We start from the raw sequence: 65,239 nt of genomic DNA, 5'->3' as shown, positions 1-65,239 counted from the left end.
TGTGAACAGTGTTTAGGAAGCGCACCACTCATGTTGGAAGGAAGCATACCTCTAATCCATGGGTTAGTTGGGAAGCAGCCAGTTCCTCCAAGTTTTCTGTATCTGTGGTTTTCACACTTGGCTGCTTACTGGAGTGCCACTTGAGCAATGGGGTATTTAAAAGTTTTCCAGGTATTTCCAAAATGGCAGCCAAGTTTGAGAACTGCTGTTGCTGGGTGGTTAACCCAAACTGCTTCTCTCAGATTCTAGATTCTGTGCTGTGAATCTGAATTTGGGACACATTTTCTTTAGGTGGCCAGAATGATTCATTTACCTTAAGAGTATAATACTGATCTGTCTGAGAATTTTAGAAATTAAGAACTGTTAATCCAGTTAATAAGGTTGATATAGTGTAGCTCATTTTGATAGTTTTTTACAGAGAGTTATGTTTGGCTTGATTCCATACCGTACTAGAACCAAGCTGGGTTGGTTGGGAAGGGGTTAGGAAGAGGCAGATCTAAGCTTCACTATTTTACCAAGATGTCTTATTACTTACTAGTAACCTAGTGCGTGAAATTGCGCGAGACCCGGGACCCCCCAAGTCCCGGCGCACCTCAGGACCCAGAGTCAAGTCCCTGCCCACCTGCACGCACCTGCCAGGCATACAGCCCCACCAACCTGGCACGTGCCTCGCTGCGCGCGCAGCCTCCTGGTGACCGGTCTTTGGTCGTTATAGCATTACGACCACTGGGTTTTTATTATATAGATTTTTGTTGACTGTACTAGGAGAGGTACGTGGATTGAGACTCTGTGAATCAAGTACTACGTATCCCTCGTTTTTAGTACATGGCATATAGGTCCATTCTGATTATTGCTATATCCCTGGCCTAGAGCAGTGCTTGACATATGAGATGGGTACATGATATCAAGAATGAATAAATGAAATCAGGTCACATGATTGTGTCGAATTATGCACACATCAGAAAAACAATAGTGACAGAAGATTGATGCTAACAGTGTTTTCTAATTAAAGTTTCAATTTCACTTTCATAGAAGAATATGGGTGGCAAATAGATGAAGCTAACATTATTTTCTACTTAAATATTGTTTTCTATTTGACTTAAGAAACGTGTCTGTAATCTTGGCTTAGTGAGTGATATTGCCCAGTTTGGAAAAGGGTTATTTTAAACAGTCCTTAGCAGACTTAGTATGTGACAAAATTTACATTATTTAGGCTAATACATCACTGGTTTTCTAAAATAACGTTTTACTGAAGGTCTTAGTAATAGGTTCTGTAGTTTGTTACAGTTGCATCCTTAGAGCTGGATTTTATGCCAGAAGGGAAGTATATTCTAATGGGAAGAAAGGGTTGTGTTATGAAAGGAATAACTGTAGTATTTCCTTATTCTAAGATGTATTTTTCCTCACATTTTTATATTATAATCAGAATACCGCTTAAAATTTCTGTGTACATTTAATGTAGAGGACATTTTTTTTGTTCGAAGAGCTGTCATTAAAATCAGTAGTGTCTTATAATTTTTATCTTCATAAATGGATAAAGGTATTCCTTTTTCCTCATTGTTAGGTTTGGGCTATTTTCTCCCATTTTGATGTTGTTGGTTACTTGGTTGCTGAGTGCCAAGAAACTCTGGTATATACGGGCACTGCTTCTTGAGAAGGATTGGTACAGCTAACATATGTTGGAAATTTAACAGTGTGGGAGAGACACAACATTTCACCAAGAAGTAGCAACTCTAGTACTTTCAGGAAGGGCTGAGCTCTTCAGTGGTTAGGGTATCACTGCTTGATATGTAAGAGAAGTAGCTTTAAGTCACTGTTCTAGTTTAGCTCTCCTTGGCCTTACCCCAAGTCCTCCCAACTCAGAGCATGGTGATTTAACTACTTAGAACAACAGAAGGCCTCACCTTACTATTTGCTTTCCAGGGCTATTTAAATACCTTTCAGTTTATATATTACTTGGAGTTTTTTCCAAAGTGCCCCAACGTTTTTTTTTTTTTTAAAAGTTACTCTTATTAGATTTTACGACAATAATATTGCATTATAAGCCATCCTAACAGTGGCTTGCTACAATAAGCACTTATTTTTTTTTATGCATGGATCAGTTGGGTTTTGCCTCCAGGCTTCAGATTGGGCTCAGGTTGGCTCCATGTTTTTTATTCTGGAGCCTGGCTCCAGAAAACAGGCAACCTGAGAGTTGACTTCTTTCTCATGGTGAGCCAAAGGGGTGTGAGGTCAAGCACATTTAAAATTTCTCATGTTCCATTACCCAGAGGATTCCATATACCCAACCCCAAAGTTTGTGCCACTTATTCATTCAAAATTCATATTTAGTAAATTAAAAAATAGGGTTTTTTAAAAAAGCATTTACTAAGACTCTAAGAATATAACTAAAAATGTGGGCTCCTGACTTGTAGTTGGATTTTTTTAAAAATACGCTTTTATTGATTTCAGAGAGAGGAAGGAGAGGGAGTGAGGGATAGAAACATTAATGATGAGAGAGAATCATCAATGAGCTGCCACCTGCATCTCCCCCGCCACCCACTCCCCCCCGGATTGAACCCGCAACCCCGGCATGTGCCCTGATTGGGAACCGAATTGTGACCTCCTGGTTCATAGGTCGATGATCGGCCACTGAGCCATATTGGCCAGGCTGGAATTTTCCTTACAGTGTTGATAGCTGCTTCCTCTTGAATAGCTGTGTGGTCTCATCCCATTTTTAGAGTGGTTCTTAAGAGAGTAAAAACCAGAAAAGAACAAATCTTAAAAATCTTATGTGTGCATGCACATGCCATACATTTATTGGTCAGAGCACTTGTTCCATACTGGGCACTGGAGACCTGGGGAAGGACAGCCCTAACTCAGCGTATCCTTTGGTAGGTAACTTTCACTCTCCTGGCCTCTATCTGTAAAATAATTAGTGCTTTATCATTGTTGAGGTCTCAGATGCAAGTCAGGTGCCTGGTTCAATTAATGGGAACCTTAAAAAATTCCCCGTAGTGTGGGACCTGCTAGTTCTTAAAAGCACCTCAGGTAGGATTTAAAAGATATTTTTATTGATTTCAGAGAGGAAGGGAGAGGGAGAGAGACATAGACACATAGGTAATGCTCAACCACTGAGCCACGCGAGCCGGGCTCCCCAAGTAGTATTTACCTGGTTGATTAGTGCACACCTCAGTGATTCGTAACTTCGGCTGCGTGACTATCACCTTCGGAGCTCATTTATAAGAGAGGTCAATACTGCCTGCGCCATTTCAATCAATCCCTGGAGATAGAGTCTGGTTTTTCAAATTATTTTTTTTTTAGTGGCATCACTTCTTTAAAGCTCACCAGATTATTTTAATAGGCCAGGGGTGGGCAAACTTTTTGACTCGAGGGCCACAATGGGTTCTTAAACTGGACCGGAGGGCCGGAACAAAAGCATGGATGGAGTGTTTGTGTGAACTAATATAAATTCAAAGTAAACATCATTACATAAAAGGGTACGGCCTTTTTTTTTTTTTTTTTTTTTAGTTTTATTCATTTCAAACGGGCCGTAGTTTGCCCATGGCTGTAATAGGCCAACCAGGTTTGAGAATCATGACATTCGATGATTTCTTAAGGTTTCATTTACACTTGACATGAGTTTTAGAGTAAGTTTGGGCTACATGTCTTTACAGTTTTATTTGTTCTTTTAGGAAAGAGGTTTTCCAAACTTGTGGTCCCAAACTAACACTCAGTTCTTGACTCCTTATTTAGAAATAAGGTTAACAAAGTTCATATAATAATCTTACTGGTAGACTGGCACAGATACTTTGGGCAGATTCCTAAGTAATTAAATTAAGAAGGTAAGTATTTGAGTTGTAGAGATCAACTAAGGTTTTCTAAGTCAAAGTTGGAATGTAGAGGAAGGCTGTATTTCCCTGATAACTTCAAGACAAGTGTACTCTACACGTCTCACTGGATGGAGATGGATATCTTTTTCACTTAGGATATTCTAATTCATCTGCTGAGAGTACATAGGACCAAATTCCAAATAGTGTAAGTTGCTGCTAGAAATGAGTATGAAATTGAAGTTTTCCAGGACTAAATTGGTCTTCTATGATGTGAAGTCTCTTGCTTAGTTAAAACACCATCATTGTATCCTGGCCTGTGTGGCTCAGTTGGTTATTGTCCCATGCACTGAAAGGTTGCTGGTTCAATTCCCGGTGAGGGCACATGCGTGGGTTTCGGGCTCCATCCCTGGTAGGAGGCGTGCAGGAGGCAGCTGCTCGATGTTTCACTCTCACATCAGTGTTTCTATCTCTACCTTTCCTCACTAAAAATCAGTTAAAAAATCTTTAAAAACACCATTATTTTATCATTTTATTCCTCTGCTGCAGATTGTCCTCCCCCTGACCCCCATTATTTGTCAGACCTTTGGGCGGGGTGTGGACAGTGTTAAGTGGCTTTATTTCCCCCTCTTGTCAGTGAATATTTAGTTCCAGGTGGATTGATTTTCTTAATTTTTTTTAACATCTGAGTGATTAAACAGGTATCAGCTTCCTCTGTGTATTAGCCTTATACTGTGAATTGATATTTAATTGGATAGGATCTTAGTTTCTGTGTCTTGATTTACAATTTAGCTGTAATTTCTTTTTTTTTTTTAAATTCTCACCCAAGGACATTTTTCCATTGATTTTTAGCGAGAGTGGAAGAGAGAGGAAAAGACAGAAACATCAATGTGAGAGAAACACATCAATTGGTTGCCTCCTGTATGCATCCTGACCAGGGCCCAGGTCGGGAAGGAGCCTGCAACCAAGGTAACTGCCCTTGACCGGAAGTAAACCCAGGACCCTTTGGTCCACAGGCTGATGCTCTATGCTCTGAGCCAAATCAACTAGGGCTGGTTTAGCTGTAATTTGATGCAAAGTCCAGTAGCCAGCCTTCTCAGAAATAGGAACTGGAGATGTACCCGTGTGGGTTTGCAAATACTAGCTAGTATTTGTTTCTGACCCTAAGCCTTGGACTGAAGTTCTTTCTTAACTCTCTGATCATGGGCTATTGGGATGAAGATGGGAAAGCTCGTGCCACTGCCGGGATATCTATTTCTTGTTTCTTTTAAACAATGTATTGAGCTACTTTAACTCAGGCTCCTCTGTTTTCTCTTTCCCAGTGAGCTTGCCTGTTGGCTTCTTGGATTATTGAGATGAGCTCCACCTAGTGGTGAATTTGCTAAAATTCTGATTGTTGAACCGAGGGTACCTAATTTTTGGACACCACTTCTTATGGGGTCTTGATAAATGTCTGAAGGGAGAGAAGAAGGTGATGACGAAGAAAGGACATAAGGTTGAGTAAATGTACTGGTGGACTAGAGAGACTTAGGATTCTTTAGGAGAGGTGAAGAGTCAGTCTGAGAATTCATAGGCATTTAAAAAAAAAAAAATCCAAGGTGATGTCTGCTGTAGGGAAATAATTGACCTTGAGTTTCTTTTCTGGCCTTACTAGCTGTGTGGCTTTGGATAAACAGTGAATGTCCCTGATCTTTTGCTTCATCTGTAAGTTAGGAATAATAATATCTACACCTTAGGGTTGAGCATGAGGATTAAATGAGGTCGTATATGTGAATATGTTCTGTAAACACAAAAGTGCTATGCAAATATTAACAGCTACAAGATTTTCATTGCAATGGAAAGAATTTAGGTTATGTATGAGGAATTATTTACTTATATATATCTTTGTCACATGCCACTGGGTGTATATTGGGGATTTTGTATTTTAGTAATAACAGGAGTACACTTTTAGTATTTAAAAACTAGGATGTTGGAGCTCAAGGTACGTTACAGCTTTACAGCTTTTTTTCTATCCTTACCTGAGGATATGTTTATTGATTTTGGAAAGATAGGGAGAAAGGGAGGGAGGGAGGAAGGGGGAGAGAGAGAGAGTGGGGGGGGGGAGGGAGAGTAAGAAGGGGGGGGGGGGAGGGAGAGAGAGAAAGAGAAAGAAACATTGATAAACATTGATGTGAGAGAGAAACATTCGTCGGTTGCTTCCTGACTGGGGATCGAACTTGCAGCCTAGGTATGTGCCTTTACTAGGGTCCAAACAACCTTTTTGGTGTACAGGACGATGCTCCAATCAACTGAGCAACCCATTTAGGGCTAGAGCTTTCTTTAAGAAGAAGCTAAGACCTAGAGATGGAGTTTTCTCCTAGCTTTTTAATTTTGTGGAAGTATTTCATGTACACACTAAATTGTATCTAAAGAGCTCTAGATACTTTACCTTTGTTTTTAGGGCCCCTGGAAGGCAGGAAAACAAAAACCTCTGCAGATCAGGTCAGTTGTACAGTTTTCCCAGTGTCCCAGAGTTACCAGGACTGGTTGCCTTAGGTTGGCCAAACCTCTGAGGCTAGCACGAGGATCTTTCTGGACCAAGCTAGTTTACGAACATCAAGGGATAAGAAACGTTCAGAAGATGTTATTACATTAAAAACTACAAATCTCCCCAAAGCTTTTGTTTTGTGTAGTCAATTTAACATATTTATTTAGTACCAAGAGGCCGTCTGTTAGAGAGCATGGTGGATGAAGATGGTTCTAGTAAGAGAGGGTAATTTAATATACCAGGAAAAGAAGAGAAAGTACAGTTGTGTGTGTATATTGTTGGGGGATGATGGAGTGAGGAGTGGAAAGAAATCAGGAAAAAGGTGACACTTTAGATGTACTTAAAAGATGGGTCTGACTTGGAAATGAGCTATATGGGGTAGGGGTGGAGGCAGGTGGGCGAGTATAGATTTCTGGAAGGGAGGAATGTGAACAGAGATGGGGGACGCCTGGCATGTTTGGGAAGTAGTCACCTGCTTAGGGATAGGTGTAGTAGGTAGAAAGCTAGCTCTCAAGGGCCCCCGGAAACAAATGAGTGAATTAAAGAGGGAGCATTAATCATACTGGTGGAGGACTGTTCTAATTGCCTAGGATCATAAAAGAAATGGAACATACCCTTCGATGAAAGAAGAGCTGTTTATTAAGCACTTGCTGTGCTTTGGACTGTGTTAAACCCACAGTATTACCACATTTATTTCTCTCAACAGCTATATGACATTGATACTACAAGTATCTTCATTTTATAGATAAGGACTCCTAGACACTATAATTGGTTGATACCTCCAGCCAGAGTTGGAACTCGGGTCTGATTCTGAAGCCTGTATGTTTAACCATATGTATCTTAATGAAAATAACATACGTATGACTAATTACAAAGCTGAAAATTGCAGTTCAAGCATCCTTAATGCCAGGGCAAGCATAGTGATATAAAAGCTTCATCTACAGTGGCAGATTGGGTAGGAGCGTTAAAGGGAAGGTGACTTAATTGTAGCATGAGAGAAAGATAGCCTTTGTCTTTTGTATGAGATGCCTTTGCATTTGGGTAGCGAGCCCCTCGAGTCATTAGAGCAGCCTGTGTGTTGGCAGAGCAGGGTTTGTGGAGAAAGCTGGGCCTTACTGATTACCAAGGCCAGGGGGATGGTGGGAATGCCATCCCTTTCTCTTTACCATGCCACATAAAGGCTAGAATCGCACCATTGTGTCCACATATCCAATGTAGTCCTCATCAGGAGGAAGGAACCCTGTTACTGGGAATAAGCTCATTAGCTGGACTCAAATAAGGGAGGTGATTGGGATTCTGGAGCTACATCTTCACAAAGCTCAGGAGTCCTCACACTGTTTTGAATTTAGGTAGTAAATTCAAACTTCAAATCACCTTTGTATTAGTGTTTTCACTCACCTTCAATACAGCCCTGTGAGGGAGGCAGGATAGATGGCAAGACTGAGGTTAAACAACTTGGCATTGTGATGGAAAGTGCATGCATATGCCCTCCTTGCTGGCATGGCTCAGTGGTTGAGCATCGGCTTATGAGTCAGAAGGTCACGGTTCAATTCCCGGTCAGGGCATATGCCCAGGTTGCGGACTCAATCCCCAGTGGGTTGTGCAGGAGGTAGCCAATCAATGATTCTCTCTCATCGATGTTTCTATCTCTCCCTCTCCCTTCCTCTCTGAAGTCAATAAAAATGTATTAAAAAAAAAAAAAAGGAAAGAAAGTGCATGCATAGGCTTTGGATTTGAGTTTGGGTCCTGTCACTTGATCTTTGACCTTCTGTAAGTAAAATAACCTTCTGAGCCTTGCGTTCTCCTCTGTGAAATAGAAATAGCTGTATTAACTCCACCTGAGAATTGTGAGGGTTAAATGCAATGCTTCATGTAAAGCACTTAGCACAAATTGGCAAGTGGTACCAGGGCCATAGAGCCCTGTTGGCTTCTGCATCATAGGCTGCTATATGAGTGAGGGTCCCGCAGCCCCATTGCCAGGAACCGGAGAAGACTTGCAGGGCATATGCATGCACTTTCCATCACAATGCCAAGTTGTTTAACCTCAGTCTTGCCATCTATCCTGCCTCCCTCACAGGGCTGTATTGAAGGTGAGTGAAAACACTAACACAAAGGTGATTTGAAGTTTGAAGCTTGAGAGCGTATCATGCCCTCCTATGTCTCATTTATAACTCGGTGACAGGGGTGGGTATTTGGAGCCCCAGAACCACAGGGGAGCTTCATGCCAGCGCTCTGCTCCTTTGTAAAGCACATAGCGCACACTGTGGCTGTAACTTCTGCTGTTTGAGGTGCGACAGCAAAAAACTAGCATGAATTTCTTTTTCCTTCACAATTTCACAGATAGATTTTTTACTGTGGATCTGAGAAACCTCAACATACAATTTTTTTCTTTCACCTTTTCACTTAAAAGAAGCACTCTATGGCTTCTCTTTGGCATATCTGAATTGCCAGCAAAACTACGCTTGTACTTTGGAACCATTAGTAAGTAAAATAAGGGTGACTTGAACATAAGCACGTCAGTACCTCGGCAGTCAATCTGATAACTGAGACAGCAACTCAGTGACAAACTGGCAGGTAACGTATGCCGCACGGATACGCTTAACAAGTGGATGATTTATGTTCAGGTTGGGACACAATGGGACAGTGTGAGGTTTCATCACACTACTCAGAATGACATGCACTTTAAGACTTATGAATTGTTTATTTCTGGAATTTTCCATTTAATATGTTTGAAACGCAGTTGACCATGGGTAACTGAAACTGCAGAAAGCAAAACCACAGATACGGGGCGGTGGGGCGGGGGGTTTTATCTGTGGTTTGTATAAAATTCCGCTGCCTTCGATGCCACTTGATTCTAAGACCAGCCTTTCCTTAGCCCATAGGGATCTTGAAACCTGGTAAATGGAGTGAGACTAAACGGAGTCCTGTTTATTTATTTTGCATTATGGTATTTGATGTTATTTCCTCATTACTCCCAGGGTGGTAATGTCATTACTGGAAAAAGCTCTGGATTGGGAGTTGGATACCCAGGTTCTAATTGGGGTACCAGAATTTCCTTGGAAAAGTAGCTACATCTCTTTGGGCCTCAATTTCCCCATGTGTAGATAAAGTAGTTTTCTATTTCTTTTTTGTTTGTGTCTTTTCAGCAGTAACCTCTTTTTCCCCCAAATAAAATCTTACATGGAACCTTATTACAGAAACCGAAAAGGTAAATGAAATAACTGCTGCGATTGAAACAAGCTGAGCAGTTTTGCTCCCCTAACTGCTTCCTTGTCCCAAACATAGGAACACACTTTGTGCTCCCCTATGGGAGCTGTAGGGCTTTGCTAAGAGATTCGAACACCACTGGTGTAGGACATCTCTACAACTCTAGGAATGTTTTGCTCTTGACAGGTAATTAATAAAAATATAGGGTGTCCCAAAATTCACGCAAGATTTGAATTTTGCGTGAGCATTAACAGCAACAACAACAAAAAATAAAAGCCTAATTTTACTTGGTTTATTGAATCAGATTCTAATATCTGTTGCCCTTTGATTTCAATCCCTTCAATTTGATAAGCATGACCAAGTACCAGTTATGGCCCAGGAGCAGGGACAGTGAAGACCACGGCTTTGTGTCTGTGCCAGCAAAGCCGTGGAGGCCGTTTACCCGAAGTGCTATTCCATACACAACCCTATACTGTATACTTTATGAATCAATAAAAAATTTACAATTTTTAATTATAAACCCATGTTTTCTATAAAAATTACTTCTTGCGTGAATTTTTGGACACCCTATATATAAAACCTATGTATTAAATATACAAGTAGACTATTGAGTCTTCAAGAAGAATCAGGTTTTCATTGATGTAATTTACAGGGTCTAAAGTTTGGTTTAATCTATAGTGTTTTGTATATTGCAGTGTCCAGTAAAGACTGATGTGGTTTTTGCTTTTAGGATAAATATGGTTTAACAGTAAATATTAACTTGTAATGCTCCAGAGGAGCCACTAGATGGCAGAGAAACAGCAAGAAAAGTGGTTGGTTGTGGGACTTCGCAAGGTTTCTTGAGTTTCTGCCTTTCTCATTGCCCCTGAGAAGAGTGCAAACTCTCAAATTGATGGGAAAAGAGTCCACTACCCACAGTGTCTTGTCACCCATATCTGTAGCCAGTACTTCCAATTCTGAGAACCATTACTACCTTCCAGAGCCAATGATCTTGTTTGCCATTTTTCAAATAACTAAATGTCTTAAAAAAATGATGTGTGTGTGTGTGTGTATGTGTGTTTTATTTATTGATTTGAGAGAGAGGGAGAGATGGATTTGTTGTTCCACGTATCTATACATTCATGGGTTGATTCTTTTTTTATTTGTTCATATTTCACTAGTTTTTCTTTTTTTTTTTTTCACTACATATGTCCCCTTTTCCCCCCATTGACCTCTCCTAGCCCGCCCCCAACCCTCACCTCAGGTCTTTACCACCCTATTGTCTGTGTCCATGGGTTATGCATATATGCATACAAGTTCTTCGGTTGATCACTTCCCACCTACTCACCCTCCTCTGCCTTCCCTCTGAGGTTCCACAGTCTGTTCTGTGTTTCTGTGCCTCTGGATCTATTTTGTTCATCAGTTAATTTTGTTCATTAGATTCCACATGAGTGAGGTCATTTGATACTTGTATTTCTCTTACTGGCTTATTTTGCTTAGCATAATACTTTCCAGCTCTTTCCGTGCTGTCTCAAAGGGTAAGAGATCCTTCTTTTTTACTGCTGCATAGCATTCCATGGTATAAATGTACCACAGCTTTTTAATCCACTCATCTACTGATGGGCACTTGGGCTGTTTTCAGATCTTTGCTATTGTAAATTGTGCTGCTATGAACATAGGGGACATATATTCTTTCTGATTGGTACTTTGGGGATATATTCCTAGAAGTGGGATCACTGGGTCAAATGGCAGTTCCATATTTAGTATTTTTAAAAACATATCTTTATTGATTTCAGAGAGGAAGGGAGAGGGAGAGAGAGATAGAAACATCAATGATGAGAGAGAATCATTGATTGGGTGCCTCCTGCACGTCCCCTAATGGGGATCAAGCCTGCAACCCAGGCATGTGCCCTCGATTGGAATCGAACCTGGGACCCTTTAATCCACAGGCTGACGCTCCATCCACTGAGCCAAACCAGCCAGGGCCATATTCAATTTTTTGAAGAAACTCCATACTGTTTTGGCTGCACCAGTCTGCATTCCCACTAGCAGTGTACTAGGGTTCCCTTTTCTCTACATCCTCATCAGCACTTGTCATTTCTTGATTTGTTGATGGTAGCCATTCTGACAAGTGTGAGGTGATACCTCATTGTTATTTTAATTTGCATCTTTCTGATGATCAGTGACTTTGAGCATTTTTTCATATGTCTCTTGGCCTTCTGTATATCCACTTTGGAGAAGTATCTATTTAGGTCCTTTGCCCATTTTTTAATTGGATTGTTTGTCTTCCTTTTGTTAAGTTGTATTTTGTTCATTAGCTTATTTTGTTCCTTATATATTTTGGATATTAACCCTTTATTAGATGTATCATTGCCAAATATGTTCTCCCATGTAGTGGGCTCCCTTTTCATTTTGTTGATGGTTTCTTTTGCTGTGCAGAAGCTTTTTATTTTGGTGTAGTCTCATTTGTTTATTTTCTCCTTAGTTTCCTTTGCCCTAGGAGACATATCTATAAACATACTGCTACAAGAGACGTCTGAGATTTTGCTGCTTATGATTTCTTCTAGGATTTTTATGGTTTCATGACTTACAATTAAGTCTTCTATCCATTTTGAATTTATTCTTCTGTATGGTGTAAATTGGTGGTCTAGTTTCATTTTTTTTGCATATATCTGTCCAGTTTTCCCAGTTTCACTTATTAAAGAAACTGTCTTGATTCCATTGTATGTTCTTGCCTCCTTTGTGAAATATTAATTGAGCAGAATGGCTTGGGTCGATTTCTGGGCTCTCTGTTCTCTTCCATTGATCTAACCTGTTCTTGTGCCAGTACCAGGCTGTTTGGATTACGGTGGCTTTGTAGTATAACTTGAAATCTGATATTGTGATTCCTCCAACTTTGTTCTTCTTTCTCAAGATTGCTGTGGCTATTTGGGGTCTTTTTGGTTACATATAAATTTTTGGAGTATTTGTTCAAAATCTGTGAAATATGCTTTTGGTATTTTAATAGGGATTACATTGAATCTGTAGGTTGCCTTGGGTAGTATGGACATTTTAGTAATGTTAATTCTACCAATCCATGAACATGGTATATTCTTCCACTTGTTTATATCTTCTCTATCTTTTGTTAATGTCCTGTAGTTTTCCAAATACAAGTCTTTTACCTCCTTGGTTAAGTTTATTCCTAAGTACCTTAATTTTTTTGTTGTAGTGGTAAATGGAATTGTTTGTTCAGTTTCTCTTCCTGATAATTCATTATTAGTGTATAAAAAAGCCATAGAGCCCTGGTGGGTTTGGCTCAGTGCATAGAGCTTTGGCCTGCAGACCTAAAGATCCCGGGTTTGATTCCGGTCAAGGGCATGTACCTCGGTTGCAGGCTCCTCCCTGGCTCAGGCCCAGGGCTGCATGCAGGAGGCAACCAATCGATGTTTTTCTCTCACATGGATATTTCTCTCTGTCTTTCCCTCTCTCTTCCACTATAAAAATCAATGGAAAAATATCCTCAAGTGAGGATTAAAGGGAAAAAAAAAGCCATAGATTTTTGGATGTTTATTTTGTATCCTGCTACATTGCCAAATTCATTTTTTTAAAAAACCAAATTCATTTATTAAAGCAAGTAGTTTTTGGTGGAGTCTTTAATGTTTTCTATGTACGTATGTCATCTGCAAATAGTGAGAGTTCTAATTCCTCCTTTCCAATTTGGATGCCTTTTATTTCTTTTTGTCTGATTGCTGTGACTAGGACTTCCAGTACTATCTATAATAATAAAAGCATAATATGCTAATTAGACCAGCCGAATGACCTTCTGGACATCATTCTGGACATCCTTCTGGACAAAGCCCCTGTGGTGGAGGCCAGGGCAGAGGTGGTTAGGGGTGATCAGGCAGGCAGAGGGGTTAGGGGCAATGAGGCAGGCAGGGGAGTGGTTAGGGGCGATAAGGCAGACAGGGGAGAGGTTAGGGGTGATGAGGCAGGCAGGCAGAATGGTTAGGGGTGATCAGGCAGGCAGGCAGGTGAGCGGTTAGGAGCCAGTGGTCCCTGATTGCGCGAGGGTTGTCCAACTGCCGTAGGGGATTGGGCCTAAACTGGCAGTTGGACATCCCCGAGGGGTCCCAGATTGCAAGAGGGTGCAGGCTGTGCTGAAGGAACTCCCCCCCGCCTGTCTCCCCCCCCCCCCACGAATTTCATGCACCGGGTCTCTAGTATTGAATAGGAGTAGTGAAAGCAGACATCCCTGTCTTAATCCTGTTCTTAAGGGAAATGATTTTAGTTTTTGCCCATTGAGTATGATGTTCGCTGTAGGTTTGCCATGTATGGTCTTTATAATGTTGAGATATGCTCCCTCTATTCCCACTTTGCTGAGAGTTTTTATAAAAAATTGGGCGTTGGGGCCCGGCTGGCATGATTCAGTGGTTGAGCGTCCACTTATGAACCAAGAGGTCATGGTTTGATTCCTTGTGGGTGCACATGATTGGGTTGCGGGCTTGATCCCCAGTGTGGGGCGTGCATGAGGCAGCCAATCACTGATTCTCTCTCATCATTGATGTTTCTCTCTCTCTCTCTCTTCCTCTCCCTCCCCCCCCTGAAATCAATAAAAATACTTTTTTTTTTTTTTACGGGAGGGGATGGAGTTAGTTTGAGTTACTGTGGAAGTTGCAGGCTTTGGAGTAAAACATCTAGGTTTCAGACCATCCCTGCCATTGAGTATCTGTGACTTGGACAAGTTCGTTTACCTCTCTCAGCTCCAGTTTCTTAATTCCTAAAATTTTAGTTCCCATGTTAGAGGGTTGGTGAGAATTAGAGATGCGTGCCCAGAGGGAGGACATGTGCCTCGAGTGAGTGTTCCACATCTGGTTGCTCGCTCTCCTGTGTGCTGCCTTGGGATGGACCCCTGATGGCCTTCTGCTCGGTGAGCCAGAGCAGGAATCCCAGGCCTGGTTCTTGGGAAGCTCACCCCAGGGGCTATAGAATCTGATGCATTTGTACTTTCCCAGGAGAAGGGGGAGGATGTCTTTAAACTTCTTGCTGGCTGCTGGGCCCTGGGACAAAGGGGAGACAAGCCCCAGGGCTGAGACAATCATGTCTTTATTATCTCAGATGTCTCAGGCCTGTCCCCCGCCTGGAGATATATGGCCGGGAAGGCTAGCTCCATGGCCTCGGCGGGATTCCAGGTCCTAGGAATGTCTGGCTGTTTTATAGCAAACAGAATCACGCACAACAGCCCAGCATCCAGGCATCTCCACCCCAGCAAGCTCTTTCTCTCTGCCAACTTGTAAAACAGTGGGACCTACAGCAGTGTGACACAGGCCCCATGCCTCTCGGGGGTCTCAGCAGCTGGCATAGAGCAGCAATCCTGGGCAATGGTGAACCCATCCAAGACTCTGGGCACAGGGCCAGCAGCGCAGACCTGGCCACACCCAGGGACCATCTTTCAGACCAGGCTTTGCCTGGCTCGGTTCTCCAAGCCGTGGGCTGCCCGGATTCTAGTCTGTTTCTCTCCCTTTGACCCTTGGGAGTAGCTGCAGGGAACCACTGAGAAGGCTTGTTTACAGATGCACTTGGCACAGGATGGGGAGACCAGCAGCGATGAGTCCTTGAGTTCCAACTTCCAGCTGCTCCCAGGTGCTGGGGAGCCTTCCACTCTGGGCCCTGAAGAAATGAGTCCACACTGTTGTCTTTGGCTGAGGCTCCAGGAACTCGAGGATGAGACCAGGAGACAGTGGGTCAGATGGCTGTCCAGGGCATCATTTATAACAAAGCCGTGTGGGCTGGCCTTGCACAGGGACCAGGGGTTGCAGACCCAGGCTGAGGCTTTTCTCTGGGGCCTTGAAGGGGGAATGGGGTCCTGCAGTCCAGGGACAGTAGTAGGTGGAGGTGGTTTAATCTATTCCCCGGACTCCTTCATTCTGAAGGAGTCTAGAATGCGAGCCTGGTGTTGTAGCATTTTAGAGCTTCCAGGGACGTGAGCCCATCCTGTGCTGCCCTCATCAGGCTGGCTGTCCACCTGGCCTCTAGTGCCAGCAGATGACTGCACTGCCTTTCTTTCTAGAGCACATGCCTCAGTTCATTTGACATTTATTCACTGCTTCCTGACTCCCCTCCCCTCATAAAATAGTAGATCCAATCGCACCCCCAAAGAGCTCGCAGTTCAAGGGGGAGGGTAGAATGTTTAAACAGTAGTGTGTATGGCACAAGGTAAAAGGGCACCCACCCATTTTTCTCTAAAGTGTCCTCTGCCCAGTTGAAGTCTCGGGAGCCCACACTGAAACATCTGGCTCAGCGAGTCTCAGGATCAGAGGAGGGGTGGCGGCAGGCACAGTCTCCAATGTTAACAGCAGTAGTAATAATAGCTGATGGCTGAGCAGCAGCTGTGCGACAGGCAGTGTGCTAAGTGCTTTATATTCTCTATCTTCGCATTCGTTCTCTTTATAACAGAGGAAACAGGTTAAATGACGTACCCAAGGTGCACAGCTAGGACTCGGTGGAGCAGGGGTTATTTGACTGCACAGTTAAACACTACTAGGCTTCTCTTGGGGCGGGGGGAGCATTAGAATAGCCAGTTGACAAATGGAGTATGTAATTTGAAATGCTTATTTTAGTCACAAGATTTATTTTGAAATGTCAGAACAACAAAGCAAGGGCTTTTGTCTCTCAGAGGCAGGGGTCATAGGTTAAAGGTTGAGAACCTCATTTTTGCTAATGAGCTGATGCCTCTGCTGGGTGAGCTGGACAGAGCTCTGACCCTTGAGGGCAAGTTGGAGGGTGTAACCTGGCTTTCCCCTCACCATGCTGGGGTCTTCCTGTCAAACTAGCTTGCTGTGGTTCAAGGGGCATCTGGGCAGCCTGGCAACCAGGAATCATGCCATTTTGAAAGTACCCTAAGTGCTGAGAGGAGACGGTTGGGGTCGAGTGTAGGCGGTGCAATGGTAACTGGCCAGGTGAAAAGGGGAGAGTGCATGTCCTAGGCCAGAAGTGAATGGAATGGGGCAGGGAATTACTGGACACCTATCTCCATATGGTTCAGTTCCCATAGTAGCCTTTGAGATGGTACAGATGGGGAAGCTGAGTCTCATAGGAGTTAACTCATCTGAGGTCACCCAGCTAGTGAGAGGCCTAGAAGCAGCTCAGTCCCAGATCTGTGCGATTTCAGCCCTCAGACTTCATCCACCACACCGTGTCTGTTCTTTTTTTTTTTTTTTTTAAATATATTTTATTGATTTTTTTACAGAGAGGAAAGGAGAGAGATAGAGAGTTAGAAACATCGATGGGAGAGAAACATCGATCAGCCGCCTCCTGCACATCCCCTACTGGGGATGTGCCCGCAACCCAGGTACATGCCCTTGACCGGAATCGAACCTGGGACCTTTCAGTCTGCAGGCCAACGCTCTATCCACTGAGCCAAACCGGTTTTGGCCGTGTCTGTTCTTTTGAGGAATGAGTCTAAAGTCCCCTCTCCTCATCCCTTTCTGATTTGAAGGATTGAACTGCCCTCTTTCAGCTTCTTTCCCGACTGAAACAGTCTGAACTCATAGCAGCAGCCCTGCATCCTCTTGGTCAGTTCTCTGGATCCACTCCAGTTCTGTGATGAATCGGAGGGGCAGCCACTCGCCCTGTCCTGGCTGTGATAACCATCAGCCATTCCTGAAGCTTCCCAGGTGGCTCCAGCCGCTGTCCAAGCAGGGGATGAGGAGGAAGCCAGGCTGCAGGAGGTGCTGGGGAGGGAGAAGATGGGGTGGGAAGACTCGCAGGAGAAGAGAGACCCAGCACATTCTAGTGTCATCTCAACCTGATGGGACCAGGAACCTACAGTATCATCTCCACTCCTCCCACACACGCTTTCCCTCACACTTAAAGAAAGAGCCAGAATGCTGGCTGAGAACAACCGTCAACCTCCCTTAACTCCTCCACGAAGCACTTCCCGGTTCAGGGTTTCACTCGGTCCTCCAACAGCCATAATGCCATGGGTGGGAGGCTTTCAAATTAGGACCGGTCTGGTCCTGCTCTACCATTGTCAGCATCTCTTTAACAGCTGAGGTTTAGAGTTGACTGACGCGTCAGATTTCACAGGCTGTCGGCAGTGGAGCTAGAATGAGCCCCTGTCTAGAAGGAGGTAGGGAGACGCAGTATCTGCAGGGTTCTGGTTAGGCACTGGTTAAAGTCCTGCTTAGGAATCTGTTTGTTTCTGTGTACTTAGGGTCTGTTTTTCTTTAGTTTCCTAGTAAAAGACTTTTTTGAAAAATACCTCCCTTTTGGCTGAACTAAAGGGGAATAGGACTCATCTACTCATCTATACCTTGGTTCAGGCTAGATATTCTAGGGCCAGGTGTGGGCGCAGCCCAGAGAGCTCAGACTGGATTGTCAGCTCCTTCCTGCTGTGGGCAGGGACCTGACAGCCTATCTGGCGGGCTTGGAAGTGGACCTGAAATCTCCAGCCAGCAGGGGGTGGTGGGCAGGGCTGCTGTTTGCAGCTGTGGTGTTGTCAGCCCTAGCAGTGTGATTCCAGCCTTTCTCACCCTCTCCCCTACAGAAAGCTGTCTACAATGCATAGGTCCCCAGCAGAGCGACAGTGGAGCTTAGCTCAGCCAGAGGCAGATAATGCTGTTTTGTGGGGAAAGGGTGGGCTCAAGGCACCGAGGCCCGTTGGCCCAGGAAGCATCAGGTCTGGGCTAGCATGGGGCGAGGGAAAATGGAGAGGTGGTGGGACTGGAGGAGGGGCTAGTGACACACACACCTGCCACCATAGGCAAGTCTCTGCCACAAGCCTTGGTCTCCTTATCTGTAAAGTGGGGATAAACCATACACCTGCCTCTCAGTGGGATTATCCAACAGGATATATTCACGTTCCGTCATTTGCTTGTGACTCTGACGTGGGATAATGCTGGTGGTGGTTTTGGTGTGGGCCTGGCCCTCTGTTGATAGGTGCTCAGGAAATGGTAGTGATGCTGCATATCAATGATCAGCGCCGTTTCCCGAGGGGCCTGGCCCATTCAGGGAGGCCGTATCGCTTTCCCCAGTAGAAGCTCCAAGGAGGCTGCAGTTCTGATGTTGCAGCAAAGTCCGGGCACCTACGTAGGTGAGGAACCATGTTGCAGAGAGAGGGTTTATCTCAGAGAGAGGATGCTCCCTGGTCAAGGGCTGAGGAAGGTGGACTTGGGCTGGAAGGAAGAAGTTGGGGTGCAGGAGTAGGGCCTTGCCTGCTCTCCCGGTGGTTGCTGGGTTATGCAAAGGAGTTACTGGTCCAGGACCAGTCTGTGCCAAAGTTTGTTCCGACCCCCTCCTGCCCTCTTGGCGCCATATCCCCGTTTATCTATCCATGGGCCTCTGTTTCTTCTGCTGGGCCCCTTTGCCTTCTTGGTTGTGGGGGTTCCACCATCCTAGGGGGACAGGTAGTTGCTGATGGGAGTAGAGCCTTGCCCTGCTCCACGGTTGTACATGGTCTGTTCCCTTGCTGGACCGGGATCCCCTTGAGGGCAGGGTCCAGGTCTGAATTGCCTCTGGGCTCCCAGGTCCGTCATGAAGCCTGTAACCCTCGGGTTCTGACCAGAGGCCTCAGGCCCTTCTGGCCTCAGTTATTGGGCTGGTGAAGGCAACACAAGCCTGAGTTGGCCCTTCTCCCTCACAGGTGGCATGGGTGGGGGTAGGGGTGGGTACTGAATTAGAGTATATGGCTCCTTGTGTCCAGCTTCCTCTTCCTGGCTGGCCCAAGGCTTGGGAACAGTGGCTGCCTTTCTGGGGCAATCAGGGCGCCTGGCCAGAGTACGCCTGTCGGGCATGGTCAGCTCTTCAGCAAGCCTCGGTCCTCCTCTTAACCCAGAGAAGGCCCCGGGTTATTGGTGTTGTTCTTGGCGGACCACCGGGCCCCTCAGCAAACAGGCAGGCGAGTGTGCACCCGGCCTGGGCCTGTTTGTGTTGGCCTCGCCAGGCGGGGGATTAGCTCAGCTGGGCTGCTAATTGCCTCCGAAGTGCCGGCCGGGATGCTGACAAGGGCTGGGCCTCTAGGCCCCTCCTTCCCAGCAGGCACTATGCCAGGCTAGGGGGCCTGGCCCAGGAGGGCCCCTTTCTCCCCTGTCAGCGCCTGCTTGGCCTAGACCCTTGAGATGCGGGCAGGGGGTCACTAGGGCTGGCGGCTCAGGAAGGAGTGGGGGGAGATGCTTATGAAGTCATCGCCTGGGCCCGGCCGCACTCCTCCCTCCCCCACATCCCTTAGACATCCCCTCATACCCCCCTTCTTGAGTCAGATGCCTTCTCCTGAAGCTCAGCACTTTCTCCTCTTACTAGGAAGCTGCTGGGCTCTTTTGCCCAGATGCCCTCCGGCTGCTCAGTGCCTTCCTCCCTTCTCATGCCTTTCTCTCCCTCTGTCCCCGTTCTGTGCTCCCACCCTCTGCTTCTTCCTCCCTCCATTTCTCAGCCTGTCTTAGCTCCTCTCAGTTGCCTAGACCCTATACTTCCTTTTACACCCTTGCTGTGATCTCTGGCCCTTCCTTGGCCCAAGATCCGCCTTGAACCTGGCCTTGGGTCTTCCCAGACTTCCCTTGGACCACTGGCTGCCAAGAAGGGGCTGAGAAGGAGGTCTGCTTTATCACCCAGACCTCAGCCCTGAGCTCTGAGGGCAGCTGTCAAAGATGGATCTGCACGCAGCCTCTGAGCTGACCCACCCCACCTGGCAGTTCTGAAAGCTGTCCGTCTTTACAGGCGGAGCCTGGCCCCACTGCCTATGCTTCCCACAGCTCTGACTCCCACTCCACTTCTGACTGGGCCCTCCTTGTCCCCTGCTCCCTGTCTGAGCCCTGCCTCTTGCCCATTGGACCTTGGTTCAGCTTCTCTTGGTGCCAGGGGCAGCTTTGCCATTGCCTTGCATTCTGCTGCCTGGGTATCCCACCCTGGGATTCGCTGTCTCTGTTCCCAGCCTAGATCTCTGCCCTGAGACATCTGTCTGCTTCTGGTTTCTGGGATGAGGCCAAAGGAGGACCACAGCCTTGAGGTACCTGCCTTCAACTCTTACCCAATTCCCCATTGTCTCTGCTTTCCTCGTTCTATCCCCTTTCTGGCCCCCTCAATCTTAGAGCGATTTTAACCGCCTCCCACACTCCTGTAAAGGGGATAATACTAATACTTATATTAATAGCTGCCATTTGTTAAGCTTTACATGTGTCATTTTATTTATCATCCCCGATAAATAGGTTCTATTATTATTTAGCCCCGTTTGGAGCGGGGGCAAGGGGAGTAGCACTATATTATGAATGAAAAAATGAGTCTCAGAGAGGGACAGTGAGTTGCCCAAGGTTCCATATAGTGAAGGGATTCCAGTCCCCGTCTGTGTGATTGCAAAGCTTGGGTCCTTTTCACAGTTCTAAACAGTGGTTGGATGGACACCTTCATCTCCTCGCTCTGCCATCGTGGACTCTATGACCAGGCTCTACTGCCCGCCCCCCCCCCCCCCAGCCCCCTCAATTTGAGGAAGAAGCGTTCTTTTCTGTCCACCTGTCGTCTAGACCCCATCCCTTCTCTCCTTATATTATTCCCCAGCTTCCTGAAAGCACTTTGCGCCGGCCCTTCACTGTCCACTGAGCCGGCCCTTCACTGTCACACTGCACCGGCCCTTCACTGTCCACTGAACCGGCCCTTCACTGTCCCCCTGAGCCGGCCCTTCACTGTCACACTGCACCGGCCCTTCACTGTCCCCCTGAGCCGGCCCTTCACTGTCCACTGAACCGGCCCTTCACTGTGCTACTGAACGGGCCCTTCACTGTCACACTGCACCGGCCCTTCACTGTCCCCCTGAGCCGGCCCTTCACTGTCCCCCTGAGCCGGCCCTTCACTGTCCCCCTGAACCGGCCCTTCACTGTCCACTGAACCGGCCCTTCACTGTGCTACTGAACGGGCCCTTCACTGTCACACTGCGCCGGCCCTTCACTGTCCCCCTGAGCCGGCCCGTCACTGTCCCCCTGAACCGGCCCTTCACTGTCCCCCTGAGCCGGCCCGTCACTGTCCCCCTGAACCGGCCCTTCACTGTCCACTGAACCGGCCCTTCACTGTGCTACTGAACGGGCCCTTCACTGTCACACTGCACCGGCCCTTCACTGTCCACTGAACCGGCCCTTCACTGTCCCCCTGAGCCGGCCCTTCACTGTCCCCCTGAACCGGCCCTTCACTGTCCACTGAACCGGCCCTTCACTGTGCTACTGAACGGGCCCTTCACTGTCACACTGCGCCGGCCCTTCACTGTCCCCCTGAGCCAGCCCGTCACTGTCCCCCTGAGCCGGCCCGTCACTGTCCCCCTGAGCCGGCCCTTCACTGTCCCACTGAACCAGCCCTTCACTGTCCCACTGAGCCGGCCCTTCACTGTCACACTGCACCGCTGGAAAGCTGAGAGGTTCCCAGCCTGGTGAGAATTTGCTGCAGTGGGTGGCGTGTGGGGCGACAAGTCGTGCCCGCCTGGTGAGGATGAGGACTTCACTAGAGTGAGGTTGCTCAGAAGCCACGGTGGGTGTCCCCATCCGCGGTGACTTGAGTTATAGGGCATTTTCTACCCAGACACCTCATTTTGGCTCGATTCCAATCATGGAGTTTACTTCCAGCCACAGGCTTTGAACCCCTGTGGCCTTGACAGGAAGTAAGTTCTTTTCCATTTGTCCTGTCTCCATCGGCACCCACTTCACCAGAACCTCCCCTGGCATTGTGTTTGTCCCTCTTCTCCACATCACATTCAAGAAGGGCCGAGGGTCAAGGAGCTGACCCTGGCTCAATGAGATGCAGATATGGCTTCTGTGTTAAAAGCGATTTGCAGAGAGCCTGCTGGTAGGTCCTCTACTCGTGGCCACCAAACCAGTTATTCAGGAGGAAAGAGGGCAAACCGGTGCCCATTTCTAGAGATTGCTACTCTTTATTTGCTTTTCTCTTTCCTTTCCCAAGTCTCTCTTCTCCCTCTTCTACAAAAAAGTCACTACCACAGTTGCAAGGTAAAGAAATAATCATTTTATCGTGCATCAGACTATTTCATGGGGATGTCACAAAGGCAAGGAGCCTTATATAAAATTGGAGGATGGGATGGGGCAGCAGAGGGGCAGCAGCATCCAAAGCCAGGGCCTCTCCAGCCTGAGGCTGCGGAGGACATCACCTTGGCCTGTGGCAAGATGAGTGGAGAAGGTTTTGGGCTGGACTTGGACCCTCTGACCAGCTTCCAGCGTGGGTGGGCTGTCAGGCCTGTGCTGGTTCTTCCTCGATCTGGGACAGTTTGGAGGAGGGCGTGTCCAAGGAAGCTCCGTTTGCCTGTGGCTGAGGCTCCCTTTGGCGTTTGGGGGGCTGGTGGTGGTGGTGGTAGGGCTGGGCAGAGGTGACACCCTTCAGAACCCCAGCTGTGAGGAGCCCCCTGGCAGGTGGGAAGGTGAAGCCCGTGAATGGGTCCAGACCCTCTCCTTTCTTCCTGGGGGCAGTGCCCATCATACCAGCGTTCAGCCTGGACCTCCTGTTCCCCTGGCTCTGGGGAGAGGACTTGGGGATGGGGGACAGTGGCTCAGCCCTATCTCTGGAAGGGGAGGGGTCCCTGTTGCTCCCTTCGTCAGGGTCTGCCTCTGCCAGTGAGGGATGGTATTTTCCCTGGCGCTGAGCATATGGCTGCACAGAGCCCGCCAGAGGAGCAGTGAGCCCCGCTGGGCAGCTGTGGGGACACAGTCGGCTCAGCTTTCATCCACATCAGAGCCTGCCCGCCCCAAGATTATCCCCACATTCGAATGTGGCTCCAGCATCTCACTTGGTTTTGGCCTTCTCAGATGGACACTGAGCAGGGAGCTTGGCTGGAGGCCAAGAGTGTTGACCTCTTCGTGAGGGAGCCGACACCAGGAGGCACAGACCGCAGGCCTGGAGAGCTTCTGCAGGCCAGAGCCTGCCTTCTGAATCTGGGGCTTGGATTCAGACATTGAACCCTGGAGCCAAGAGCTTGGGTCTGAGAACCTCCAAAGGGGATCCCAGAGCTCAAGACCTCAAACCAGAAGCCTAGAGCCCCAATGCGGGGGAAGCCTGGAGCCTGGGCTGGCAGCGAGTCCCTTTGGTGGTTGGGAGCCCACCTAGAGGCAGTGGGGTCAGGCCAGGTCTTGCCGTGTGCTTGTCTTGCTCACAGAAGTTTGGACTGGACTCCTGACGGTGTGGCTGCTGTGCAGGGCCAGGCCCGGGCAGCTGGTGCGGTCTTGGGGGGACTCTTCAGTACCGTGGTCCCCAGGGGCAGGGTGCCTCCCCGCTGTCCGCCTTGTCCCTCAGAGCTCTGCCCTCAGGAACTGTGGGGGCTCTCGCTCAGCCTGTGGTCTGTGCCTCCAACTGCCTCGCGGCCCCTTTTCTTCCAGCAGAGCCCCCTCCCCAAGGCTCAGACCCAAGAAGACCTGCAGGTTCTGGGCCTTCAGGTGCAGGAGCCTGGAGGAGCCTTGGCTGGAGGGCGCTTGCGGCTCTGCCTCTGCATCTTGCTGCTCTGGGACCCGCTGGGCATTGCCCCCGCTGCTACAAAGTGGGCACGAACATCCCTGTCTTCTCCATCATCCAGTGAGATGGCCCAGTATCGGGCCTAGAACGTAGCATTTACTCAGTAAATTGGGCGCAGGAAATGGTTGGGAGAGGGCTTTCTTAAACGGCCCTTTCCTCTGTGTACACGTGTGTGAGCCATGTCCATTCCTAGTGTCACAGAGAAGCAGCTCTGTGAGGAGGAGGCTCACACGGGGCATCACTGCAGAGACCCCGCTGGGATCGCTGATCCAGGATGGCCGGCTGGACTCCTGCCGGGAAGGGACCAGGGAGTGGGGGTTTCCCTCTCCGAGGGGGAGGCCAGGCAGGCTGGGCTCGAGGGTGGGACTGCAGCTTTCTCTTGGCCTCACCTCACCTGCTCTTCTGCCTGGAAGGTCCCACAGAAGTTACACCTCCAGCTGCGCATGGAGGGCTGATAAACCCTCTGCCCTTGGCCTGGTATCTGCCCATTCCCTTTCCAGGGGCCTTGAGAGGACAAGGCCACCAGGATGAAGCTGCCAGGGGCCCGTGTGTATGCGTGGGGGCGCAACTTCCAGCAAAATGGCACTGATTTCCCCCACCACAGGGCCACCCCTTTCCCTAGATGGCGGTTGGTAGGCACGTGGCTGAAACACGCCTGCTACCCACTTTGAGTCCACAAGTGGAAAGACGGACACGGATAACAGCCGAGCGAGTGGTCAGCAGCAGCCACGCGTGGACAGCCGGAAGTGCGAGCAAGGTCCCTTTGGTCACTGGCAGCCACGGAGGCCCAGGCTTCAGGGAGACCCCAGCTGGTGCCCTTGGGGTCGCCTGCCTGGTTTCGGTAATAAATAACATGAGGACCCAAAAACCAAACCAAAACAAAAAAATATCACCAGTATCTTTTGGGGTGGGCGGTGGGGGACTGTTTAAATTACGGGCCTTCCCCGGGCGCGAGGCGGTGCTGGGCGCGGGCGGGCGGCAGTCACCGGCACGTGTGCAGCTCCACCAGCCGCTGGCACTGCCGGCACTTGACGAAGCAGCACCAGTGGAACTTGCAGCTGCAGCGCTCGGCCAGCTCCACCTGTGCCGTGTGGAAGCCGCGGCCACAGCACAGCAGCTCACAGCCGTCGATGGCCTTGGACGTCTTGTTGCACGTGCGGCCCCGCGTGCCCAGCACCCCGCTGCGCATGTCCTGCTCGCAGAAGTCCGGGCTGGGCTCCAAGTACACCAGGTCCTCGTCGGTGTGCGGCTTGAACTGCGCGTTGCGCGGCACCAGCGCCCTGGAGGAGCCCACACGCCGCGGCTCCACCTCGGTGGCACCGTCAAACTTCTCCTTCAGGGCGTGGCCCACCTGGCGGAAGGGCGGCACGGCCCGCCAGCAGGTCTTTACCTCGCAGGAGCCCGACACCCCGTGGCACTTGCACTCCACCCGCATGTGCGTCAGGATGGCCTGCACGGGACCGGCGGGGGAGAGAGCAGACAGGTGTCAGGGGAGGCTGCGGAGGGGCCGGAGGGGGCATGGCTGGGGGGATGCCGCAGCATGGGAGAAGGAGGCATTGCCAGGCTTCCTCTGTATTAAGCACCTACTGTATGTGTGGTGGGCGGGTAAGCTGTGTTGGGGGCAGTTAAAGAAGATACTGGCCCTGTCCTTGGGGCACTTACAGTTGCAGGGAAGAGACATTTAATTTTATTTTTAAAATACGTTTTCATTGGTTTTAGAGAGAGAGGAAGGGAGAAGGATAGAGAGATGGAAACATCGATGAGAGAGAAACATCGATCAGCTGCCTCCTGCACGCCCCCTACTGGGGATTGAGCCTGAAACCTGGGCATGGGCCCTGACTGGGAATCGAACCAGTGACCTCTTGCTTCATGGGTTGATGCTCACACCAACCAGGCAAGGGAGAGATATTTTACAGGGCAGTGTCATATGAAACAGCAAGTGGCAGGTGACATGATGGGGAAGAACACATTTGCATTGAATCTACACAGGAACCTTGAGTAGGTATTGAGAAGGCAGATGGTATCTGAGAGAAGCACATGACCTTTGCTATGACACAGGATTCACATCCTAGCGTACTCCCTGCTAGGTACGTGGGGGGATGTGTGCTGTGCAGGGCGCCACTCACTGCTCCTGCCCCCTGCCTTCCCGGAGGTGCCTGGACAGATGCTTTCTGAGTGGCATGTGGGTGGGAGAGTGTGTCAGGGACCTTCCCGAGTCCGCCCCTGCCCCTGGGTGATGGGGGCAGAAGAAATGCCACGCTACCTTCCTGCCGGCCTCATTGTTGTGGAGGTTCATGAGGGCCCGGCTGGACGAGGCCCCCTTGCTCCTCTCCCGCACGTCCACGAACGACTGTGAGAAGGCCACGCCATAGGCGATGTTGTCGGAGCATCCTGACCACTGGAAGCCTGGGGCACGAGGGCAGAAGGGGCCACAGATGAGTGACGGCCAGGCCTCTGCTCTCCCACTCACGCCTCCCCACCTCCCGCACTTACCCTGGGGGCTGACCCCGTGTACTGTCCGGTCACAGCCGCACTTTTCCAGCTCCCCACTGCTGCACGCCCGCGTCACCGCGAAGGCCACACCTGCTGAAGAGATGGCGTACACGAAGGCCGCCTCCCGAGTCCCTGTGGGCGGCAGAGGGAGGGCAGCTGGGTCCCGGGGCTCCTCCCCGCACCCTCCTTTTCAGAGGTGGAGGGTATTTGGGACCTGAACGCGGAGGCCAGGAGCGGCACTGCTGGCCATCCTTCTCCCCATGCGATGCTAAGTACACAGACTGCATGCCAGCATCCTGACGTGTGCTGAGCATGTCATCCTCACAGCGCCCGTGAGGTCAGCACTGCCGTGATCCCCATCCCACAGAGATCAGTCAACTCGTCCCTGGTCACACGGCGCCCGGTTGAGCAGGCAGACAGACCAGCGTCATCGCTGTTAGCTTCTGTGGGGTTACTGTCCTCAACGCCCCCAGAAGGCTAGTGGTGTTCACATCGTCTCCGACAGAGAGGCTCAGAGAGGAGAACTGACTTACCCAGACGACAGGGCTGTGACGTGGCAGGCTGGACTGCCAGCCCATCGGGCTCCCTCTAAAACCCGAGTTCTTCTAACACCTATTTCCCAGCTCCGAGGGGTCCCCTGCCCCAGGGTCCTGCCCCGGCCCTTCCTGCTCAGGCTGCGCTCATCCCTGAGTTCCTCTTGCTTCCTATCTCTAAGAGTAGATTGTAATCACAGTGGCCCCTCCTCTTCACCTGGACCACTGCTACTGAGGTCGGGCCCTCTCCCACTGGGCCCTTTATCTGTGCCCATTTCACAGATGGCACAGTGCAGGTTTGGGAAGGGGAAGTGATTTGGCCCTAGCACCCAGCGAGGAAGTGATAGGAGCAGGACTCAGATGCAGTCCGTCCGCCTCTGGGCCTGTCTTTCCCTTCCGCCCAGGACTTCTCAGCGGTTCTATTTTGGTGCCTGCCCTCACCCCCTGCCTGAATGGGTGTTTTCATCCTCCTAGGAACTGTGCCTCGGGGGTGTAGCTTCTGTGGAGCCTCTTTCTGGGGTGTGGGTGGTGGGAGGGAGTGTGCCTGTGTGTGTAGTGCAAGTGTGGTGCGTGTGTGCATGGCTGGCCGGGAGGGTGACCAGACAGGCCCAGCTCCTCTCCTGGGCCCTGTGAGGGCCTCTGTGTGCCCGTGACTGTCCTTCTGTCTCTTGCTGGAGCGTCTGTGTCCGCAGGAGTGGAGGGGGCAGGTTTTGGCCCCGCGGTTGGCAATTACCTCTGCGACACCCAGGCCTGCGCTCTCGGCTGCCCTGGGGAGCAGTCGCCGTGGTCAGACAGAAACAATCACCTCCTCTGTGCCCGTGTCTGTGGACGGGCAGCAGAAAAAGCGGAGCTGGGGTGGGGGCAGCTCAGGCCCTGGTGGCTCAGGATGCCCTGTTCCCGGTTCAGCCCCTGCACTGGGGATACGGCCCACCACCGTTCTCCACTGCCCACCCTCTGCCCTGCCCTGGCCATTTTGGGCTGGCATCAGGGGCCTTGGCTGGGGCCACCGGGGCCTCGACAGCCCGAGATGGAATCCTCTCCAAGTTAATCGAGGTTAATAGCAGGATCATGTTGGTTGGTTTTGTGCTGTGGCCGCCCAAAGAGAGACGACTTTAGTTTCTGGTATTTCTGGTATTTCCAGGCCTGAACCAGCACAATTCTTTGCCCCAAAGACCAGGGGGGAGGGAAAGCAGGAGATAGGGCCATGGGCCCCAGCTCTGGCCCGGCGTGGTCCTTTCTCCCTTGCTTCTCTGGGCTCTCAGGCAGCCTGGGCCCACCCCCAGCTCTGGCCTCACCACTTCCCTTGAGCGCTCCTGGCCCTGGGGTGCAGGGCGCCCTGAAAGGTGGCTCAGGGAAATCTCTGCCTCATTCCCCAAACCAATACCCACCTATCAGCCAGGGCTCTGGGACCCCTTGCTCTAGCTTCGGGACGAGAACGCTATGATTTTCTCCGCTTGGGAGTGGGCCTGAAGGAAGAGATTCTGGAAGGAGGGTAACAATACAAAGAGCTAAAGCTCATAGGACGCACTGAGTGGGGAAGCAACTTGTCCATCAAGACCCAGCTGGGAACTGGTGGGACCGAAACTTGGACTCAGGCAGCCTGGCTCCAGCGCTTTCAACCTTGATATCGTCCTGCCTCAGGGCCGGAGCCCCTGGGAATAAACACCAGCCACTCTCACCTGGCCGGCGTGGCTCAGTGGCTCAGCATCGACCTATGAACCAGGAGGTCACGGTTCGACTCCCCGTCAGGGCACATGCCTGGGTTGCCGGCTCCATTCCCAGTGGGGGGCCTGCAGGAGGCAGCCGGTCAATGATTCTCTCTCATCATTGATCTTTCTATCTCCCTCTCCCTTCCTCTCTGAAATCAATAAAAACAGATTAAAAACAACAGCAAGAGAACACCAGCCATGTTCTTACCACCTCCCGCCTTCTTAGCACCTGAAACCAAGAAGGACTTCCTTAGGTCTACCCTTCAGTCTCACGTGCTATAGGACAAGTCCAGTTCCTTTTGTGGGTTCTTTACTGGGGGTGCTGAGCAGCTGGCTGTGTTCAGCACAGGAGGCCCCAGAGGCCTGGAGCACGTGGCCAGGCCACCGTGCCCCGAAAGCCGGTGGCTGTGGCTCCTCCAGCTTTTTCTCACAGGCCCTGGGTCCCAGCCCTTGGACTCTACTGCTGCGGCCCCTCCCGGCTCCGCCCCTTTGCTGGGTGCCAGGCTGGAGCCTTGCTGACTAGTGGGCACCTGGCAGCAACTGCTGAGAGAGGAAACGGATTGCGGGGCGCCTGCGAGCGCAGCAGAAGGGAGTTCCCAGCCACGTGGTAGATAACTGCTGCCTGGGCAGGGTTGGCCTGTTCCAGCTGCGGGGAAAGACAGTCCTGCTTTGTCCTCTGGGGACAGCAGGGCTGGCCCAGGGTAAGGCAGGACTCTCTCAGGTGCCAGCCCCGCCCTGCAACCGTCTTCCTTTTCCATCGAGCCATCTGCCCACCCCCCACCCACCTCCTTTCTTCCTGCTTTTGCTCCTTCCCAGGGCACCTCCTCTGCCGGCTCCACTGGTTTAAATCCTGTGTGTCCTCCCGTCCCGCCTCAGCGCCATCTTTTCCAAGGTGCTAGGCTGCCTGGGGCTGGGAATCCAGAGCTGCCTTATGGATCCAGCAGTAGCTCCCCGTTCTGAGGGCACCGGGGCCTTTGCACATGTTATCTACAGCTCACAACAACCTTAGCAACCAGCTCTGCTCTCCAGAGGAAAAAGCGAGGCTCAGTGGCCTGTCTGGGGTCCCCCAGCCAGTCCGTGGCCCAGAGGGAATTGGAACAAGACCTGTGCTCTTCTGGGCACATCACCTGCGATGTCTCTCCCAGGTGTCGAGGGAAGTGCATCCTGGCAGGAAGGAGTGTTTGGAGGAGAACCAGACGAGGCTGAGCTGGTCTGGAAAGGAAGCCTTGCGCACGGTGATCCCCCGGCACCAGGTGGTGTCCGGGTGGAAGTGCCATTCCCAGCATAACTCACATGTTCCCAAAGCAGACTCCGTGGGGGTCCTGGGAGGTGGGAAGGACAGGCCCTGGTCTCTGAGAAAGACATTATTCTCCATTCTCTCCTCATCCCTGCTCCAGCCTGCCTTTCCAGTTTTCGGCTCTCTCTTTATTAAAAAAAAAAAAAAAATATATATATATATATATATATATATATATATATATATATTTTTATTGATTTGAGTGAGGAAGGGAGAGGGAGAGAGATAGAAACATCAACAATGAGAGAGAATCATTGATTGGCTGCCTTCCCCATACCCCCATCTGGGGAGTAAGCCTGTAAACCCGGGCATGTGCCCTGACCAGGAATCAAACTGTGACCTCCTGGTTTATAGGTCAACGTTCAACCACTGAGCCACACCGGCCGGGCTCCTTTGCTGTCCTATCTGCAAAAACTCACTTTTTCTTGGGATCAACCTGTGCTGAGTCCTGATTCTATCACCTCCAGGAAGCCTCTTTGGATTCAAGAGGTGACGTAGGACAGGGGGAAGGGGAGAGGCCTTGGGGCTGGGCCAAGCCGTGTGGAGACCCTAACTAGTGACCTTCCTCTCTGAACCTCCTTCCCCAATTGGAACACGGGGAATCTTGCTGCCCGCAGGCAGACCCTGCACTTCTCCCGCACTTCCTCCCTGGCCTGTGCCTCGCCATCAGGATGGGGTCGCAGACTGTTTTATCTGCTAAGGGTCCTGTGTGTTTATCTGGCCTCTGCAGCCAGACTCGAAGCTCCTGGGACCAGGCTGTTCCTCATACTTCTCCTCCAGCCCCCAGCCCCCAGCACAAGGCTGGGCACAGAGCGGGCCCTCACAGCTGCTTGGAGACAGGGTGGGGAGGGGAAAGAGCCGGGCGCTTGCCAGGCAGGCCTGAGATAGGGTCCTGGCGCTGCCCCCCCCCCCCCCCCCCCCCCGCCCCGCATGTGAGCCGTCAGCTCTCTGCCCATAGAATGGGGCTGTTAACAGCACTGGAAATCTAATCGGGTAAGGTAGGGACCGTGCTTGGTCTAGTCCCTGGCACATGGTAAGTGCTCAAGACACAGTAGCTATTACAAGGCTTATTGTTGGGTGATGAGTGCCACTTTATTCATTGGCACACAAATGTCGGTGGGGCACGCACACGCTGGAGGCCAGTCAGCTGACCATGTCTTTGCTTGGGACTAAAGGCTTCCTTAGGGCACAGACCCTTCCTTCCTGCTGCTGCCTGGCCACTGGTTACTGACCACCTGCGGTGAGCTAGGCCCATGCGAGGCACCAGGGCTGTGGAGGTGAATTCACCCTCAGGGAACTCCCAGTGGCAGAATGTCCCATAAATCATCTGAGGGCTCCGTAAGGCTGGCCTGAGAGGTCACCAGAAGGAAGGCATGGTCTCGCCCTCCTTAGGTCCAATGCCATGCAAGTATTGAGGACAAACATGAGCATACGGGTTTCAGTGAGTCACCGCCCCAGACTGAAACGCATTTACTTCTTCCCCTTTTTTTAAAGCTTTTTTTTGGTAATATATGTTTATTGATTTCAGAGAGGAAGGGAGAGGGAGCGAGGGAGAGAAACATCAATAGTGAGAGGGAATCACTGATTGGTGCCTCCTGCACGCCCCCCACAGGGGATTGAGCCCACAACCCGGGTATGTGCCCTTGGCCGGAATCCAACCCGGGACCCTTCAGTCCACAGGCCGACGCTCTATCCACTGAGCCAAACCGGCTAGGGAAGCATTTACTTACTAAATTCAGCCCGAGGCTACAGCCAGTAAGGTGTCCTAGATGATGTTAGACGCTTGGGGATGGAGAGATGGGCCTGATTTTGAATCTTCTCTTTGCTAGGGCCAGTGCACCACATCCCCTCCCAGCCATGGCAGCCAGAGCCTGAGGGGACTCAGGGCTCTCTGAGTCCCTTTTTCAGGACAAGAACTTGATGAAGGTCACAGAGAGAGATGCCAAGAGGCAGGGGAGGCCCAGGCTGTCTGCAGATGGAGGGGAGCAGGAGAAGATGGGGCTGTCTGCAGATGGAGGGGAGCAGGGGAAGATGGGGCTGTCTGCAGATGGAGGGGAGCAGGAGAAGATGGGGCTGTCTGCAGATGGAGGGGAGCAGGGGAAGAGGAGTCTGTGTGCCTTTCCAGCCCTCTCCGCCCTGCTCAGGGCAACCTCCAACCTTCGGGGACTCACCCTTTTCAGTCATTCAGCAAGTATTTCTCAGTTACCTGCGGTGCAGGTGCTGCTCTGGGCACCAGGATGAAGCAGTGACTAAAACGCGGAGGCCATCCCTCATCTGGCCCTTAATGCCTGCTCAGCCAAGAACTGCCACTACCTGCCCCCATTCCAGGCTTCCCCAGACGCTAATTTTACCAAACTTCCAGCAGATTTCCAGCCTAGAACACACAGTTTGGCCCTAACTTACACACTGTCCTCACCAGTCACCATTAGTTCACCATCTGTCTGGCCTCAGTAGGTCGGAGGCGGGGTGGCCGCCGCTGCTGGGGGTGGGGAGGGTGCAGGCTTGGAGGCTGGGAAGCCTCAGGCAGTGAGAGAGCCCGAGGGGCATCTCTGTGGGAGCCTGGGAGCCCCTCAGAGGCATTATCTCGCTGAGTCCTGACGGGAGGCCCAGAGGTTGGTCTGGGATTGTCCCTGTTTTACAGGGAGCAGGACCGCCAGGCCTGGGGACGGAAGGACTTCCCCTGGGATGTCACAGCCAAGAGTCGGCAGGTCCCGGAGCCCCTTGCTCAGCTGTGAAACAGGAACAGTGCTGCTCACTCTCGGAGTCGGTGCGATCTGATGCGGACAGCATGCAGCAGGCCCTCAGCAACCCGGGGCTCCTGGCTCTGGGGCCATCTGTCAGCTGTGGCCTCTCCTGGGTCTGAGGTCACGACCCCGGCCAGGCAGCTCATGAATGCGGTACTGGCCAAGCCCCCCAATTCCCAGAGCTGGGGGCTGTGAGGGAGGCCTGCCCGGGCCGGCTGCTGCTGGTGATGACTGACGGCTCTTCTCGGGTCAGGGTCTCCACCAAGTGCGTCACCGAATCTTCGCGACGACCCATGAGGTAAGCGCACCTGCCGGGCTCACTGACAGGTGAGGACGCCGGGGCTCGGGGAGTGACGTCACTGCTCAAGGTCATCAGCCCTGCACCTTCTGTGAGCAACACTGAGCCCTCGGGATGGACAAGTCCCTTCTCTTGTGGAGCCACACGAAGGCTTTTTTAAGAGGAATTTTACTCAGGAAGAAAATGAAAGATACAAAAGTGAGGAGATGGAGGGAAAGGAAGACAGACTCCCGCAGACACGACTGCCCGGGGTGCTGGGACTGGCGGGAGGGTACCCTGCCTCAGCCCCGAGGGGACTGGACGCTCCAACTGTAATCCGGAGCAGGTCCCAGCCACGCCCGGTCGGTTCTCAGTGTCTTCCCAAACGTCTGAGCCAGGGCTGGGCCCCCTCCTTAGCTCCTGTCACAAGCACAGGCGAGGAATGGGGTCCCTCCCGGCTGCAGGCCAGCACTGACCCCTGCCTGCCTTCCTCTGCCCCTTCCAGTCCCTGCCCTGACCCGCATCCTGACATTGGGAGACCCGCATGGACTGTCCCTCTGCTGCATCCAGGCTCGGCCACGTGCTGGGTACCACCCTGGCCTTGGAAGAGCTGGAGGCGTAGGGACGGGGCGTGGGCTGGGGAGACAGGCCCACGGTACAGTCTACAAGGTGTCACGAAAGCGCGTGAACACCAATGGTTTAAACAAAAGTGGGCGTGTGTGTTTTGAGAGCGAGAGAGGGAGAGAGAGAGAGAGAGACAGAAACAGAGAGAGACAGAGAAAGAAGCTGATAAAGGCAAATGGGTTAAAAATTCTTTGTCCTGTTTTTGCAACTTTTCTGTAAGTTTGACATTATTTCGAACAAAAAAAATTTTTTTTTAAAAAAGGGAACACCTGAGCGTGAACAAAGAGTTTCAGGGCCAAGAGGGAAAAGCAATCACCTGCTTGCGGGGCTGGGACGCCTCGGGGAGGGACCTCCTGAGTTGGTGAGAAAGAGGGCTGCGTGTGGGGGTAGAGGGCACAGCATGTGCAAAGGCCTGGGGTCTGAAAGGGCCTGACACCTGCTGATCTGCCCGCGAGTCCACCCCAGGCAGCAAGCACCTGCTGGGCCAGAGGGCTCCCCCTGCTCAGGGTCTGTTATTTGAGCCTCGTATCTGGGCCTCAGCACTCAGGCAGCCCCGGCCCTCAGCAGTGGCACCGTCGTCCCGGGAAATCCTCCGCTCCCTGGATCTCGGCTTCTCCGGGCAGCCGTGTCCAGCCATGCCAAGCACGACCGTGCCCGTTTGGCCTCTGCCAGCTCCCGGGAGAATGGCTTCCAAATTTCTATCACAGTTGGTTTCCAACAACATCCACACGGTTTGCCACAAGCCCAGCAGCCCACAGGTGCCAAGACAAAGGTTGGCCCAGGCAACGCCTTCCTGCTGCCCGAGCACGTCACGGGGCCCCAGGGGCTGCGGGAGGCTCCGGAGTGTCAGTTTCACGCTCAGGAAGTAGAGGAGCGGCAGCTGGTTCAGGGCACTTCCTCGAGGGCAGGCCTGACCCGCTGGCCTCTCAGGGAGCCTTCCAGTCAGTTGCAGGGGACGTTCCCTCTGCCCCGGCCCACGGTCCTTTGGCTCAACGCCCTCTCCTATTCCTGGTCTCCGCGGAGGGCTCGCCTTCTGGGAACGCTTTCTCTGAGCCCAGCCCTGGCCAGGGGCGGGGTGCACCCTGCGCTCCCACTCCTGTGTCCCCTCCATCCCAGTGTTTTCTCACGTGGGTACGAGCGACACCCTGGAGCAGGATTTTGGGGCCTGAGTCTTCCTAGTTCTGCGACTTTGGGCAAGTTACGGAGCCTCTGTGTGCCTCCGTTTCTTCTTCTGTAACACGGAGGTCTATTTTGTAACCAAGGGCCAGGTGAGTTAAAACACTTCCAACAGCGTCTGGCCCCCAGTTAGTGCTATCGGCGTGCAAGCCACCGCCCTCCTGAGCTGCGGCTGACTGGACGGAGAGCTGAGGAGGGCCGGCGCTGGTGCTGGTTATCCCTGGGTCTCAGGGCCGGGCAGGGCGAGGCTCTCAGTATGGGTGGTCAAAGGTTCAGGTGAATGAGACGGGCTTGCCTACGAGAGGCTGAGTGCCAAGGGCTGGGGGTCGGGAGCCCAGGTCTGAATTCTGATTCTGCTGTTCACCCTCTGAGGGGCCTCTCTGAGCCTCGCTTTCTTCCTTTGTAACCCAGGATGGCAGCTCCAGGGCTGCAGGTGCTGCCCACCCAGCATGAAGGACAGCCGCCTCCTCTGACGGCCACCTCCCCCCCCACCCCCGCCCGCCTCCCCACCTGGATCACGCCTCCATCGGCACCCTATGCCCTCGCTGCAGCAGGGCGCTGTTTTTGCTTGACAAGTGACTGACTAGTCCGGCCACTGGCGAGTGTATCATTCCCACCCAAGGAAACGGCGATGTCTCCCGGGGTCCCCCGGCGGAGGGCCCACACCCCGCGCTGCCCCCAGCACCCCCGCGAGCCCCTCCCTCACCTTGCGTCACCACCTTGCCGAAGACGGGCAGGGAGTCGAGCGTGGAGCAGTTCCAGCGCCGGTTCCGGAACTGGTACTGGCACTCCTCGATGGCGAGCTGGGCGCCGCGGCGCACCGAGTCCATCACCTCCAGGTTCCGCTTGCACATCTGCACCTGCCGCTGGATCAGGCCCTTGAGCTTCTCGCACGTCTCCTCCTCCGAGATGGTCCCCACCGAGGACAGCTTGGCCAGGTACCTGGGGAGAGGGTGGTGGGGTGGAATGTGATGCAGAGCCTCCACCCCGCCCCTCCGTCCACTCCCAGGACGAGGCCACGCCCAGCCCAGGTCTCTGGGAGCCGACTTCTCCCACCCTGGGGCCTGGCTGCCCGCTTCTGTCTGGATCCAGTGACAGGCCCTCTGGCCCGGCTCTTGGGGCCGGAGGTGGGAAGTGTTGTCTCCCATGACAAGGCCTCTGCCTCAAGTTGGGCAAAGCAGGCCGAGCCCCCATGGGACCGGGGTGGTCCCAGCCCCTGGGCCCCCACCCCTTCCTGCTGAGATGCCTGCTAGCTGGGAGTCTGCTCTGGTGTCTCTGTCCCACCCCCACGGCCCCCACCTTCTGGCTGCAAATCCCAGATCCTCACTGCCAGCCACATCCAGGGCCACCAGATGGAGGCCAGCATCTGTGCTGCAGCACGTGAGGATGGGGCAGTGAAGGCAGGCAGGGTGGGGGTGGCCAGAACGCAGGCCAAGAGGGTGCTGTGCCCAAGGTGACACAGATAGCAAGTGCCAGAGCCGAGCCTCAAGCTCCTTCAAACCCCACGGCCTTCCTCTTGCCCGTCCTCGGAAGGGCCTAGGAAGGCTCTGTCTCATCTAATGACAGACACTGTATGATCTTGACCAGGAAGCAAGGGGGCCGGGAGCAAGACACAAACATGCTCCCGAGGAAGGGAAAAGGCCCTGTGAGGAAGAGGTGATCCCTCTCTCACGGGAAGGAGGCGTGCATTCACTGAGCACCTACTAAGTGTCGGTTATGTTTCAGAGGCAAAGTCACTGGCTCAAGGTCACCCGGTTTGTAGGGATGGACCTGATTGGAGCCCAGGTGTGGATGTCCGCATGACTTGTGCTATAACTGCTGCCCTTCAGCCCACCCCCCGCCCCAGGTGTCCCTGCCACACAGTAGGTGTACAAGCGGCAGCCTAATGATGGGAGGAGAGGTGGTGGTGTCTCTGGAAAGCCCCCTCTCCCCTCCCTGCCTCCCTTTCCCACCGGCTCAGTGAGAGGCCCATCTTCTCACCTCCCAGGTAGGGCGGCCTGGGGTGCCTGTTGGGTTCTTGGGGGAGCAGCAGAGCACAGAGAACCACAGACTTAAGGAACATGCCCAGACAGGGGGTCTGGTTCAGACCTCTCATTTCATAGGTGAGCACAGAGAGGGAAAGGAGCCTTCCCACGGCCTCCCAGGAGAAAACTCAGACCCTGGCTGTACCCTCAGCCTCAGCCACACGGACCTGGGGCTCAGAGCAAGAGAGACAGTGTCCTCCCGCCACCACCTCTACGGGGAACCCTTGGCCAGCAAACCCGGTCGGGGGAGCTGGCTGGGGTGGAGGTGAAGATGCTGTTGTATCCTACAAGGGAAGCCACAAGTTTCCTGTCCAAAGAAGATTTAGAGGGGAAGGTGACCATTTTGGGGATCCATTTTCCTCATCTGTCATGCGGGGAAGATACCACGGATCCTGGCCAAGCCAAGAACTGTTGTCAGAGGCAAAGGGGACCTTGTAGTGGAAGATGGTCTGACGCGAACCAGAGGCTACGGGGCAGGAACCCAACAACCATTTGCTGAATGAAGGAGCGAACTGTTGAGTGGTGATCGCATAGAAAAGTACACAGAAAGCCCTGTTAAAGTATGGGAAATTTTTATGATGATGATAATAAAAAGAGTGAAATTTTTTTGTATGTTAAATATCCTCACCTGAGGATATTTTTTCCATTGATTTTTAGAGAAAATGGAAGGGAAGGTGGGGGGGAGGGGAGAGAGAGAGAGAGAGAGAGAGAGAGAGAGAGAGAACAACATTGATGTTACAGGGATACATCCATTGGTTGCCTCCGAGCCTGCAAGCCAGGTATGTGTCCTTGACTGGGCATCGAACCCGAGACCCTCTCGTGTGTGGGCTGGCACTCTAACCACTGTGCTTGCTGGCCAGGGGGGGGGGGGAAAGTGAACTTTTATGGCACTAGTGAGGGGGCTAAGTACTTTACTTACATTATTGCATCTAGCCTCTCAGCCAGACAACAAGCTCTCCTTTCAGAGAGGAGGACACTGGGGCACAGACAGGTCAAGCAATTCGCCTTGTGCGCAAAATCACAGGGAGTGAGAGGTGGAGCCAGGACTCGAACCTGGTTTTGCCTGATTTCAAAGCCGTTGGTAGAGACATTGTGGCTCAAGGACTAGAACCGACAGCAGCGGGCAGAAGCTGCTGGGAGCTGGGCTCGTACACCCTGAGGATGACAGCCACGGTGCGGTCGGCCGGCGCTGCCTGTCGCCGCGCCCCCCATCCTGGAGGTGTGCGAGCAGCAGCTGGATCCTATTTGTCAGGCATGTGGGTTGGACCAGGGTGATGGTTTTCAAACCTGGCTGTGCATCGAAACATTTGTGGGTTTGCTGAAAGCGCAGGTGCCTGGGCCCCACTCCAGGTGGGCATCTGGGCTTTTCACACGTTCCCAGGGGCAGCTGTGAGGCCAGGCTGGCACTGGCCTGCAGAGCCCTTTAGGGGAAGCTCCTGGGTAGCCACTGGGGGTGCTTCCTTCGCAGCTGGAGGGAGATGTGCTCTGGGACCCACTTGCCTCCTCCCTGCAGCAGCAGCCCCTGGCTGTGGGGCCTGCCTGAGTCTGGCTTTTTATCTAGAAGTGGAGATAACGGTTCCTGTCCCAGAGGGCTGCTGGGAGAAACTAATGTGATTTGACGTGGCTGCTGCATCTGGTTCTGAGCTGGGCACACTGTGGTTACACAATGACTGTGAGGATCTCTCCCTTCCCTGGCAGCACGGGCGAGAGGGAGGTGGGTGGTCCCGGCTGAGGCGGTCCGACCTCAGGGCCTCCCCGTCCTCTCTACCAGGTCCTGCCTGGCGGATGCACAGACTGGCAGTGTCCTGGCAGAAGCTGAGTCTCTGAGGACACAGGGCAGGAAGATGGCTGAGGGGCAGGGAGAGGATGCATTTGGAAGGGGAGGGGACCACTTGGCTCCTCAGTGCGGGGCCCGCGTGCCCCCCTGCCTCTGCCAGCTGAGAGAAGGGGTCCCCTATGCAGCTAGTCCACCTGGCGCTCTTGGCCTGCAGGGGGCGCCAAGAGCCCGGCTACTGGCTGTGGGCCAGGTCCAGGTTTGGGAGGCCAGGGGCGAGGGGGCAAGAAGTTGGGCCTCCAGTTGGATCCTTTCCTGCTCAGACGCAGGGCTGGCCTCTTGGAGAAGGGTGGGGTCCCTATGTCCTCGGTGACATGGGGGACCAGAGTTGGCCTGTCCCCATCTCCACCTGTGCTCCCCCTGCATGGAGCCAGGGGTCAGGTCGGACTGCTGGGTCCTGGCTTCTGGTGAAGGGAGGTTCAAGGCCAGGGGTCGTCCGGGCAGGGGGAGCAGGATAGGGAGGCCTGGCTGAGCCACCCACCCGCTGTGCGACCTTGGGCAAGTCCCCGCCCCTCTCGGAGGCTGTCTCCCTGTGGGTACACTAAGCCGGTGTGTCTGTGTGGCCATTCCCACTGTCAGAGCTGGCAGCTCTCCTTCTACGGACTGGGGTGGGGGGTTCCAAGCCTCGAAGGCCTCCTGACAGATGGAGGTTCTGCCGTTGAACAAGACGTGAGACGGACCGGAGAGGCCTCCTACCCCCTCCCCTAGGCTCAGGGCTCCGCGAGGGGAGATGGGCTGAAATAACAGTAGTGGGGATTTAGGGGTGAGCTGCTAGGCTGCCAGGGCCGTGAGTCACTGGGACAGCTTCCAGGAAGAAGCTGAGAAACCTCTTCCGTTGAGGAGTGTCTCTGCCCCCGTGGCTGGCACCAATGCCCACCACCCCTGCCTTTATCTGGCCCAGCAGCTGTCCCCTTCCATGCCACAGGAGGCACAGCCGCACCCCCCACCCCCACCCCACCCAGGCTCTCCCAGAGCCCAGGGTCTGGCCTGGGAAGCACTGGGTGCCGGAGCTGGAAATGGAGTTGGAAATGAGGTGGAGAGAGTTAGGACATCACCGGCCACCCCTGCATTTCTTGCTGGTTCTGGTATCCTCAGGGTGTCTGGCTTCATTTTACAGATGAGCAAACTGAGGCCCGAAGAGGTGTGGTGACTCACTCAAAGTCACACAGCTAGCGAATGGCAACGTTTGGAATACACACCCAGCTCTGCCTGGGACCTCTCTGTTCCCCGTCCCCTGGTGGTGGGTCTGCCCCGTTGACAGCTGCAGGGGGGTGAAGCCACCCTCAGTGTCATGTCCGGCCCGGGGTCTCCTCAGCGCCTAGCACAGGGTGCAGCACACAGGAAGCGTTGAATAAAAACGTGCGCCTGCACAGAGGGCTCTGTCCTGACCAGGTCCCCCTGCTCACCTCCTGGCAGAGGACTCAGGGGAGGGACGAATGGAGTGTGTGGGGCTGAGGGACCGCCATGGAGACAGCTTTGGCCTTTCAGTTTGCCGAGGGCCTGGAGACCCTGAGGGGCCCACCTGGTCCTGGGGACCTCAGGAAACCCCTCAGTGCACCTTAAGGCGGCTCAACCTTTCCCCCAGAGACACCCATGCCACTTGCTGACCCTGGAGCTGGGCTGGGCTCAAATGTCGACTGCACAAGCCATTTCTGGGGGAGACGGAGAGCCTGGGCATGATCAGTCTTGGCTGCCCCTGGGCTGGGCGGCCTGCGGAGAGCCTTGACCATCCCTGCTTCTGCTCCGGGCCTAGCTGCATTGCCCCGGTTTAGGCTTCTTCCTGCCACTGCTGAGTACAGGCTTAGCAATTTGCCACCTGCTGCCCCGGCCACCCAGGACTCTAGCCACAGCCGTGCCATCGATCAGGTTACCCACCATCCCAGGCTGCCCCGGCGGCTGCTGCCAGCCAGCTCATGCCCCATCTTCTCAACCGGGGACTGCAGGTCCTCCAGGCTCCTCCCAGGAGGCCCTCCCCGCGCCCGTGCCTGCAGCCTGCAAGGCTGGAGGGCCCTGGCCCTGCCAGGGAGATCAGATCCTCTCGGCCACCTGCTGTTTTCATTAGAAACTAAAATTAGCTGGGCTTGTCCCAAGCTTTTCCAGGTTTGCTTGCTTTTTAAAAAATATATACACATTCCTGGAGGAAAACCCGCACCTCTCGGACTCCTCCCCGGCCCTGACTCTGCGCGTCCAGAGGAGGGGAGACGGGAAATGGCTGGGGCGTGTGGGAGGCCAAGCAGATCAGTGTCATGGGTCCTGGCCCTGCGGGTGTCCAGGCGGGGGCTGGGACGCTGGCCCAGGCCTCTCTGCCCCCTCCCTCTGGCCTCCCTGCCTGCTCGGCCGCATTTAGAGCCTCCTCAGGAGCGGTCCTGCCTGCAACACCAGCACCGGGAGGCGGAGGGCCAAGTGGGAGGGAGGGGGAGCCCGGGGGAAGCAGTGTGCTTGCTGAACAGCGAGCCACCTTGGGAGACACGGGCCGATGAAAGCAACAGTGACACGGAGCCCGTCCAGAACTGTGATCCCCACCCACCACACCCCCAACTGTTCAGAGCTTTGAACGTTTCTGTACCCATGGTTTTAGCATCCCGCTGGCCTCTCCCCTGCCCCCCCCCCCCCCCGCCCCTTGTCCCCGACACCCTTCTCCCTCAGCGTGGTAGGCAGTGTGGCACATGGTGCAAGGGAGATGGCCAGGCTGGGTCAAACCCCATCTCTGCGATACTTGAGGCAAGCTAGTGAACATCGCCGAGCCTCAGTGTCTTCATCTACAGAATGGGGAGAACAGTGGTGCTTATCTCGGGAGGCTCAAATGAACTAAGTGTTCACATAGCAGGCACTCTTCCCCTGTTGGCAGCATGGTTATAGTATCATCATTACTAGAATGTTTACTATCATCGTGATCATCATCACCTCCATCTCAAAGCCTCTTCATAGCCGGAGCCCCTGCTGGACCCTCCAGCAAAGGAAGCCAGTTCTGCTCATTGGTCTCCTTTGCTTGGCTCCGTCAGCTCTCCTAGTCCTGGGTTCCTGACTCTTTTTTTTCAGCTGAACAAACTTAGGGGAAGACACACTCCCATCGGGAATAGTGGGTCGCTTCAGCCTCGGTCCCAACTGCAGACTTTGGACAGAAACTCCAGACGGAGCATGTAGAGTTGAGGAACCTGTTTTCCCGGTGTTTCTGGGCCATCAGATGGATCCTCAGGGCCTGGGAGTATGAGGGATGGGATGGGGGCGATGGTGCTGTTAGGAGCTGGGGACACGGGGTGAGGAGGACAAGCTCAGGTGTGCCCGGGGCATTTGGAAACGGTGTGTAGGACTAGATGACGGGAAGAGAGGCACCTGAGGTCCCTGTCACTTGTGCTCTTCAAGCAATAGTCACGTGCTTTCATGTATCCTTACTGCATCCATGTAGGGGTGTCCAGGGGGGTATTATCCCCTCCGTTTTACAGATTAGGAAACTGAGGCTCAGAGACCTGTGTTCAAGGCCATGCAGCCAGTCAGGAGTGGTCAGGCAGGACTTGAAAATAGGTCACTCTGGCTCCTAAGCCTGGGCCAGCCGATCGGGGTCCAGAGGTGGCCCAGGTCCAAAGGCATGATGGTTTGGCACCAGTGACTGGAGGGCGTGGCTCCATCTTCCACTGACGAGCCTTTCCAGCGCCCACAGTGAAGGCGCGGGGCTGCTCAGGAGTGAGGGTCCTGGGGAGGGAGATGTCTCGGTGGGTGCCTGGCTGCCTGGACAGCATCTGGGACTGTAGTCTCCGCAGCTTGTGGGGCCACGAAAGAAGTTGCTGCCGCTGGCCTGAAACCCCTGGAGGGGCAGCCAGTGAGGAGGGCGGGCCTTGGAGAGACTTCTAGCGGTCGTGGGGCCGTGGGTGCTGCCCATTTTAGCATAACCAGCGTCCTCAATGCCCAGGCCCAGTTCTCTTGGCTCCGAGCGCATGTCCTCAGTTGGGGGGAGATGACGGCCTCCTCTGGAGTGCAAGTCCCCACTCCTGTACCTCAGGGTACTACCCCCTCTTCCTGTCTCCTGGGATTCCTGGCTCCCTTTTCTCCCATCCCCAAAAGACTCAGCACCCCCATTTCCTGTCTCTTGGCTTCCCAGTTTCCATTCCTCCCATTAACCTGGTGTCCTTGCTCCTCACATTTCATTCCTGAGGGCTCTGTGGCCCCCCACTTCCTGTTTGAGAGATGACCCCACTCCCACATTTCCCTCTCACAGTATTTTTTCCCCCAGGGGAGCTGGTGGCTGACTCAGGGCTAGGAAGTGGCCACTCAGACTTGAGCCTGGATGACCCCAGGGCGGTGCCAGAAGGTACGAATTTTCCTTCTCTCCCTGGGGCAGGTGAGTGGGTGTCAAACTGAGGGCACTTGCTGACCTTGCTTGGCTCCCCCCCAGCAGAGAGCTTCGCCCTCGCAAAGACCTGCCCAGCCCTTGTCCGGAGTGCCTTCCTCGCCCTTGTAGCCACTGACCCGTTGATCTGTTCTCCCTGGTTCCACCGAGGGAGCCTGGGGGTGGGGGGGTGGGGATGGGTGAAACCCCAGCTGAGCTGTCCAGCACCGGCCTCCTGGAGTGAGGCTCGTACCCTGGCGGCTCCAGGTTTCTAGTGAGTTCCCTTGGCCTTGATGGATCCCTTCTAAAGGCCCAGTCCTGGGAGACCCTGTGGCCAAACCCGTACCCCCACCCCAGTGGGCAGATGGGAAAACCTTGGTTCCTTTCTTGCCCCCGTTGCTCACCACCTGCTACCTCTGGACCACTATGAGTGGAGATGGTGACTGGCCAGGGGTGTGGGGCTGCTTTCATCCGCTGCAGGGGAGGTCCTGGGAAGGCAGGAGACCTGGGATGGAGTTCCAGCGCTACCACTAATGTGCTGTGTGACCCCAAGCGCCATGCACAGAGCCTGATGGGTGGATGGAATGGGTCTTGACAAATTAGTGCTTGCCATGAGGGAATGGGGCACAGCAGGCCCTCCCCTGCGTAGAGGCTCAGTGTCTGGGGAGGGGCTGAGCGGACCATCCCTGAGAGCCCCGCTCACTCCCCGATGGCTGCGATTCTGTCCCCTCTGCCTGGGGTGCCAGCACCGCGGGACATCCTTGATCAAGAGGAATGCCCAGCGGTCTCCAGCTCCCCGGGCAGAGTTCCTGGGACCCGGTCCTGTGTGATGGGACGTGTGAGCAGAGAGAGAAATAGGGTCTGAAAGGACCATTCAGAATCACAGCAGAAAAGAGGCCCCTCTGGTCTCATCAGCAATTTCCTGCTGCTTCTAATGGGCCTCTGCACCGCTCCCTCCTGAGCTGCGAGCTGTCAGGAGGCTCTTCCCTCCCCGGACACATCCCTCCCGCTTTCCACCCCCTCCCCCCTCTTCTCAGACTAGGTCCCCTCCACTGTGGGGGTTCTGACTTGGCCAGGGAACTCTTAAAGATCCATTTCAAGTTTTCCAGGAGATGGGGGGAGGTGGAGAAGGGTTCGGATGGGGAAGGGGAGCTGGTGGGGTCACGGCAGGGAGCGAGCCTTCTCCTGGGTTTGGCTGAATCACAGAAGAGGCAGTTCAGGACTCAGAGATAAAAACCTGGCAACTCCTGTGGAAATCTGGACAGCAACCACGGGTCGCAGCGTGGCCTTCCAGCGGAGTTTGCCGAGCAAAGCAGCGAGGCTCTCGCAGGCGTGTTTGGAGTGGGGGTGACTGGAGGGGCCAGGGGCGTGCAGCTGTCGCCCTCATTGGTGGTTCCCTGGCCAGCTCTGTGCCAGGTTGGCTCAGGCCAAGCCTTTCTTCCCAGAGGGAGGAACGAGGAGAAGAGGCTTGGTGCAAATGCTCAGCTTTCCAAACGCACCCACGGGGCCCGAGTTGGGCGAGTTTCAACAGGTTTGGGGAGCACCGTCTTGTCAGATGCTTGCTGAGTTGCTCAATTGCTAATCCAGGGTTGAGGGAAGAAAGTCAAGCCATAGCAGACAGCTGGGTTGTGACTGCCGCCTGAGCAAACCCCAGGGGCAGAGCCTGGTCCCGGGGGGCCCTGCCGTGGTGGGCGAGGGGGAGACCGCGCTAGCCTGGCGCCGAGGGGCGTGCCCTCGCTGGGGAGCTGAGGCCAGAGCAGCAGATCTGCTGGGTGACAGCCACACTTCCTGACACCCACTCTGGCACATCTTAGCATCACCTGAGGCTCAGGCAAGTGGAGCGGAACCTCCCTGCTTCTCGGGGTCTCTGAAGACAGGGTACCATCTGACCACAGCTGAAAGCGCTCTGGAGGGAACAAGCCCTTCTTTCCTTTACCCATACATGGTGACCGAGCCCCGACCGCACGTCAGACGCGTGTCAGGCACTCCGAGGGCGCCCGGCGGTGCTTATGCCACACCTAGGCCCCCAGATGTTTATAACCTCGCAGGGGCAGCAGCCACACTGCCGGGTGGCAGCTGTAGATGATACAGAATAGTTGCGGGGATAGAGGCAGGGGATGAAAGACCCGGAGGTCTGAACATGTGAGAGTCAGTCAAGTTGAAGTCCTGCTTCTGACTTGCAGAATGTCCTTGGGGAAGTCACTGCTCCTCTGGCCTCCGAAGTGGGACTGAAAAGAATACAGTCTCCTTCCGCTGAACAGGGCAGAGGAAGAGGTGATGTGATCCCACTAGGGTCATGCGTGTGAAAGTGCTTTGTCAACCCCTGATTCTCAACGGGGGGTGATCGTGCTCTGCTGGGGACAGTGGGCAATGTCTGGAGACATTTTTGGCTGTCATCTGAGTGAGGGGTTCCTACCGGCTTCTGAGAGGGTAGAGGCCGGGGATGCCGCTGAATATCCTACAATGCACAGGAGAGGCCCTAACTATCAATGGGGTGACTTGAGAAACCCCAGTGTCAGCTGTAGAGGGCTGTGGTGATTGCGACTCAATGCCCAGAGCCCTTAAGACAGTGGTTCTCAACCTTCTGACCCTTTAAATACAGTTCCTCATGCTGTGACCCAACCATAAAAATGATTTTCGTTGCTACTTCATCACTGTCATGTTGCTACTGTTATGAATCGTAATGTAAATATCTGATATGCAGGATGGTCTTAGGCGACCCCTGTGAAAGGGTCGTTTGATCGCCAAAGGGGTCACAACCCACAGGTTGAGAACCGCTGCCTAGAGAGGAGCTCCAAGGGGAAGGGTTTTTACTATTTAGAAGGGAGAGAGGTATCCTTTCCTGCGGGAGACTCGGGGGAGACAGGCCACACCTTTACCTGTGGGGCTGGCACTGACACCTGGCTGGTTCTGTGCACACCTGGCCCAGCGAGCTGCGCCCGGAGTGCCAGGCCTCACTCTGCCCATGGCCAAGGGAATCACATAGCCCGCCGGGCAAGCAGATGCTCGGAGCTTGGCTGGGAGGTGCGCACCTGTGGAGAGTCAGATCCAGTTGAGCCACGTGATGCCTCCCCCGGCGGCACCGAACGCCTGTCCCAGCCACAACTCCTCCGGCCAGCAGGACTTGCCTGTGAGCCAGGCTGGGCCTCCCTCCCTCTCCGAGGCTCTTGCAGGGGCCCCGGTCGAAGAACAGGCCGGTGGCAGCCTAAACTCCCACCGCAGGGTCCTATGTAACCTCACAGGACCCGGACAGAACAGCCTGGGGTAAACAGGGCTTGGGAGCAGTAGCCTGAAGGCCTGTTGTCTCCATTGTCCCTGTAAACAGGGACACGACTCCCATCTCACTGACAGCAGCCCTCAGCTTCCAGCACAGCCAGGCCATTGCCTTTGGTGTGCTGGTGCAGTGCTCAGAGGCTGCATGCGTGGCCTCACAAACCCCCAAGCGTGGTGCCATTTTGCAGATGAGGAACCTGAGGCTCAGAGAGGTGGAGTAAGCTGTCCAAGGTCACTCAGCTGGTCAGTGGCAGAACCGGGAAGGAACTGTGGGCCACCTGTCGTCTCAGAGGCCCCGTTCTGGCCACTCTGCTGGACTGTATTTGAGTGCAGCACGGGCTCCCTGCCCTCGCCTGGCAGGTCTCTGCGAGGGCCCCGCTCAGTGCACCACTGCTTTCCCCCAGTGAATCCACAATAGTGAAACCTCAACTCGTCTGTTCTCCGACTCTTCCCAGTACTTCCACTTGGGGTTCAGTCCTCTGCTGAGGACTGCAGCCCAGAGGATGGAAGAGACCCATCCAAGGCCCCCGGAGCTGGGACTTGGAACCCCAGTGTCCCAACTCCCAGCACAGCCCTGTTGCTCCAGGGGGGGACATTTAGAGACATTTCTGAGCCCAAGTCTGTGGCAGCGTCCAGGCCATCCGCCGGTGGACTGTTTTCATCCGTCCGTCCATCCCTCCCTCCCTCAGTGGTGGGAGCTGCCACAAGCTGTCAGCTCACTCCGGGTGCCAGACACAAGCCTAATCAACAGCTTCCAGCTTCTCCGGGCTTGCCCAGGCCGCAGGCTGCGGAGCCTCCCCGCTCCAGGCTTCCTCCTGTCCGACAGCTGCACGCAGCGGGACACCTGGCCTCCCTGCCAGGCCTTCGGAGACAACACACAGCACCGGCTTCTGCACCAGCCAGCCAGCCGCCCGGGACTGACGCCCGACTCCAGGTACCAGGAGGGGGGTGGCCAGCCAGGCCTTGCCCCTCTGAGAGCCACCTCCGGCGTGGCTCACACTTGAAGGATGGTGCCAGCCACCATGCCTGCCTGCCTGAAGCTTTTCCTTCTAGAAGCAGCTTTTGTATCAGCTCCTTCTGCTGTCAAGGAGCTAGGTGACTCTGGGCAATTACCTCCGTGATCCCCAATTGTCTCATCTGTGAAATGGGATTCAGGTGTTTCAGGGTTGAGCGAATACAGTGGGAGCTACTGTAATTATTATTCTTATTGTCACGATTCTAACCTCCAGGCCAAGTGCCCCACTTCGTGACTGCTCTGGCTCTCACGTAACCCTTTCCTCGGCCAGCAACAGTACATACACTGCCCCACCCATTCGTGGTTTTGCCTGTATCTTGTCTTTCTCCCTAGACCCCAAGCTCCTAGAAGTCCAGCGATGGAGGGTGATAAAGTCAAGGCAGATGACCCAGTCTTGGATGTGCCCAGAGATCTCTTCTCCATCACAGCCTCTCTGGTTGGGTTCGGGTCCTGGGGAGCCCCTGCTCCTTCTGCCTTGGGTTGAGCAGAGACCCTTGGCTCGAGGCCCGAAGCCCAGGGTGGAGCAGGCGTGAGCGGGGTCATCCAGAGACCGCTCTGTGGCAACCTGAACCATCACTGTCGCAGAGAACAGGTTTGCCAACCTTGCTTCTCCCTCCAGGCCGCCCTCCTCACCCCGCCCCCCACGGCGCCAGCACCAGAACTGAGCTGTTGGAATTCCCCTTGGTTTGCGTGACCCAAAGCTGGGGCCGGGATTTTGGGCTTTGATGTGACACCACCTGGGACACACTGGTTCAATCCTGGAACGGCTCCAGAGAAGGGGCTATGTCACTGCCTGGGAGTCAGAGCACCTGGGTTCAGTTCCTAGCTCCTGGGGCCTCAGTTTTCTCATCTGTAAATTGAGCCCAAACACTAGATGCTCTTCAAGGACTTTCCACGGTGGATGTCACTCTTTCCCCCGAAGGCCTGGGTCAGACCCTGGAATCACCCCTTCTCTCTCTGCCCTTTCGTGACTATGCTGGGCGGTCAGACCCCGTCCTCACTCTTCCTGATGCGCACGCTCACTGTGGAGCCCCAGCTCGGAACCAGTGCTTTCAAGAGTCAGCTCCAGGGACCCCAGGCTCCCCCAAGTCCAAGTCGGCTCCCCACCTCAGCTCTGTGATTCAGACCCACTCAGGGGGCTGGTCTGCAGGGGGGCAGTGGGAGGACATGGTTTCTGTACACTGTGCCACTACCCCTGAAGTGTTAATCAAATTAAAGCTCCAAGAAAAACAAAAGCTCTGCAGCCACTTCAGACGGCCTCAGCGTCCTCGCTCCCAACAGCTGGGAGAATTCCACATCACCTCCGTCCCCCAAGCCCTGGGTGGCTCGGACCCCAACGAACACTCTCTTCCCGCCTGCAGGGCCCGGACTGGCCGCAGTGACCTCATAGCAACAGCCACTGCGCACTGGGGGCAATTTCACGGGAGATATTTGTTCTCTGGTCTTGATGCAGAGAGAATTTTTTCCTCTCCCGCCGTCTCCATGGAAACCCCAGCTACACTGTTGGCTAACCCCCTTCCCACCTCATGCTTTTCAGATCAATACTGGAGCCCGGCTCCCCACCGGCTGCCCACAGAAGATGAGGGCAGCGCTCTGGGCCAGGGTTAAGCCTGGAACCTGGGGAGTAGTCACTGAGGGGGATGGAGAAGTCAGGGTCCTCTTGCTTCCCTGTGGACTCACTCAGCCAGGCTCATCCCTTTAGACACCCCGCACCTCTGTCCCTTCACAGGGAGTCAGGCCTCCGCTAGAGAAGGACAGACACCAGCCGTCACCAGGCGAGACACCGAGAAGTGGGGGGCTGTTGTCGTCCTTACGGGCTCCACTTTGTTTCTTCCTGCCCCGGGGGGACCAAGGCTGGCCAGCGCCGGCCACGGGCTCTCGGAGGCCCTGGGTCCTGGTCCCTTCTCTCCGTCTCTCCCTGGCTCCCGCCCCCCAAGCGGGAACAGGTCTCTGCACGCCTCCAGCCCAGCCCGCAGCGGGCGCGCGGAGCGCGATCCTGGACGTCTCCGGATTAACCTGCTACGAGGACCCGGAGTCCTTCCCGGTGATGGACTTCCCCGGGGACCTGTCAGCTCGGCCCGGGCGGCACCCCGCGCCCGACAGCCCCATCCCGGGGTCCGCCCCGCGCTCGCGCCCCTCGCGCTCGCCGGCGCCCCACGCCAAGCCGCCTATGGGTGCGGACGCCGCTGCCGCCACCCCTGTCGCCTCTGGGCTGGGAGCTGAGCGGGCAGCAGGGGTGCCCCGAGGGCGGCCGGGACGGAGGAGAGCGCGAGCCAGCCTTACGCCCCGCGGCCGAGACACCTGCCGGGCGCCCCAGCGCCCGCCGCCCGCCCCGCCCCGCCGCCCCCCGCCCGGCGCAGCCAGGTCCCGGTCTGACTTACAGCCAGTTGCTCGCGGCGGCCGAGAAGACGGCGAAGACGAGGAGGCGCAGCGAACGCAGGCAGGAGCGGGGACTCATGGTGCCGCCGCGGGCGCCCGACCCTGGGCAGCGGCTGCGGCCGCGGGGGGCCTCCCGTCGGGGCGGCAGGTGGGCACCCCACGGGCGGCCTGGGGTGCGGCGCCGGGCGCGGGCCGGGGCGCGCGGCGGGGCTCTGCCTCCGTGCCTGCCGGCAGCCCTGCCCGCTGCTGCGCCCGCTGCCCGGCGCGGACCAGACTGTCAGCGCCGCCCCAGAGCCGGGATGCGGCGGCGGCGGCGGTGGAGGCGGGCGGGCGGCCGGGGGGGCGGGCCGGGGGCGGGCCGAGGATGGGGTTACCTGGGCGGGCCCAGCGGCCCGGGACACCCCCCGGGGGCGGGCCGGAGCGGCGGCGGGAGCGGCCGCCCTGGCCCGCGGGACTGGGCTTCTCCGGGGTCCTCCCCGGACCGGCGCCCGGGAGCACGGGGGCCCGAGCCCTCTCCAGCACGCCTGGCTGCGCGCCGCCCAGCCCGCCCGCTTAGAGGCGCGGCGACCCAGCTGCCCGGTCCCCGCCCGGGCCTTGGGGACAGGCGGGCACAGCTCCCCCAGCCCGTCGCTGCGGGCACTGCAGGGCCGCCCTCGCCGCCCCGCCTTGCCCCCCCGGCGGCGCCTCGGAGCCCGACCCCGGCCCGACCGGAGCGGCCGGACCAGAGCGCTGCCGCCGCTCGCACGCACCCAGCTGCATGCGCTCCGGCCGCGCACCCGAAAGTTCGGGGTCGCCCGGCCTCCCCCCGCCAGGCCCCTCCTTGTCTCCTGGCCAGCGCGTCCTCTGGCCCAGCCCCTCCCTGGCGCTCACCTCCCTCAGCCTTCCGGGAGCTGGACGGGGCCTCCCCAGCTTCGGGCAGCTTGGGACAGTGGCCCGAGACTGCGGGAATCCGAAACCTGGACTCTGGCTAGCCTAGGAGCTGGGCGCGCCCTAAGCAACAGGGTCTTGAGCAAGTCCCTTACCTCTCTGGGCCTCCGTTTTCTCATCCAAGAAATAAACATTAGACCCAGGGGTTATGAGGGCGGAAGGAGCGGAAGGAAGGTCTTTTAAAATTTTATTATTATTGCTTTTAGCACTCATCAAGTCGTGCTTTGAGTTTTTGCTTTCGGGAGGCTTGTTTTATTTACCCTTCCCAGTCCAACAGATTCGGCTCCTAGCTCAGCGCCTGGCACAGAGTAGGTGGCGGCAGTGTTTGTGGAATGAATGATTGAAATGGAATGGGCTACCGCTTGTGCCCTGATAGTGTGGAGTGTTCAATTCCACACCATAATAACTGGTAAGAGTCATTTGCCCAGCCTCAGGTAACCTATGACCAGGTCTCTGATCCCATTTTGTGTCCCTCCTCACCTTGCCTCCACTGAGTCCTTACAGCTGCTCAGACCTGGAGGGACCTCTTATCTAAATGGAGAAACTCAGGCCCAGAGAGGGGCATGGAGGTGCCCCACCTCACTAGGGCCTGGGGACAGAGCCGTAAGCCAGGCCTACGCCCTCCCCCCTAGCCAGGGGCTCCTCACTGTTTTAGGAGCATGCGGTTTGATCCCATGTGGATGGTTATGTTTGGGTGCTGGGAGGGTGCTCTCCGCTCCTGGAGTCCCTGGGCTCAGCACAGAGGAGGGGCTCAGTAAACACTTGGTGTTGAGAGTGGGCAGAAGGTGGCAGGGATTTGTGGGGCTGAGCAAGAGCACAGATGGAGGCTCACATACCATATGTCTAAATATTTGCAAGTTATAAATCAAGCTAACAAAATGTGAAATAAAATATGTTCTATTCTCCTCCCTTGACAAGCACACTTTCATAACAACCTGGAAGACCAGCTCTGAGTGTGGCATTCCCAGACTCCTCGGACCCTGCGCTGGAGAATAGTGGAGCGGGGAGAAGAGGCCCCCACCCCCGGCCCCCCGCCTCCGGCCTGCTCTGCAAGGGGCCTGTGCACACACATGTGGACACCTCAGCCTGCGCATGCTAGCTCTGTCTACACCGCACCTGCCCCCGAGGGCTGCCCAGGACCGAGTCCTAGTGGCGCAGCCTGCCCTCAGGGGATGAATCTTCAGGTCTCTGTGGAAAAGACCCATCCAGGTCCCTGCCATCTGGGCAGGCAATCCCAGGGTCCTGGGTACCCAGAGTGTGGTCTGCAGGAGGGGGCATAGGCGCCAGGTAGGCACGTCCTTTCAGCCCCACGGTGTTTCCTGTGATGAGAGTTTAGCTGGAGGAGGGCCAGACTGCGGGGTCCCAGGGCAGGGGCCACACTCACTGAAGGGTGGTACTAAATTACTGAGCTGTTTTGAGCCAATGTATTTGCTTCCTGGCGTCTCTCTGTGGTATGGCAGATACTAATAATAATACTGATAATAATTTAAATGGCAATAGGCAGCTATTTTAGGGTGGCCATATAATTTCCTCCCAAACCAGGACATTTCTAAGCGTGACGGGGGACTCTGGGAGATTTGCTGGGCCATCAGGCACGAAGCAGGACTGTGCCTGGCAGACGAGGACCCCAGGCTGTTCTAAGTGCTGTACATGCTGCCCCTCATTTGCGACTCGCAACACATCCTGGGAGAAGGTACGGTATTCCCCCCATTTACGGATGAGAAAAGGAAGCGAACAATTTGCCCAAGGAAGGTGGTGGACCCCAGGCTCCAGAGCCATGTCCTTGGCCCCCATGCGGCCCTGTGCCTGCGGCTCAGGTGTTTGGGCTTGAGCCTCTCTCCCACAGCGCGTGCCCCCTGACTGTTGGGGAGCTGCTGGACACCCAGTGTCTGTATCCATCAGCTGAGGACAACGTTACCTGCCTCACCTTCTCCAGGGGAGGCTGGGAGACACACACGAAGCCGTGGGTCTGAGCCCTGGGAGCTGGAGTGAGCGGAGCCAGCGAGGGAGGGCGGGAACTCAGGCCCAGGGCCAGAGGGGCCCACCCTGATCGTGATAAGGAGGAGGAGGAGGAGGAGCCCTGCGGTCTGAGTCAGTGGAAAGTCTTAATGTGAAAGTCTCTTTGAGGAAATGTTCTTCTAACTTTCAGGGACAGTTTAATTGTGAAGATACAAATGCAAATTAGTTAAAAAGTTCAATTGTCAACAGCACTTTCATATGTAATCGCACGGCATAATGACAAATGGGTACCTAGTGCTCCCCTGTGCCAGCCACGGTTCCAGGCGCTTTGCTTATATTAAGTCATTTAATCCTGGCCACGGCCCCCGGAGGTAGATGCTGCTGTTATTTAAGGGGCCGGAGCCCAGGCTGTGCTCAAGTGCTTGGAGATCTATCAACAACTCTATAGCACAGGCACCACTGTCAGTATCTCCATTGTCCTTATGGAGAAACTGAGGCACAGGGAGGTATAACGGATTGCCCACAGTCACACAGCTAGTAAGCGGCACAGCCAGGGCTGGGAAGGAGGAGGTCTGGGTGAGGCATCACCCACCATACTGTTCAGTAGACAAGCGTCTAATGCAGCGGTTCTCAACCTGGGGGTCGCGACCCCTTTGGGGGTCGAACGACCCTTTCACAGGGGTTGCCTAAGACCATCGGAAAACACATATATGATTACATATTGTTTTTGTGATTAATCACTATGCTTTAATTATGTTCAGTTTGTAACAATGAAAATACATCCTGCATATCAGATATTTACATGACGATTCATAACAGTAGCAACCTGACAGTGATGAAGTAGCAACGAAAATAATTTTATGGTTGGGGGTCACCACAACATGAGGAACTGTATGAAAGGGTCGCGGCATTGGGAAGGTTGAGAACCACTGGTCTAATGTCTGGGCCCAGAAGGGGAAGGTGCTGGGGTTTCTCTAGGCTCCTCCGGAAGTGACTGTAAGTCCCCAAGGCCTGAGGTGGGCACTCTCTTCTCTGTACCCCTCTCTGTTCCCAGAGCATGGAGTGCCCCGCACATAATGGAGTCTGAACACATCTTGCTTATTCCTAGTCCTTGGTTGAAGGAAACAATTTCTTAATTTTCTGAGTGGCTCACTTTTGAAGTGAGACCTTTCTTATTCGTAACACTGAAAATTTATCAAGGCAGGGAAACCTGGCCACATTTGGAAAAAAAATGTTTTTTAATTGATTTCAGAGAGGAAGGGAGAGGAAGAGATAGAAACATCAATGATGAGAGAATCATTGATCAGCTGCCTCCTGCACACCCCACACTGGGGATTGAGCCCGCAACTGGGGCCTGTGCCCCGAATGGGAATCAAATGGTGCGTGACCTCCTGGTTCATAGGTCGACGCCCAACCATCGAGCCACGCCATTTCAATCAGAAAGAATCACATGCAGGGCATCTAAATGATCGCCAGCTCTTGGCGAGTAGGTCTAGAAGAGCCACGTGTGGATGTGTCTCCAGCCCAACCTCAGAGGTGCTCAGGAATGGATCGTCTGGGGCAGCAGGCGACTGGGATTTCCAGTCCAACTTCCCAGACTTTTGAGGTGGAGAAATGAGGGTTTGGGGTCTAGGACATTCTTAAGCCTATACACGCATAGTTCAAGGACCTAAAAAGCAGAGGGTTCCTCCTGCCATCATGGCCCACATATGGCAGGTGTGTTTTGCTTGGCCCGCCCAATGTTTTTAAATGTATGAATTTGTGGACAACATTTCAAGACTGGGAGATCCACATGAGAAGCTGGATCCCCGGTTCCTCTTAAAAAATGGGGAGATTTGGCAACAGGGCACCCACATTCTTGGGCAAAGAGGAGCGACCTCCATACATCTTTAACAGCTCACTCATGTCCCTGCACCCCCAGCAAAGCCAATATTTCCCGAGCATCCTCTGTGCCAGGGACGGCATCAGCTGCTCTGCCCACATATCGAATTTTATGCTCACCATAAATTATTAATATCTTATTTTGCGAATGAGGAAGTAGAGGCTCAGAGATTTGGGATAAGTCGCCCAAGCTCACGATGTTAGCAGGCGGTACAGCCAGCACCCCTGTCACTTGTCACTTTTGGGACTCGCTTTCCACCCTAAGCCTAGCACAGGGTCCATGGAGAAACCCTGGTTACGACCTGTTGATGGGCTGATTGGTGGGTTTAGGCGGGTGATGTCAATGCCTGTGGTTCCCATGCTTCATGGCCAGACCCCCAGGGGGTTGTGGAGTGAGGGAAGGGACCCAGAATCAATGCGTTCACCTGGAATCCTTGGAATAAAGCTCTCCCACCTACGTTCAAATAAATTGATCATAGTTTTGAATTTTTTATTATTAAAATGTTCAAATGTACACAATAGAAGAAAGTAATAGTATAATAACGCCCCCGTACACATCACCCAGACACCGCAATTATCAATATTCTGTCCCATTTGCTTCATCTACTCTTTTTTTTGGTTTCTCTTTTTCTTTACTGGTTTATTTCAAAACACATTCCAGGTATCTCCTGTCACCCACATGTACTTCAGTGTCGATCTCTGAAACCAGTGGTGTGCGGGAGCCAGCCGGTTCCGGCTGCTAAGAGCTGACTGTGCTCATTTCTTTTTAATTCTGATGCCAGGGACGTCATGTTGGTAGCTTGAAATCGGTCATGGTGGCAGTATTGACACCACGGAAATCAGCAAACGCGACAAACCAGGGCTCCCCTCCAAATCCCATCCCAGGGAACTAGTTGTTAAACTTCCCCACCACTGTCTAAAAGACAGAAATTTTCTTACATAATCATCATGCTGTTATCTCATCTAATGAGATTAATGCTAACATTCTAATCAAATGTCCCCGATGGTTTTAAAAAAATGTGTGTTTACAGGTTGTTTGTCTAATCAGGACTCAAACAAGGTCCACCTATGGCATTTGGTTGTTATGTCTCTTAATATCCCTGACCCTAGGGCAGTGGCTCTCAACCTTGGCTGCACATTAGAATCACCTGGGAATCTTTTTAAAATCCTGATTTCTGGGCCTCATCCTCCGGAAATTCTGTTTCTTTGTTATGGGGTGGGGCCACAACATTAGTAACAAAGAAACAGAATTTCTGGAGGATGAGGCCCAGAAATCAGGATTTTAAAAAGATTCCCATGTGCAGCCAAGGTTGAGAACCACTGCCCTAGGGCATGCCCCTCTCTCCCTCACCTGCGGCTTTCTCATGCCCTTGATCATTGCAGACACCAGGGGGGTTGGGTTGATCTGTAGAGGATCCCCATTCTGCGTTGGCTGTTTGTGCTATTAGATAAAGTGTTCCTGTTCCCGTATTTCCTGTCTCTAAAGTCTGAATAGATTCAGATTCAATTTTTATTTTGTTGTTTTTTTGGAGGGTGCCAGATGACTTCTTAGATAGTGCTGGGTTGGACAGTGAATTTCCCAATGCTTGTAAGATGATCTGTGATGAATGAAATGCAGAGTTATTGAAAAGCATTTTTAGATTTATGGTGGCTTTTGTTATGTTATCATCAACCTATGCTACAAGCACACCCATTATAGAATCTTCTGCTACGAAGGAGGGGTTTCAGAGTCAGGAAGGCTGGGTCCTTCTGATTGGGCCTCACTCGTCTGGGCAGGTCTGTCTACATTCCGGTCTCAGGGTTGAAGAATTGCCTTCAGGAGTTCATTCCAGGGTACTCTCAGTTGGATGGTCAGGCAGTTCCACCTCATGTCTGGCTGCAGTCTTTCCTGCTTTAGGTGCAGCCCATTTTCTCTACCCGGAACCCTGGAATCTCTTAACTTCCTTTCTCTCAAGTCTCTTCTAGTGCCGAGGAGAAAAGCAACCATGAATATCCTGTGATTCTAAATCCTGCACTTGGTGTGCTAATCACTTTACCCAGAAGTGGTTCTAATCTCCTGCCCCCAGCCCCAAAAGGAGTTGTGCATACCTTCTCCACGCACCTGAAGGATGGGGGTCCTCACGGGCCAGGGAAGAGAACATTCACCTTTGCCCACTGTCCTGGCACCCCCGGCGCACCCTGGCTGGCAGGTCTGTGGTCTTGTCCCCCAACCCAACGTCATGTCTGGGTTCTGGTCCCCAACGGGACGCCTGTCCTTGCCCACGTCCCCCCTCTGGGTCAAGTCCTGGAAGCTGATTCCTCTGCACCTTCATCCTCTTCTCTGCTCCTTTGTGGCCCGACCCTGACTCACGGACTCAATTGGGAGCTTGCGCTTTCCTTCCAGAGTCAGGGAGCTGAGGTGAAACACTTCTATGGTGAGCATTCTGCCTGAACCTCGAGGATGGCTTGATGTAGAAGAGATGCCGGTTCCTCCGGGAAGCAAGAGGCGCCTGGGGAATGTGACCGCCTCCTTAGCGCTATGCCTGGCGCCAGAAGTTTGAATCTGAGCCTGCAATGAAGCTGCTCTTAGGCCTCAGTCTGGGCAACCAACTCCTCAGATTGGGAGGGCCCTGTGAGGCCCATCCCCTGCCCCTGGCAGCACTCTGTAGCAGCTCACTGGCCTGAAGGGAACTTGGGGATGGGCAGCGTGAACTTGACTTTTTCTCAAAGGTAATTCACCTGACCCACAAGGCCTCGGACACGTGTAACCCTGGAGCCTCAGAAAAAAAGGTCTGACCTGTACAGAAATATTCAAGATCAATGAGAAGGGGCATTCTGTTAAGTTCATGGTCACAGGGAATTTAATCGACAGCTAAGGATTACTGCGTAGGCGCTAAATAGCCCTTGACTATGTATTTTCTTGACTTGTTTTTATTAGAACCTTTACAAAGATGGGTTGCTAAGATGTTTTAGGAGAGGAGTTAATTTTCTTAGACATTCCCAAATAGACTGGGTGGCGTTAATCCGTTTGTATTGCTTATGCCTGAAAACCAACTTTCTGGACACGAGGCAATAATGGAGGCAGCTACCAGGGCTGTTTTTGTTCAGCAGTAACTGCCCTCATAGTGGAGAGGCACAGCAAAGGCCCTGAGGTCAGCTAGCCTTGAAACCTGACCCAGGCATGTCCTTCACTGGCTGTATGGCTTTCAGAAAACCATCTACGGTGTCCCTCCATCTCCCTTCCGTCTCCCTCCTATCTCCCCTTCATCTTCTCTCTACCTGTTTTCCTTCTCTCTTCCATCTCCCCTCCATCTCCCTTCCAGGCCTTTGCACATGCTATTTACGGGCTGGAGATGCCCCTCAGCCCGTCCTTTACTGGGCCAGTTCTTGTCAGAGGCAGCTTACCTGCCACGCCCCAGAAGGCTTCCGTGGGCTTTTGGTTCCATATTCTCTCTCAGCCCCCTGGACTTTTTCTTGGAAGCACTGTCAACCTCATCAAAATGTTTATTAAGAAGTTATTTGTAGGGGGGGGGTAGAGGGTAACGTGGGGACAAGGACACATATGTAATATCTTAATCAATAAAAAAAAATATATATATATAAAAAAAGAAGTTATTTGTAAAATGATCTGTAATGTGTTTCTTCCCATGGGTCAGTGGTCGGCAAACTGAGGCTCAGCAAACTGCGGCTCTTTGGCCCCTTGAGTGTGGCTCTTCCACAAAATACCGACTTCTGTGCATGGGCCACGAAGTTTCAATCGCACTGAATGTGCACACCCGCACGTGGTATTTTGTGGAAGAGCCACACTCAAGGGGCCAAAGAGCCACATGTGGCTCGCGAGCCGCGGTTTGCCGACCACTGCCACGGGTTATGACCTCCAGGGGGGGCAGTCATGCCCATTTTGCTCACTGCTGTGTTCCTGGTGCTACTGTGTGTCTGGCACATACGCAGTGCTGGATGAATAAATGATGTACAATTCTCTAAGCCTCAGTCTCTTCATCCAAAAAATGGGCCCACGAGTCCCTTTCTTTTAAATGGGAACAGATATACTCGACAAGCATTAGTTTCTTTCCTATTCTCACTTCTTGCAAAAAACTCAAAAGAAATAAATGGTCTTTTGAGTTGTTGGCCTGAAAAACCCACAACTCAAGGGAGCAAACACAGAGTTGGAGTTGTGAGCCTGGAATGGTCGGGATGTCCCTGGTTTCTGCCACAGGGAGATGAATAGATGACTCTCAGACCCTGAGGTGAAGGGGTGCTTTCTCACGGCGATGAGAGAGCTGGTTGGCCTGTGTGTGCGGGGCCGGGGCTGGGCTGAGGAGCCCATGGGGGATTGTGGGGACTCCATTCTGCCCTGGGAGAGGTCTTGGAGGTGGACAATGCTGGCAAGACTCCCTGGCGAGTCAGGGGAGACTTCCTGGCAGAAGTGGTATCAAAGTTCAGGCCTGCAGGGTTGGTCAGGTTAGCTTGGCACATGATGAAAGACCAAGTGAGTGTTCTAGGCCTGGAGGTGCGATGGCATGGCCTGTCTGAGGAAGGAAGGAGTTCAGAGTGGCGGGCGGGTCCTACGATGAAGCTGGAAGGAGTCAGCAGGGGCCAGGGCAAGAGCAGGAGGAGGAGGTCACCTATCATGTCAGGAATGCCTCGAAGGAGACGAAGCTTGTGGGCTGCTGTGTGTGTGTGTGTGTGTGTGTGTGTGTGTGTGCGTGTGTCTGTCTGCATATATGTACGTGTATGTGTGAGGGAGCAGTTAGCGGGGCAGTACCCTCGGCCTCCAGCCAGGAACCGTGCACACAGATGCCCCGCCAGCATCCCCACAGATACAGACATCCCGGCCCTGGAGTGTCAGGAGCCGCCGGGGCAGGAGCAGCTGCTGCTAAATCAAGGCCAAAGGCAGTCGAGGGGCGGGGTCGGGTTTGGTGGCTCTGCCCTATGGGCTGCAGTGGGGGCTGGGGCTGTAGGGGGCTCTCTGTTAGGGATTCTGGGCCAGAATGAGTCCGGCTGGTTTGGAGAAGTTTATTTTGGAAGCTGGAATGATGCAAAATTAAGTGGGGAGGAAAAAATAGATGAGGCGGCGGTGAGGGTCTGTCTGTGGCTGGCGGGGTTGAGAGTGTCCAGCTAGAGGAGCGTTGTTGGGTAAACAGATGGGGGTGGCAGTTTTCTACATGTCCGCTATAAATACCCCTCGGCTCGGCCGCCCTGCTGGGGTTTCCTGGCATCGTGGGCGTGGAGATCAAGGTGCAGACACGGGGCACTTCCGGGAGCAGCCGAGGGTGGCCAGGGCGCTGCTCAGATCCCAGCCTCCTGGGGGTGGAGCGGGGACTGAGGTCTGAGGCTGAGGCCCTGGGCAGGGGCGGGAGGTGCTCCTTCGCTCACTGGCTGTGGATGTCAGGCAAGTCTCACGACCTCTGGAGCCTCAGTTCCTCACCTGTAAGGTGGGGATGACACGCTGAGGCCAGGGAGGCCTCACTCCTGGCACTGTAGACGCTCACACTGCAGACACTCAGGAAACGCTCTCTCCCAGGGTCAAATATCCTAGGTTCTGGTGGAGGTAGGGGAGTTCTCTCTTTTCTTTGAGTCTCGAATTCCTCCTATAGAAAATATGGGGGCAAGTCTAGATCCCCTAGGGATCTCTGAGCGATCTCCCTCGTCGCTAGAGCACTTAGCAGTGATGATAACGGCGATGATAGCAGCCATTGCTGGCCTGTGATGATCCAGGGATTCTGCAAAAAAGGTTATCTGAGTTCATCGTTAACCAGTTTATTTACCCAACCTCCCCATTTTACAGATAGATAAACTGAGACTCAGAGAGAAGGAGCTGCCTGAAGGAACAGATCTGGGATCCAGAAGAGCCTTCCTTCAGTCAATATATAGTCAGTGAGGATCAGCCATGTGCCAGGTCCTGAGTCCCTACATCTAGGGAGCTCACAGCCTGGTGGGGGGCATGGGCTGTCAATCAGTGCAGGAGTGACACACAGACGGACATCTCACAGGGAGCATGGCTTGGGACCTGCTGTTCTTCTGCATCTTTAGTGGATGTATTTGGGTTCCTCCCTGACCGAGGGATTTTGTCACCCACACACTCACAGTGCTGGCTCCTGGTTGGCAGGCTCCTGCTGAAATGAATCAAGAACAAAACAATTCAGTTCATCAAAACATCGCCTAAGGCTTAGGTCCTAAGCACTACTCTGTGCAGGACTCGTGCTGGCCTCTGGGGACCCAGGGCTGATGGGATGGCTGGGGAGACGGGAATGAAAGCACCTCCTTGTATACCTCTACACGCCAGGTCGTGATGGATGAAACAGTCCCACATCTTCCCAGAATCCAGCGAACTACACAGGGCAGTTATCATTGCTCCCATTTCACAGATTGGGGAACTGAGGTTCAGTGAGGTGAAGTGACTTGCCCAAGGACACTCAGCTGGGACCTACGTGGTGGGGCAGGGCCTGGAACGAGCCTGACTTCAAATCCAGTGCTTCCCCTACATATGGGAAGGGGCTCTGACCCAGTGGGAGAGGCCCCAAAGGCTCCAGCCCCCATGGTACCGGTGTCCAGCTTGGCAGTCAAGCTGTGGCCAGGGGAAAGGCAAGCGCTGTCCCTTTTGTCCCCATGTCCCATTCTGAAGGCGCCTGCCTGCAGTGAGGGTCAGAGGGACGCATACAGACCTTCTGGACACCCAGCTCTGCCTTTTACAAAAGCTGGGCCCTGGGGCCCACTCCCTCTCTCTGAGCCTCAGTGTCTCTGCACATGACAGCCTCCAGGGAGCATTTCAGAGTGGACGCCCCGTATTTCTCCTGAGGGTGCCAGTCCTTGGGCCCCGGGGGGCACAGTTGGAAGCAAGGGCCTGTCTCAGGCAGGACCAGGACAGGGAGACATGAGCTCATGGCTGATCCTGAAGTCAGCACCCACAGCGCAGGCCCCGGAGCTGAGGAGGAACAGGCCTCTGGGATCCCTGGGTTGAGGAGATGGGCCAGGGCCCTTATTCTCTGTTTTCCCTTCCGACCCAATCCCTGTCTCACTGACTCAGGGGACAGTGCTCTGGGCAGCTGGAGTGGGGGCACATGGCAGCGTCAGGGCTGTTCACAAATGTCGGGGTTCTCCTCGTTCCAGATCTGTGGTAGGAGTGCCCTGCCCACTCCTTGAATTTAGGGGTGGCTTTCGCCAATGACATGTGACAGCAGCCAGTGACTAGCAAGATGGTGGCGGCCTGGGTCCTGAGTGAGGACACTATGGAGCAGAGCCCCTGCCAACTCACAAGCATGTGCTGTGAACAAGAACAAGAACTGAACCTTTGCTGCTTAGGACACTGAGGTTTGGAGTTGTCTGTTACTGTGACATAACCCCGTGTATCCCGACTGATAGGTTTGGGGATGGGGCGGTGGGGAAATGGGCCAGCACGAGACTGCAGCCTGGGATGAACGGATCATTCTTCCTCCCTTCTTTTATTTTTTCATAGATTTATCCATCCATCCATCCATCCATCCATCCATCCATCCACCTATCCATCCATCTATCCAAGGATTCAAACTCAGGTCACTTGACCAACCTCCTCTGTGGTGCCAGGATGCCTCTTTGGAGAAGACACGCCCTTCTCTCTGCCTGCCTGAATCCTCTCTGTCCACAGGGCCTGCCCAGCCCTCCCTCCTCCAGGAAGCCTTCCCTGACCAGCTCCCAGCCCCACCAGGGTGTCCAGGGGGCCAGAGAGGCTCACAGAGCCCTGATCACCACAGCTGACCCAAAAATGTGTTGACTGAGTCGCAGTCAAAAGGCACAACTGGCCCAGCCGGTGTGACTCAGTGGTTGAGGGTTGACCTATGAACCAGGAGGTCACGGTTCAATTCCTGGTCAGGGCACATGCCCAGGTTGCGGACTCGATCCCCAGAGTGGGTGTGCAGGAGGCAGCCAATCAGTGATTCTCTCTCATCATTGATGTTTCCATCTCTCTCTCCCTCTCCCTTCCTCTCTGAAATCAATAAAAAAAAAATTAAAAAATAAAGGCACAAATGCACTTTTCCAGAGAGCGCTGAAGTGCCATGGAAATTTGCCAGCAGTGGCCCCAAGACCCTGACTTCTCCAAATGGCCCCAAGTTCACATATCTGGGGAACCTTGTCCTTGAAAGGCCTCATGAGTCCATGTTGGGCTTGGCCAAAGTGATCACCCTAGAAAGGTGCTCCCAGCATCCCAGCCCCACTCTTGGCTCCTCCAGAGTTCAGAGCAGCTGTAGGGTCTACCTGGAAACCCAGCTCTTATTTTGAAAAAAAGGAGGAGGAGCCTTAATGTAGGGAACATTGAGTTTTAGTGAAATTGTTAAATGTGGTTTGGGTAGGGAGCCCCTTGGGCCACTGCTGTTTCCTCCGGGGTCTCCCCAGCAGCTGTTGCTGAAGTGCTGAGAGCGCAGAGGCTCCCCTCCGTTTGGGGAGGCAGGGTAGCCTCGTGGTGAATCCTGGGCTTGACTCCCTTCCCACCTCTGTGTGGCCCTTGAGCCTCTGTTTTCCATCTGTAGAGTGGGAGCTCCCTCAGCTTATAGGGCTGTTGTGAGAAGGTGAGGGGATAGTGAAAGTGTGGAAAGTACCATGCATGGGGTAGGTGTGCAATAAACTGTACTTACCACCAACGGTGGTAGTACCAGGCACTGGGCAGTCCCTCACTCACCAATGTGCAGAAATTTGGTGGCAGGAGTGGGGGTGATGTGGGTGATTGTAATTTTGAACTACGTCCAGTTTCTCTTGTGGAGGAAGCTTAGACTGAGCTAAATGCTGGGACTAGGAGCAAAAGCACAACCCAATGAACATTTGTTAGGAGGAGGGAATTATTCTTTTCTAAAACTCCTCCTGTGTGCCAGGCACTGAAGTGGGCAGAGCAGGCCCATGATTTCTCGGGAGTCTCACATAGGCTCTTCGGGACCACTAGGCCCATTCTGCAGATGGTGCAAATGAGGCTCAGCGGGGCCAAGGTCATACAGTGCGTGAACGACCGAGATTCCAGCCCCGGTCCTGTCCACCCAACTCCTGTGTCCTTCTGCACAGACAGTGCCCAGGCCTCTGTGCTGTCCACTTTCTCCGGCCGAGGTCCAGGGTGACGGCCCCAGCAGCTCCGGCGAAGTCCCTCCTCAACCCCCCAGGAGACTTGCCTTGCCCTGGGTGTGGCTTTAGCTGACACCCTGTTGAGTGTGGGCTCAGGTCTGCCCTGGGGCCACTGGGTCAAGGTCCCCGGGGGCCCAGGGACCAAAGGAAGGAGCAGGAAGTGGGCTAGTGGGCAGGAGGTGGTGTCGGCCCTGGGGCGTCAGCAGGTCACTTCCCAACGCCTCATCCTTCCCCCCACGGCCCTCCCCTCCCCCCCCAGCTCCTCACCAGGCCCACCACCACCTTCATCCTGGAGCCCATCGCCCGCCCTCTGGTGGGAGAAGAGAATTAGCCTGAGGGCCCCTGCACTTGATTGAGGCCACAGTCCCCTCTAAGTCTCCCTTCCAGGGACAGGAAGAGAGACTGGCCAAGTGGCAGAGCCAGAACCAAGAACCTGGGCTCCAGCCTCCCTGCCCAGGGCCACTTCCTCTGGATAACCACTAGGACCGTCCTCTTTCCCAACAAGACGCTAGCTGGTTCCGTGGGAGATGGGAACAGATGACCTGAAGTCAGGGCTGTCCAGGAAAATTCGGGACAGAGTCAGCACAACTAAACCACAGCGTCCCTCCTCCCCACGCCCCAGGTCAGGGACTACACGTAGGGTTTCCTCCAGGAGCGAGACGCTGGGCGATGCTTACCCCACAGCCCCAGTCCTCACAGTGGGATTTCAGGCACAGTGGCACCTGGGCAGGGTGGAGACTTGGGAGCGAGGGGATGTTGCTGGCCTCCCCTCTTCCTCCTCCATGACGGCCTTCGGGAGGGCTGACCAGAGCCCTGCGCCAGGCCGGGCCTCCTCAGAAGGCTTTCGGTGCCTTTCCTGTTGTGGTTTTGACTTTGGAGAAGTGCTCCGGCCTTGAACTCATCGAGGGCCGGCCCCATGTGAAGCTCGAAGTTTGTTCAGCCGTTTTGGGCTCCTGGTGGCAGGGAGCTCGGCCCTAAGCAAAGTCCAAATTGACCGCAGGTTTCCAGGGCGACTCCGGAGCCGCGGGCCTATTTATATGTGGCGGGCATTCTATCACCACTTCCCTCCAGGCTTAGTCTGCGAGGGTTTTTCTCTCGCGGGAGGAAGCCTGGCCTTCTTTCCACCATCACGTGGGCTTTTCCTGGCCCCTCAGAATCAGGAGGCCGACCAGACGGAGAGAGGCAGCACCACAGCGGTCAGGGTGTGGGCGTAGACAGACCTGCCTTTGAATCCTTTAGGTCTCCGCTCAGATGCCACCTCCTCCAAGAGGCCTTCCCTGACCATTCCCTCTCTGTTTTAGTCTCCTAACAGTATTTACCACTGTTGGAGCTATTTTGTCATAGATTTGTTTATCTTACTGTCTCCCCATGTCAGCTCTGAGGTCAGGGGTTGTATTTGTTCACAGATGTATCCTCAGTGCCTGAAACGGTGTCAGGCACGCAGTAGGTGCTCAACAAAAGCTTGCTGAGTAGATGCCTGAGTGGGGCGTCTTCCCTCCAACAGTGGGTCTCAAACAGCAAGGCACATCAGAGCCCCGGGGCGCTTGTTAACTGTGCTGACTTGGCGCCCGCCCCCCCCGCCCCCCTCAGGGATGGACCTGATTGGGTGGGTGTGGGGTGGGCAGGAATCCGGAAACACTGGGAAACATCCCTTGGGAAACACTGGCCCAGGACCCTGGACCTCCAGGGGGCACCGAGCGTGGCATAACTGGTGCTTAG

General features: G+C 53.9%; 1 protein-coding gene across 2 annotated transcripts; it reads right to left on the bottom strand.

The window, feature by feature from the left end:
• Nucleotides 1-22,479: 22,479 nt before the first annotated feature.
• WNT4 (Wnt family member 4) lies at nucleotides 22,480-49,995 on the bottom strand. 2 transcript variants are annotated; one of them, XM_059690887.1, is made up of 5 exons: nucleotides 49,693-49,995; nucleotides 35,548-35,783; nucleotides 26,482-26,571; nucleotides 26,252-26,394; nucleotides 22,480-25,438 (listed from the first exon to the last, which is right to left on the bottom strand). In XM_059690887.1, the coding sequence occupies exons 1-5, from the start codon at nucleotides 49,767-49,769 to the stop codon at nucleotides 24,971-24,973; spliced, it is 1,014 nt and encodes a 337-aa protein (XP_059546870.1). In that variant the 5' UTR covers nucleotides 49,770-49,995; the 3' UTR covers nucleotides 22,480-24,970. The 2 variants fall into 2 exon arrangements, with proteins under 2 accessions (XP_059546870.1, XP_059546869.1); XM_059690886.1 differs by having other exon boundaries at nucleotides 26,482-26,613; nucleotides 49,693-49,993.
• Nucleotides 49,996-65,239: the final 15,244 nt, after the last annotated feature.

This window comes from Myotis daubentonii, chromosome 3 (assembly GCF_963259705.1).
Source record: "Myotis daubentonii chromosome 3, mMyoDau2.1, whole genome shotgun sequence".
Taxonomy (NCBI): Eukaryota; Metazoa; Chordata; class Mammalia; order Chiroptera; family Vespertilionidae; genus Myotis; species Myotis daubentonii.
This window is presented reverse-complemented; position numbering and strand designations above follow the sequence as displayed.

Excerpts from the sequence above, each read along its gene's own strand:
- WNT4 (XM_059690886.1), bottom strand. The coding sequence starts at position 49,769 with ATGAGTCCCCGCTCCTGCCTGCGTTCGCTGCGCCTCCTCGTCTTCGCC. Across the intron at positions 35,784-49,692 it reads GCCGCCGCGAGCAACTGGCT|GTACCTGGCCAAGCTGTCCT; the intron begins GTAAGTCAGACC and ends CCCTCTCCCCAG. Across the intron at positions 25,439-26,251 it reads ACAATGAGGCCGGCAGGAAG|GCCATCCTGACGCACATGCG; the intron begins GTAGCGTGGCAT and ends GGTCCCGTGCAG.